This window comes from Aethina tumida, chromosome 4, assembly GCF_024364675.1.
Source record: "Aethina tumida isolate Nest 87 chromosome 4, icAetTumi1.1, whole genome shotgun sequence".
NCBI lineage: Eukaryota > Metazoa > Arthropoda > Insecta > Coleoptera > Nitidulidae > Aethina > Aethina tumida.
In genome coordinates this window covers 14,783,608-14,841,767 of record NC_065438.1, presented here as the reverse complement: position 1 = coordinate 14,841,767, position 58,160 = coordinate 14,783,608, and the positions used below count along the sequence as shown (strand labels likewise).

The 58,160-nt window shown below is 27.9% G+C and overlaps 4 protein-coding genes across 7 annotated transcripts; all 4 read right to left on the bottom strand.

Moving 5' to 3' along the window:
- Nucleotides 1–4,564: 4,564 nt before the first annotated feature.
- LOC126265340 (protein ECT2-like) lies at nucleotides 4,565–6,904 on the bottom strand. The gene is made up of 3 exons (XM_049966421.1): nucleotides 6,824–6,904; nucleotides 6,480–6,767; nucleotides 4,565–4,588 (listed from the first exon to the last, which is right to left on the bottom strand). The coding sequence occupies exons 1-3, from the start codon at nucleotides 6,902–6,904 to the stop codon at nucleotides 4,565–4,567; spliced, it is 393 nt and encodes a 130-aa protein (XP_049822378.1).
- Nucleotides 6,905–7,453: 549 nt separating this feature from the next.
- LOC109601699 (protein ECT2) lies at nucleotides 7,454–20,382 on the bottom strand. Of its 4 annotated transcripts, none has more exons than XM_049966827.1 (12): nucleotides 19,568–20,379; nucleotides 19,054–19,394; nucleotides 17,333–17,545; nucleotides 17,043–17,186; nucleotides 15,811–16,623; nucleotides 14,081–14,218; nucleotides 10,852–11,211; nucleotides 10,401–10,794; nucleotides 10,181–10,341; nucleotides 9,651–10,124; nucleotides 8,782–9,039; nucleotides 7,454–7,664 (listed from the first exon to the last, which is right to left on the bottom strand). In XM_049966827.1, the coding sequence occupies exons 1-12, from the start codon at nucleotides 19,647–19,649 to the stop codon at nucleotides 7,545–7,547; spliced, it is 3,498 nt and encodes a 1,165-aa protein (XP_049822784.1). In that variant the 5' UTR covers nucleotides 19,650–20,379; the 3' UTR covers nucleotides 7,454–7,544. The 4 variants fall into 4 exon arrangements, with proteins under 4 accessions (XP_049822784.1, XP_049822785.1, XP_049822787.1 ...); XM_049966828.1 differs by having other exon boundaries at nucleotides 10,852–11,208; XM_049966829.1 differs by lacking the exon at nucleotides 7,454–7,664 and adding an exon at nucleotides 7,900–8,355 and having other exon boundaries at nucleotides 19,568–20,382.
- Nucleotides 20,383–22,826: 2,444 nt separating this feature from the next.
- On the bottom strand, nucleotides 22,827–33,369 carry LOC109601688 (thiamine transporter 2). The gene is made up of 3 exons (XM_020017956.2): nucleotides 32,801–33,369; nucleotides 25,290–25,494; nucleotides 22,827–24,218 (listed from the first exon to the last, which is right to left on the bottom strand). Exons 1-3 carry the CDS (start codon nucleotides 33,107–33,109, stop codon nucleotides 23,452–23,454), a joined length of 1,281 nt encoding a protein of 426 aa, XP_019873515.1. The 5' UTR covers nucleotides 33,110–33,369; the 3' UTR covers nucleotides 22,827–23,451.
- A 1,768-nt stretch (nucleotides 33,370–35,137) lies between these two features.
- LOC109601690 (tetraspanin-7) lies at nucleotides 35,138–52,812 on the bottom strand. The gene is made up of 5 exons (XM_020017959.2): nucleotides 52,465–52,812; nucleotides 43,922–44,110; nucleotides 40,935–41,108; nucleotides 37,336–37,461; nucleotides 35,138–36,012 (listed from the first exon to the last, which is right to left on the bottom strand). Exons 1-5 carry the CDS (start codon nucleotides 52,540–52,542, stop codon nucleotides 35,857–35,859), a joined length of 723 nt encoding a protein of 240 aa, XP_019873518.1. The 5' UTR covers nucleotides 52,543–52,812; the 3' UTR covers nucleotides 35,138–35,856.
- Between the last annotated feature and the right edge of the window lie 5,348 nt (nucleotides 52,813–58,160).

Below are 58,160 nucleotides of genomic sequence, written 5' to 3'. Positions count from 1 at the left end.
TTATTAATTTTTATTATCAGATTCATAATCAAATATTGATAGTTGTAAAAATGTTATTCATAGCTTTCAGTACGTAATATGAAATATATGATAGTGGTTCTTTCATTTATGAATTATATCATTTATTTACTGTGATTCTATGATATGGTACTTATATTGATTAGTTTTTATTATCGGATTCCAAATAAAATACTGCTAAAGTTGTCAAAAAAAATCTCAGTCTTCAGTCAGTCTTAATATGAAATGACTGACTTCTCCTGGTTCACCTTTCAATTACTTATTACAGCATTTATTTTGCATGGAACCATGATATAGAACATATTTTATGTTAGTTTTTACTATCACATTCAAATCATACTAATAAATTTGTTAAAAGTTTAATTATAGTCTTTGGTACTGAAAATGAATTTGGTGAGAGTGGTTCTTCTTTTAATTACTTACTACAGAATGTATTTAGCTTGGTACCATACATATATTTGATTAATTTTTACTATCGAATTTAAAATGAATGATTGATGAATTTGTTAAAATATTAATTAATTGATTACAGCATGTATTTACTTTGGTACTTTGACGTGATACATATATTTAAGTTTTACTAACCGTATTTGAAACGAAATATTAATAAAGTTATAGATAAAAAGCTAATTATATTCTTCAGTACTTCACATGAAAGTTGTGTCAGTGGTTCTGTTTTCAGTTACTTAATACAACATTTATTTAGAGTGGTACCTTGTCTTGATACAAATATTTGATTAATTTTTACTATCGGACTCAAAATCATATAATGATAAATTTATTAAGAAGTTAATCGTAGTCTTGAGTATTTAAAATGGTGGTTATGACAGTGGTTCTTCTTTCAATTATTTATTACAGCATTTATTTACAGTGGTACCTTTTCTTTATACATATATTTGATCAACTTTTACTAACAGACTCAAAATAAAATATTGATAAATTTATTAAAAAGTTTATTGTAGTATTCGGTACTTAATGTGAAGATTGTGACAGTGGTTCTTCTTCCAATTCTTTATTAAACAATTTATTTACTAGAGCACCTTGTTATGATACATATATTGAAGTTTTACTGTCGTATTTAAAGTCAAATATTAATAACATTGATAAAAAGTTAATCATTATCTTCAGTACTTAACTTGAAAATTGTGACAGTGGTACTGTTTTCATTTACTTAATACAGCATTTATTTAGAGTGGTACCTTGTTTGATTAATTTTTATTATCGGACTCAAAATTAGATATTGATAAATTTATTAATAAGTTAATCGTAATCTTCGGTACTTAATATGAAGATTGTGACACTGGTTCATCTTCCAATTATTTATTAAAGCATTTATTTACCATTGACATGATACATATATTTCAGTTTTACTGTCGTAATTAAAGTTAAATATTAACAAAGTTGATAAAAAGTTACTCACATTTTTCAGTACTTTACTTGAGAGTTGTCACAATGGTTCTGTTTTCATTTACTTAATACAGCATTTATTTAGAGTGGTACCTTGTAATTACACATATATTTGATTTATTTTTACTATTGGACTGAAAATCAAATATTGATAAATAGTTAATCATATTCTTCAGTACTTTACTTGAAAATTGTGACAGTGGTACTACTTTCATTTAGTTAATACAGCACTTGTTTAGAATTATTGTCATTACATATATATTTGATTAATTTTTAATATTGAACTAAAAATCAGATATTGATAAATTTATTAAAAAATTAATCGTAGTTTTCGGTACTTAATATGAAAATTGTGACACTGGTTCTTCTTCCAATTATTTATTAAAGCATTTATTTACCATGGTACCTTGATATGATACATATATTTCAGTTTTACTGTCGTAATTAAAGTTAAATATTAACAAAGTTGATAAAAAGTGAATCATATTCTTCAGTACTTTATTTGAGAGTTGTGACAATGGTTCTGTTTCCATTTATTTAATACAGTATTTATTTAGAGTGGTACCTTATCATTATACATATATTGATTCATTTTTACTATTGGACTGAAAATCAAATATTGATAAAAAATTAATCATATTCTTCAGTACTTAACTTCAAAATTGTAACAGTGGTTCTGTTTTCATTTACTCAATACAGCATTTATTCAGAGTGGTACCTTTTCATGACACATATATCTGATTAGTTAATCGTTGTCTTCGGTACTTAATATGAAGATCGTGACAGTGGTTCTTCTTCCAATTATTTATTAAATCATTTATTTATCATGGTATCTTGACATGATACATATATTTAAGTTTTACTGTCATATGTAAAGTCCAATATTCTTCAGTACTTAACTTGAAAGTTGTGACAGTGGTTCTGTTTTCAATTACTTAATTTATATTTAGAGTGGTATCTTGTCATGATACAATACTTGATTAATTTTTATTCAAAGTCTTCAGTACTTAATATGAAAGATGTTATCCTTGTTCTTTTTTCAATTACTTTAATTAAATTAATTAATTTATGTACAGTGATACCATGATATGGTACATATTTTTGATTAATTTTTACTATTAGATTGAAAATTAAACATTGATAAAAAAGTAAAAAAGATCAAATTTAAATATTAATTTAAATAGTTAATCATGATCTTCAGTACTAATAACATAAAAGTTATTACGTTGGTACCTTTTTCTATTATTTGCTACAGATTCAAAATCAAATATTTATAAAATTGTTATAAAATTAGTTAAACCTTCAATATATGAAAATTTCAATAGTTGTTCTTCTTTCAAGTACTTAATAATGCATTTATTTACTATGGTACCATGGTTTACTACGCATAATTGATTAATTTTAAATATGAAATTCAAAATCAAATAAGCTTATCTTCATTCAAATATTACGAAACTTGAATAACGAATATTGACACCTCCATTCATTCATTAACTGCACCTTGACGTACCTCTTTTTCTAATTTTATAAATGAACTAAGACATCGTTCTCAAACATCATAAAATTTTAGTCACACTATAAATTATCTAACAAAACATAGATAATGCATTGTCAATCTTGTATATTTGGCCACAAAAGATAAGACCATCTGCAAACACAATAAATATTGAAAACCAATAAGTCTGGTAAGTGATAACATCTTGAAGTGTATTTAAATGTCTAAGTATTATACGGGGTGTGCTTTGTAGAATTCTTCACTACGTAGAAATCTCAAAAATATTTGTTAATATTAATTATTATACAAGAGAACTTTATTATTTTTAAAAATATTTGGCAACGATTATTTTTAAATAGTACTTTTACCACATCAAAAACATCCTGTGTAATACTACTCTTGGATACACTTTTTGTTTTCGTCCCATAAATATTAGTAAATATTTGGCAGAAGCATATTTTACCTGTTGTGAATTGCATTATCTACAAACATGTTATTAACTTTAAGAAATTCTGTAAACACACTTAATATGGACTACCTAAATACATAATTACTAAATAACAAGTTGTTTTATTTTTTTTACATAACACCAGACCCAAAGCTCATTTGTACGTGTTAAAAAACTGCGCTTTATTCGACACTACTACCAATAATTTATTGGAAGTTGACTTTTTTCGGTCATAATATATTGCCGGTGTATCGAATTACACAGAACTAATCCGATACGAAATGGGTGGACCCGCAATAAATTTCCCCCATCCCCTAACCTTAATAACTCACAAATTATCTAATATTTAACGTTTTTTTATTTTAATAAATTTTAGATTTGTTCTAAACGTTGTCTGTCTGCGTTATCTCCCACTAAACATAAATTTTATTGGGTACGTGATGGGTAGAAATGGCAACAACAGCATTATAGTGTTTGCCTATTTACAATCCCAAGGAAGGTTCAAATTTCAGCTTCCCAGTTTTAGTATCGTCATTGTTAATTACAGACAAACAAATATATTTATCAACACATCAATTAAATCACTAAGACTAATTATCATCATAAAATCAAATAAACGTATTTGTCTTTCCCATTGGTTCGAAGTACCGGTTCGTGTTTCGTTAATTAGATGACAAGATAATGGTGGGATGACCACTGAGTGAATCCAACAGAGATGGTAGGAGTGGTCTACCTCGAACACACCTTTGCCTTTTTAATTAGATATCTCCTACTGTGAATTTCTACCTGGAGTGGACATCTTGAATTTCTCAACTTGGTTGAGGAATGTTTGTGTAGTCGTACTCCATTTGTTGTCCCAGATCATTTGGGAATTCGATTAAATTATTATAATTTGTTATTATCAGATGTCGAGTTTCATATAAAACACACCTTTCATTTTTTAATTGTGAAATTCTACCTGGAGTGGACATCTTCAACTTGGTTGAGGAATGTTTGTGTTTGTTGTCCCAAATCCCATCAAATCATTTTAAGTTCATATTATCAGTTGATTTGTGTCAGAGACTACACTTATGACTTTTTAATTAGATATGTCCCACTGTGAAGTTGTGCGTGGAGTGGTCATCTTGAAATCCCAACTTGATAGAACAATATTTGGGTGTTCAAACTCCATTTTATGTCCCAATTTAATTGGGAAATCACTTATTGACATCATCAGTTATCTAAGGACACAAAAATCATTATGAATACATACTAATTCAATATAACTAAGGTAAGTATGTATTGGGTTAATTAATTGTTTAATTTTAATTTTGGAATGCGGTTAACATCAAACCATAAGCGATTTACAGGTAAACCGGAATACCACGAACGATTGTTTTAAAGAAGTTCAATGGTGGTAACATAATATTAGGTTCCATTTCACTATCAACTCGCGCCATAACAATTTACGATAAAGCCTGACCTACATTCGTGCCTAGAACAATACCCGGTTCATACCTAATAAATAAGCAGTATTTACAATCTTCAACGTTCGTTGCCACAAATACATTGACGGTAAGATAGAACAAGGGGAATCCGTTGAAGTAAGAGGAAAAGTTGTGGTGTGTGTGAGAAATTATCTTTGTTAACAGTTAATCTGTTAACCAAATGGTTTACTTCATCATCAACATGATGAAGGTGAAACATTAAATATAATCAATAGGTCAGTACAACAAAATTGAATCAGTCATGTGCTGCAGTTACCAAACAATAAAGTACACTCTACAAAGTATAAAACCCTTATTTGTTAATTGGTAACTGGGGATCTATCACGGAAATGAGTAAGATTTGGTGGAACCCCTAAATATAAATGTTTCAATGAGTCAACAATTTTTCGTCGAAAACACTTTAAATATAACGAAAATTAAGCATTTTTTATTATAATTCTTTAAAATATCTTAATTTTATATTATTTAATTACAAAAAACCGTTTATTTACTCGTCCAAATTTAGTAAATGAATTAAATTTTTTTTCAATAAATAATAAAAATTTTTTCCTATTTATATATATTCTAAATTAAGTAAACCAGGTTTAATATTTGATATTATACTAAAAATGTAGATGTAGTATTACATACACAGAAATAATTATAAAATTGAGTAATATAAATAATTTTTAAAATATCCATTGTTGATAAAAATATGTCAAAATAGTGAAAGTATAAAATAATTTTAAAAATCAGGTAATTCATATAATTTATTAATTCTATTTATTCATTTATTTTTTTTTCTCAAATTTCTTAATATTTGTATAATATCACGTACAGAATCTCATAAACAATTTAAATAAATAAAAAAGTACAAAATATATGTAACTGTATGAAACAACATTTAAAGAATACCATTTATAGAAACACATTACAAATGATGAATGAGTTATAAGACACAATAATAAATTATGTTCAAAGAAATAATAAATGAAAAACAAGAGTGATGTCTTTTTTGAATAAACCTAAGTGGTATTTTTGAATTCATAGATCCAAATTCTGTTTTCGTCGCTTATTACAACGAAATATATGTATATTGTTATTTTATTGTTTTAATTTTAATCTATATAAAGAACTTAATAGTAAAATTGTCTATAAAATAAAGTTTTAAAAAAGTAACTGGGTGTTGTGAACCATGACCGTTAACTATTTATTTAACAGTATAAGAGTAAATACAATTAACAATTTGCCATTATTATTAAATAGAATATTACATATTGATAACATTTAAGTAATTGACGTATATCGTGAAATTTCAACTCATAGGCACGAAAAATTTCTAATCACTCGATCTTTTTTATTATATTTGTTCATAACATTTAAAATGTTTTGATATGCACTATTTTACGTTTCGTAAAATATTTGGTTTTGTTATGAAAATAGTTAATTTTTATTTCTTGTACGTAAACATTTTAAATATTTTTAAAATATATCACATTAGTTCAAAAACTAATTTAAATCATTTTTAAAATAATTCAAAATAATATTAATTAAGATCATTTCAATATTTTTTATTTATATATTGTAATTATTATAACAATTTCAACAAAACACAAAAATTATTCTCTGAATAACTAAAACTTACAAAATTAGTTAATAATTTGTCATATTTCAATCCTTCAATCTTGATCGCGTTCAGTGACAACAATTTGATACGTTTGTACTTGGAAAGAGCTTTGGTCGGAAGGTTGTTCACTGTGCTTGGACTTTTCAAGCTGTTGGACTCCTTCGACTTCTTCTTGCACACCTCCAGCCGATCGGAGAACAGGAACAGGACCAGATTGCTGCCCTTGCTCGCCAGACCGTCGGACGTGCTGACCACAATGACCTCCGTCTTCGCCACAAAGTTTCTGTGCGAGGACACTATTTCGGGCTGTAACCAACGCTGTCAATAAGCCGGTTACAAGTCACAGGACATGGTTTACTTACAGGGCAATTGTCGATTTCGTTGAAAATCCTAAATATCTTCACTTGACATTCCGACTTTCGTTTGTCGTTGTGTTGAGTCATTACTTCTCTCAAGACTGTTAGAGACTGTCCAAGAGAGGCGTGATAGGGATTTATCTTCGGGGTGTGTTTTAAAATGTCTGTGCAAAAATTAACGCAGCCAATAAACTTGTTACAAGTCACAAGACAAGAGTGAATTACAGGGGAAATGTCGATTTCCATGAAGATCGCAAATATCTTCAGTTGATGTTATTTTTAATAGTTTTCACTTTTGGAATTGATCTAATTAAATAAATCAATCAATAATCTTTGGTATTATACTAAAGATGATATTGGATATCATTTATTTAATTTAGCACAATTATTTTGTAGGAAGGTTAAATGAAAAACACAAAATCTGAATAATGAATGATTTATTCAAAAAACTGGCACCTATAAGGTGCATTACATAACACAATATAAAACTACTAGTAGTCTAATATATTTTTAAAATAATGAATAAATATAATACAATAAATATTCCAGAATGAAACAACTACAAATTTATAAAATTCACAATTATCATCATTTTTTCTAAAAAAATATATAAGGGAATCGAAATAAAAGATGATAAAAATGTTCATTCTTATATTATACTAATATCTGTACAAATATATTTGATTCAATAAAATATATTAATAAAAGGTAAAACTTATAAATAACTTTATAATCGCTTGAGAGCATTCACGCCTAGCGAGGCCGATTTCATTTTTCTTGTAGGTTGTACTGACATTGGAGCTACTGGGGGAGGAGATTCTTCGGAATTTTCTGCATTACCTAACTCCTGTAAATCAAAAATAACCATTATCAAAAACGTTCAGTAAAATTATTATTTTCTAATTTTCTACTACAACTTTATAAAAATATATATTATAAGTCGCTTTTATTTGTTTTTCATTGGTTCCTAACACTGAAAACAGAAGAAAGATCTTAAAAAACAGAGAATATACTTACCTATCAATAATTTAGGACAAAATTTGAAGATGATAATGAAAATATGAATTTTATATAGTGATAATGTGAGCACACAAACGAAAAACAGTAAAACAGTTGGAAATTTAGGATACGATTTAGATATGAGAATGAAAATATGAATCTGATAAACATGACAATGTTAACACACAAACGAAAAACGGTATGACAAAACAGATGAAAAAAATGGAAAATGAACAGGCACTGATGGTTGTTAAATAAAACAATTCATTGCAGCTTAAAATTAATTTATTCGAAACCATAAAGTAAGCATGCAACATTGTCTTCAATAATCTCATTTAACTTATCACAATCGAAAATCATAATAAAAATATATATTCTTTATAAAATTATAAATAGAAACGTAAATTTTATATAAAGTAAAGCCAAATTATTCACATTGAATGTAAATTAGAAAACAAAAATAGTAACAAAAGCAGAAGCAAGAGCTATAAGAGGTTCAAAGCGTTCATCAGATAGAACATTTTAGATTCACGACGCATCTGAAAATTAGCAAAAATATACAATTTAGCGGTTTTATTAAACAACGTGTTTTAGTTGCCTCGAATTTAACTTGTTTGAAGTGACTGTCTTTTCTATACTTTCAAGCTGTGATCACAAATTTATTAAAGTCAGTGCTTGTTCTAAAATAAATAAGTAAGTAGTTATCTTTTTTATAAGTTTTAAATTAATTTTAATCTACAAATATTTATTAAGCCAGTGTAATAGACAAAAAAGTATTTATTAATAAATAAATAAATAAATATGTAGTTTTATATTTGTAAAAAAAGCTTAAGAATTTAACTAGAGGGCAAAATTCCATAATAGTTACTTAACATAACCAAATCATCTTCAAACACAGTCAACGGCCAATAATTAGGCGAGGTTCACGCTCACATGCAAACAAACAAACGGCATAGTATACTCACGTTGATGTTCGTATAGCTGGCCAGCTTCATTTGGGCAAGTTGCGACGCAGGCGTCAGATTGGTGGAACTGCCAAACGGCGACATCATCGAACTGACGGCCCGCTTCAGCTTCGATGGCGTTTTGTTGAACGAGAAGGCACGTCCGACCTTCAGGCGCGTTCTCGTCGCGAACTTGAACGCCTTCGAGAGCGTGCCGTTGTTCAGGTCGGTGGTGTCGATGTCAAGCTGCTGCGGGTCGATATAGGCCAAAAACTGGTCCTGTGGGCAAAGAATTAAGGTACGCGGTTTAATATGTTGAACAATAACTTGGTTCTTTAAGTAGAAATAGTGAAAACTTACTCTACATCTTTATTATAGTTGTCAGTTGAAGCTGACAACCAATTTCCAAAGCTACATAGCGAATTGACGTTTAGGATTAATGCTAAGGCCCGATTGGGATGAATAAATTTGTCAGTTCAGATAGTTAGTTATCCACCCAATGGCACTCAATTTGTTTCAATAAGGAGACTGAGACAATTTTGACATTTTTTAAGCTAATTTTAATCCACAAATAATTATTAAACCAGTGTGATAGGCAGAAATATAATTTTAAACTACAAATAAATAATATAAATAGAAAAAATGTCTTAGGATAGTTAGTGTGGACAAATCTAAGTTACAATTAATGGCAAGAACCTATCCAGAAAGTTAGTAGACAAGGTATCGAAAATAAAAAGATTGCTGAAAACTAAGAGTATATTAAAAGAGTTTAAAAGCTAATACAAATCATAATAAAAGAAGAAAGTAAGAAGCAATCACCGCATAGCGAAACGATCCATCCACTTTAGAAAAGAGCCAAACAAAGTAAATCTAGATCTACCAATACTCACTGCATCGGCCGTGCAAGCGTTGTTCGCCATTTGCCTGGTGAGCGTCCGCACGAAATCAGGCTTGTCCAGGTAGTTGAGGTCGTCGGTCTTGCCCGCCTCCCGGTCCGAGTCGTCGTTCACCACGACCCGGAACGAGTACAGCTGCTCCTTCACTTCGTCGTTGTGCCTGCACACAAGACCGAACACGTTCTCGCAATGGTCCGACTCCCTCATGTCGAGGACCCGTTTGATCGCGTTCAGCGACAACAATTTGATATGTTTGTACTTGGAGAGAGCTTTGGTCGGAAGGTTGTTCACTGTGCTTGGACTTTTCAAGCTGTTGAACGCCTTCGACTTCTTCTTGCACACCTCCAGCCGATCGGAGAACAGGAACAGGACCAGATTGCTGCCCTTGCTCGCCAGACCGTCGGACGTGCTGACCACAATGACCTCCGTCTTCGCCACGAAGTTTCTGTGTGAGGACACTATTTCGGGCTGTAACCAACGCAGTCAATAAGCCGGTTACGAGTCACAGGATAAGGTTTACTTACAGGGCAATTGTCGATTTCGTTGAAGATCGTAAAAATCTTCACTTGACATTCCGCTTTCCGTTTGTCCTCGTTTATGTGAGTCATTACTTCTCTCAGGGCTGCTAGAGCCTGTTCGAGAGAGGCATGATCGGGGTTTGTCTTCGGGGTGTGCTTTAAAATGTCTGCAACACAATTTTTAATAAACACAAAATCAGTCAACAAAATAAATCCACTCCCTCACCATTGAGTAACAAACTGATGCTGCCCAGTCGCTGAACGGGCCTGATCAATAATTCCTGCAAGCTCTGTCGGCCACATTCCGGTTTGGTCAGCTTCGCTCTGAGGAAAGCGTGGAAGCGCGGGTACCGATTGTCGCAGCTGTCAATCGTCTCCTTCATCACCTCGAAATTGTTGATGAACGGCGGATAAGCCTTCAGCAAATTCGTTGAGAACTTGACGATCGTGTCGCCGATCTTGGCCTCCTCCGTCCAAGAGTTTAGGTAAAACTCGAACTCCTTGAACATTAGCGAATGGGCCTCGTAGATCAGAGGCAGTTTACCGAAGATTAGGTTCAGTTCCGTGTTGTTCAGGAGTGCGGTGTCGTCCGGCATCTCCTCCAGCTCTTTCTTAAACAACTAAACCAAACTGGTAAATAACAACTAGATACAATTAAGCAAAATAAGTAAGCTTACGTTGAGGATGGTTTCGAGGATGCCGACGTAGTTCCTCTCCGTGTGCACCAGCTCGAGGAACACCTGGTGACGGGCGGTGAGCTGTTTTTTAGGCGTTTCGGGGACGGGCGGTTCGGCGCCAGCCGCGCCTGATGCGTCCGGGCTGTGGGTAAAGTCCAGGAAGGAACCGGAACACGACAGCAGACCGGCATCGCTGATAGACGAACGTCGTTTATGGAGCGATGGTGACTGATGGTCGTGTGCCAACGACGATAGAATCTCGTTCTGCAGCCGTTTCCGCTTCCGTCGGCTATGACTTCCAGGAGTCGTAGCCAGGTTGGAGTCACGTCGCGCATTTGGCGATAAAACATTGTCGATCTGCTAGGAAAAATGATTAATTTAAAACTGAACATGACTTTTAACATTTTGTTAACTTATTAACATAAAATACAGTCATTTAAGGTCAGGGTTCGTTGATAGATAGTAACTTTGAGGTGCCTGGATAAGTATCAAATGATTTTTATCAATATACCAAGATTGAGCAAAAATTTCAGAAGCAAAAAAATTATCAATGATGATCTTTAATTTTAAAAAATTGATGAAATAGAGAAATTTTGATAATTACTCGATGTAAAAATATTTAATTTTTTTTGGAATTCTACTCAAAATTTAAAAAATTTCATTTTTAGTTTACAAAAATTGATAACAATTTAAAAAAATATCAAATTTTGGTAATTTTTCGATTTTTTAATGATTATATTGAGTTTACCGGAATTCTACTCATTTTTATTTTTTTTATAAAAATTATATAAATTTAAAAAACTATTAATTTTTGATAATTATTCGATGTTTAGTAAAAATATTGAATTTTTGGGATTCTACTCAAAATTATCATGTCCCCATTTTTAATATAGAAAGAAAAATTTATAAAAAATTGAAGAATTATCAAATTTTGATAATTATTCGATTTTTAGAAATAAAAATGGATTTTTACCATTTTAGTCAAAAAATGTCTTCATATTTAATATAGAAAAAAAATTGGTAAAAATATAGAAAATTATTGATTTCATAATCATTGATAATTATTCGATGTTTGGTAAAAATATCAAATATTTTGTAATTCCATTCTCAAAATTTATCATTTCCCCATTTTTAATATAGAAAAAAATATATATAAAAATTACAGAATTATTATTTTGATAATTATTCGTTCTTTAGAAATAAAAATCGATTTTTGCAATTTTAGTCAAAAAATGTCTTCATATTTAATATAGAAAAGAAAATTAGTAAAAATATGAAAAATTATTGATTTGATAATCATTCATAATTATTTGATGTTTGGTAAAAATATCGTATAATTTGGAGTTCCACTCAAAATTTATCAAATTTTGGTACTTATTCGACGTTTAATGACAATATTGAATTTATTGGAATTCTACTCAAAATAAAAATTTGAAAAATTATTAAATTTAATAATTATTCGTAAAAAATTTAGTAAAATATATTAGATTTTTTTGGAATTTATAAACCTCAATGTTAATTTGTTGTTAATTGCCAAAATTTTTAAAAATTACCAAATTTTAATATTTATTCGATATGTATTTAAAAAAATAATTAATTTTTGGAATCCTTCTCAAAATTGAATTTATTCCCATAGAAAAAATAATAAGAGATATTTGAATTTTAATAATTATTAAATATTTAATATAAATCTAGAAATCTTCAAAAAATAGGTAACTTTGAAAGCAAAATATTAAATTGATGATACTTTGCATAAAATTTTGCCCAGTAAAATATTTAAATTTTATATAGATAAATTTCTGATAAATTAATAGATAATATACATAATGACTTTTTCTAACCTATTTAAAATTGAGTAACTTAAAATAATTTTAGACAAGAAGTCACTTATTACATTTAAATTATTTTTGTCTTACACCTTCATTAATTATTACATACATTAAAATAAAGAAAATTACTTTAAATATATAAATTTTGAAAATAGTATGTTCAATTTAATTTGAACTCTGCTAAAAAGTAAATAACCAGATAAATAGATCTTTTCATATTCGTAATAAAAATTTATCGAATTTTAGAGAAATATTTGAAAAACCTACTATTATTTAAATTATTTTTATCCTACACCTTTTTTAAATATGTAAGATACTCTTTAAAATAAGGCAAATCGTTTTAAACATATAAATATTGATAATTGTCTAGGTTATTATAAAATTTGTATATATGATATTTAATTTATAGAACCCTGCTCAAAATTAGGAAACATTTAAATCAAAATACTTAAAATATCTTGATATCTATAGATACTAAAATTTTATCAAATCATACTAAACTTATACTTAAGTATGAAGTTGGCTTCAGGTTCAGGTTTGTTATTATAAACAAATTATTTAAAGCAATTGTTTTTAAGAATAAACCAATATAAATCAGTGGATATTGAGAAACAGTTTTTAGAAGTTGATTGCATAATGTGTAACCAATTATCATACTACACTTGAAAACCACCAAAAATGTAAATATTCATCAAAATATGTTTAAAAAATCGTATTACCTAACAAAGTAAAGTACTAAATAACTGAAACAAAGAACAATTCACAGTTCACAAAAACACAATTATACGTAAAATTACACCTTGTCACTTCTTACCCAGAAATTAGTCTGTATTTTCATGTCGATATAGTTTTTTTTCCAAATCGCGTTTTTTACTATTAAAACCATAATGCGGGAATTTTGAAAAGAAGACGTCAAAATTATGAATTGTTTTATTTGGAACATGAAATACAATAAGAATAGAAACAGAATTTATATAAAAGATAATAATATTACAAATAAATAAAGCTTAGAAACGAATTTAAACAATTATATACAGTTTGTTTCAGAAAATATGTACCGAATAGTTCGCAAAACTTAATCGACGTTATCAGTCTTGTTTGACAAGGTGTATAAATACTTATAGTTGTGCAACTTTCTATCACAGTCAGTAGGAACACAAATGATCATAATACTGTTCCATGTTTGGTAGTTTCAAGACATCACAGTCAAGTTAATTAATGATGCAGCACGTCGGACAATCAGCTTCCTGAAACTGATCAATATCCATGGTTACCGTGACGAAATCGCAATCGTAATCGTTATTATTGATCCGCACCGGACTGGCCGGCGGCCTCTGAACCTGCGCCGCCCGCATATTAAGCATCCTACGTAACTTCCAAAAAGGCGGCAAGCTACTTACTTCGTCCACTATGTAGTCCGTCTCTTCGAGACAGTATTCCTTCTGCACCGACGTCCAGAACCACTCGGCCCTGACGATATGGGCGCGACCGCCGAATCCGCCCGGCCTCTCGCCCCGTCCCTGCTGTTCGTCCACAACCTGAATAGAAGAACAATAGGTTAGGCCGGCTTTTGGTGTCGGAGCTCAACACGTGAACCTCGGTCGGTTTGTGTGGGGGTAAGCGGGGTACGAGCAGGATGTTTGTGAGATAAAAACACCTAGACTGGTTTTCAAAAAGGACACAACACCACGTGGACAAGGTTTAAGGTCAAATTGCCAATTTTTTATGTTACGTTTGGGTCGTTTTTGAAAACCGATACAACGTTAGTAAAATGCTCCGTCGAAAAGTTCACCCATTTTATCAGGAATTGCCAGTTTTTTAAAGTATTGTTTGTATTCGACTGTTATGAGGATTTCCGGACCAGATGCAGAGACTTATTTTAACATCAGGACGTCAATTTTTTTTAATCCTAACTGTCGCAAACCGCATTTTGATAACTCAAACCCTTTTTTACGTTAATTTTAGCAGATTTGAAAAGTTATAGATTTGATAATCATTGATAATTATTCGATGTTTGGTAAAAATATCGAATATTTTGGAATTCCACTCAAAATTTAACAAATTTTGGTACTTATTAGACGTTTAATGAAAATATTAAATTTATTGGAATTCTAGTCAAAATGTGCTTATTTCTAACATAGAAAGAAAAAATGATAAAAGATTATTCAATATTTAATATCTATATAATCTTCAAAAAATAGATAACTTTGAAAACAAAGTGTTAAATTGATATTTTGCATATTTTATCCAGTAAAATATTTAAATTTTATGATATGAATAAATTGTTGCTAAATTAATAGATAATATACATATTGACTTTTTAAAATCTATTCAAAATTGAGAAATTTTTAAAATAATTTTAGACAAGAAATTACTTAACACATTTAAATTATTTTTGTCTTACATCTTCCTTAATTATGACATTAAAATAAAGAAGTTACATATATTACTTTATACAGACATTTACCTATGTAAAATAAGCCACATACTTTAAAAAATATATCCCCCAATAATTTATTAATAATGTACGAAAAATCCATGTTTTAAAAAATATATGAACAATTTTTCTGGCAAATTTGGAAACATTTAAATTATCATGAAATATACTGACAATTATAAGTTAGAGTGACTATGTTTAATCTCCCAAATATAATATTTAACTTATTCATTCTTATTGCATATTAACGATTGATAATTAAAAATTAGTAATTATGTCATATTTTTTACGTAAGTATGAGTAAACATGAATTTTGATTATTAGAATCATACATAAAATACGGTTTACGATAACAGCATTTTAAAAAATTGAGTTTCCAACACATAAGTCATAAATTGTTCTCTCTTTGGTCTGTAAATATTCGTACCATTGAGATACCATGTAATATTATTAGTACTAATCTATGTAAAAAATATGTCAAATCTTCATGCTAAAAAATGTACTGGCTCCCGAAATTTGTATTATAAAGTATTAAAGTCAAAACTGTTCTCAAAATTTTAGAATTATTAGTACCAACTCAAATAATTCATGCTAAAATAAAAATAAGTTGTAGTTATAGTTAAGAATGCATGAACTGAGGTGAAAGGGAACTTCTCGACAGAGCGCCATTATACAGTGAAATGAAGTTAGTACCGATGATGCAGAGATCCCTCGGGCGGCCTTTACTTTAACTTCGTTAGATTCGCTATGGGAGGGGTGACGACCGTGGAGGGTGTGATGGTGATTCGTGTTCAGGGAAAAGTCAGGGAAACAGCTGGCATTAATCTTGTCGGCGCCGTCGGGCTCTTCCGCCTCGCCGAACGACAACCTTGTGGCGTTCAGATCGCACTTTTTGTTCTTAGAACTGCGTAAAAATTTCGACGAGCTGAACGTTCGGTTGAACAGACTCTTTTTCAGTCGTTTGACGCCGCGCGGCGTGTCGTCGTTGTAACAGCTCAAGTTTTGGACCGTTTCGACGTTGAACACGCCCGAGCTCGAGAGAACGCTGTCGTTCATGCTTTGGCTGAAGCTGGTGGCGTCGATTGTACGACGTCGGTTCGAGAACAGGTTTATTGGTGTTTTAAAGAATTCGGTGACCTTTTTGCGTTTCTCGCTGTAGCTTTTGTCGCGCTTTCGTTTTGCGTTCACGCTCGACTGTTCGGGCGACGGAAATTTACGTTTTCTGTAGCCCGCGTGCGTGGAGTTCAGGTCAAACGACTGTTCGAAACACATGCTGTCCATGCCGTTGGACAGCTCGTCTTGCGACGTTTCTTTCAGCGTTTCGAGACATGACATTGTTTGTGTTTTGCTGGAAAACATGCCGGTAATGCAACAGCTATTCAACTGACTGGGGGTGCGGGTATTTTGGACGGGGACTGGGGAGGCGACGGGTTCGGGAGGTTTGGGTTTAGGGGAAAGCGGTCCACTGGTTGGCTCCAGTGTGAAGACTTCTGACTGTTCCATTACCTAAAACCCACGACCATGCATATGAGATACCAATTGTATTGGACGCACCGAGTATTCAAACTATGACAGAAGGATGATACGGTGCGGCAAGTTAGGAAATGTGCATTATCGGATGATTTTACTTGTGCCTGCGTTTCTACTCACAGATTGATATCGATAAAATAATATTGTATTAATTAACTATAATTCAGTAATTGGTACAATATTGCTCAACATAACTTTGACAATTAATCAAAAGAAAAATGATACACAAAGAGTAACAACACAGGCTCAAATATTACAATACACTTGATTTTCAGTTAATAAACAAAACTTTCATATAAATTTCGTACCACAAACATAAATAAAGAGTTAATTTCACAAAAATTTTTAGAAAAACCTTCAGAAACAATAAAATTTGGCTTGAAAATCTGTCTTACCACATGGGTACAACTTGGATCATCTGTTGTAGTTGCAGTGCCCCCATTTTCAATCAGTACTTCAGTCATGTGCCTCTCTTCATCGCCGGCGAACCCAAAGAAACACACCTTCACGCCGTGGAAGACATTCAGTTTATGTTCATTCTAAAAAATACAAATTGTGTTACAAATTTGGATTGCTACAAGGAGGCTGCTAAAGAGACGATTACCTCTATCCATGGTCCTAATGTAAGCACAGTTTCAATAGAAAATTAACAAAAGATACTGAGTTAAGTTTTAGCAATACTTACTATAATTTTGTCTTGGGTGGCTCTAAAATCTAAATCATTACGCCGCTCCCAACTATCGTATACCCACTGACGATTCATGGTGGGAACCCTGAATGTTTTGGCGTAAATGTACTTCTCTCCACCGACGACGTTTGCAATTAAATGTGTCACTTTTTCAGATACATCTTTTCGTATTGAACCTCCCATATGATGAATTAAAGGAACTAATTTTTGCTAGAAAAAAAAAATGTATTATCTTTTATACAATTGTACATTATATTATTACAGATAATTACAAACAATAAGATAAATTAAATTTGATATTATTACATGCAATGTTAATTCCCAACAATTAATAGATAAGAAAAATTAAAAATTGACCATAAGAGATGGAAGCAATAGATCAAAATATCAATTCCTTCCACATTTAGCTAAATATTGTATTATAATCCGAAATAATTTTGTATATTTGGAGAAAAATTTAAATTTTAAAACAAAATTAATGTAATAATAAGTCTCAATGATGAACATTATGTAAAAATAAAATTCTAAATTGTATTTAAAACTTGAGTAATAGATGTCATCAAAATCCTATTTCCCTCCTAAAATTTAAAATGAAATTATGAGCATCTCACAAGTCAACCTTAATTCTCAATGATCAACACGTTATGTAAAAACAACTATTGTGTATAAATAAAATTCTAAATTGTATTTAATACTTGATGAGTAATAGATGACATCAACATACTATTTTCCTTCTAAATTACTACATTTCATTTAGCTAAATTTCTGCAGACAATGTTGTATGTAAATCAAAAATAAGGTATATTTGGATAAAAATTTGAACTTTAAAACAAAATTAATGTGAAATTATGAGAATATGAAATTTAAATTTTAGGAAACATTGTGGAATTGTAAAAACATCACAGTCAATATTAATTCTCAATGATCAACACACTATTGTGTAAAAGTAACGTTCTAAATTGAACTCAGAACTTGAAGGTAATAGACAGCTTCAAAATGTTATTTCCCTCCTAAATTTCTTCAATTTCATTTAATTAAATTTCTTCTGATATACATTATTGTATATAAATTAAAAATATTGAGGAATAGGTGACAACAAAATATTATTTCCCTACTATATTAGTACTCTTCATTTAGCTCAATTTTTGCTGACAGACTATATTGTTTATAAATCAAAAATAAATATATATATATTTGGACAAAAATTTGAATTTTAAGACAAAATTATTGTTAAATTATGAGAATATCATAAGTCAACCTTAATACTCAATAAATGTGTAAAAATAACATTCTTTATTGAACTTAAAACTTGATGGGAATAGATGACATCAAAATGTTATTTCCCTCATAAATTACTGTAATACATTTAGCAAAATTTCTGTGTTATAGATAATATTGTATGTGAATTAAGAATAATCTTATAATTAGGGCAAAAGTTTCAAATCTAATACAAAATTAATATGGAATTGTAAAAATATCACAAGTTAACTTTAATTATTAATGATCGATTAACAGTTATATAAAAACAAAATTCAAGATTGAATTAACACTATATAGTCATAGGCAACATCAAAATCTTAGTGTTGGATAAAAATTTGAATTTCAAATAAATTTGTGTTATCAGCCCTCAGACTACAAAATGAACTATTAATAAAACTGCTACTTGGATCTTGCTTATTTCGATGAAATTTTAGGTCTAGTTTTAAAACTGTACTAACCAATTCATCTTTAACTTTAAATCCAGTCAAACATAAAACAACACCGTTCATGGCCAGGTTATAAAGTGGCCGTGTGTTGCATGGAAGAGGTTTCTCTTGTTGGGCAAGTTGTTGGAGGGCAGGTGGTCCAAGGATGCATTGCTTGGCCCTGGACAGATATGTGAAAATGTCGCCTTCGAATTCCTTGACGACGAACACCGTGCTAAAGCTTCCATCAATGTATTCCCTTCCATCGTTGGATGTCACAACAGGTACATCAAATGTGTCAGCAGCCCTACGTAATGGAACGTCATTTTGTAAATCGCCTACCAAGCATATCCGTCGGTCCAATATGGTCGAAGCTAAAATATCGTGCATTAGATTTCACGTTGGGAAATGGGAAATCGGTGTGTGTGTGTGAATTAAGGTTTTGCGTTCGTTTAACCTTGGACAAGTCAACATAACCTAACAATTGTGATGTGTATTTTTAGATAACAATCATTTTTTAACGGTTTCGGGGGCTTTCGGGGCTTACCAGTACGGGATGGGGCTTCGTCCGCTGTCGATTCGCTGCATATTGAACTTTGCGACTTAATTTGAGCGTTAACTACGTCCATTTTGGCCAAGCGACTTTTCGAGTTACAACATCAATCAAAAAACGACAGTAAACAGAGTTTCCACAATAAACAAGTACTATAAAACAACACAACCGTTCACAGACATAGTTTCACACACTTGCAACCACTTTGCCCGCATTTTACGCCTTTTTTACTTTGTTTGGAACAAAAAATGCATCCTAGAAACTTTGAAGTTAAAATTAGCGTTTTCATTGGTCAACGCGGATCGGTTCGGATCGTCAGGTACAAAATTACTATTTGCATTGGCCCGAATGAAACTGACTTCACGTCAGTCGTGGGACGGTTTCGCGGGCACGAAGTCCGCACGCCGAAATAAAAACGGCAACAATAATAAAAACGTATTGGAAAATTATTTTTAAATGCTCATTCAAAATCTACGTTGACCGTTCGTTCTGTTGGCGACGTGAGTCACGGATACGGCGGGCGAAAAAACCGCCACACGAAAATAGATGGATTTCAGGAAATTCGGTTGTGCGGCGCTTTTTCGAAAAATTCGGTATTTTTAAACGTCGCAAAATGTTCGTTACATAAAAGTTTTTAGCACAATTAACACCACACACACGCGTCCATCGTTCGGCGACGGATATTTGCGTCGTCCCGGACCGCCACTGTTGATTTAATTCGTGGGTGGACGTGGACGAAAAAGTACGGGGGGACGAACTGGTTGGCGTCGGGGGATAGATTCACGACGGCGGAAGGAATTATGCACGTTTGGGTTTCTGGTGTGTAACGGCCGTAACGGGGACGAGTGCATTTACAGATTTACTGGCAGGTAAATTGGATTTGAATATTAAATTTGGCGCGACGCTTTTGCCGCGCCTGTACCTGGTGGTTTGTGGATAAATTAATACGAAATGGCTTAAAGTTTTGTTAACTTGATTAATTTAAAATGTTACAAGTCGAGACCTGTAGTTTTTCTTGGAAAAGTTTATGAGCTGGAATTTCCACTCCATTATAGAATTAATAATGATTTAATTAAATAATTAAATTATGGATATATAACTATCTAGTAGTTTTCGAATAATGACCAAAAGCAAAAAAGCTCTACAAAATTGGTAAACAATCTCCTTTTTGGCTATTCTTTTATAAAAATACTTATAATAAATAATAATATAATCAAATTAAATTATCTAATTTAGTCCATATTTATCAAATTATGTACAATAAACCAAAAAAGTTGAATACTTTGAAGAAAAAAATGATACTTATTTGTTTATTTATAAAAAAATCTGATATTTTTTACAATCACCCATTTTAAAATAATTATTTAAAGAGGTTTAAACACAAAATTGAAGGGTAAAAATAATTTAAATATATTTTTTTAATATAATATGTTAAAATTACAAAAACCTAAATATTTTTTTACACAATTATTTAGTTTAATCCAATATTTATCTAATTATATACAATAAACCAAAAAACTTAAATATTTTGAAGAAAAAAAATTGTACTTCTTTGTCTATTTATAAAAAAAAATTGATATTCTTTTAAAAAGAATCAGAATAAATTGTTGATATTTAAAAATTGTATTTAATGGACTCCTTCCCTGTGTATATTACAATAAAAACCTATAAATCTATTTTAAAATAATTATTTAAAGTTTTAAACATAAAATTGAAGGGTAAAAATAATTTAAATGTATTTTATTATTATAATAATATGTTAAAATTACAAAAACTTGAATATTTTGTCTACACAATTATTTAGTTCAATCCAATATTTATCTAATTGTGTACAATAAACCAAAAAAGTTGAATATTTTGATGAAAAAAAAATGATGCTTCTTTGTCTATTTATAAAAAAATCTGATATTTTTCATAAAGAATCAAAAAATTGTTGATATTTAAAATTATTTTTTTAGAATGGACACCTCACAGGTGTATACGATACATATAAATTTATTTTAAAATAATTATTTAAAGTTTTAAACACAAAATTGAAGAATAAAAATAATTTAAATATAATATTTTATTATAATATGTTAAAATTACAAAAACTTGAATATTTTTTCTACAAACTTCAGTTCTAGTTCAGTCCAATATTTATCAAATTATATACAATAAACCAAAAAAGTTGAATATTTTGAATCTGATATTTTTTTACAAAGAATCAGAAGATTGTTGATATTTAATAATAATTTTTTAGAATGGACTCCTCCCATATGTATACCACAATAAACACCCATAAATTCACTTTAATATAATTATTTAAAGTTTTAAAAACAAAATTGAAGGGTAAAAATAATTTAAATATATTTTTTATTGTAATAATATGTTAAAATTACTAAAACTTTAGAACTAAATATTTTTTCAACAAAATTACTTAGTTCTATGTAATATTTATCAAATTATGTACAATAAACCAAAAAAGTTGAATATTTTAAAGAAAAAGATTTTGTACTTTTTTGTCGATTAATAATTTCTGATATTTTTTTGATGAAACAGAAATGGTACTTTTTTGTCGATAAAAAAATCTCTGATATATTTTTTACAAAGAATTAGAACATTGTTGATATTTAAAAATAAATTTTTAGAATGGACTCTTCCAAGTGTATACGACAATAAAGACCCATAATTCATTTTAAAATAATTATATAAAGTTTTAAATACAAAATTCAACGGTAAAATTAATTTAAACATTTTTTTATCATAATAATATGTTAAAATTACAAAAACTTGAATATTTTTTCTACAAAATTATTTAGTTCTATCCAATATTTATCAAATTATGTACAATCTGATAATTTTTTCACAAAGGAACAGAAAATTATGGATATTTGAAAATAACTGTCTAGAAAAGCTTAATTATTTGAAAAAAAAATGGAACCTTACTAACGATTTATAAAAAATTTTTAATAAACGAATATTTTGTGTTCAAAATTATTTGATTTATTTATGGTCAAAAATAATAAAAAAAACACAGCATTTTGGAAAAAAAACCTGATGAGGTTTACGACGGTAAATTCGTCCCAATTTTTTCCAAAATATATAAAAAATATTGGAAATCACAAAATAAATTAAACACCCTAAAATAAAAATTAAGTTTTTATTACATTACATCTTAGTAATTGGTTTATATTATAAAATGTACTCAAAATTATTTATAAAATATCATTTATATTTAATAAATATAATCCGTCCAAGTAATTAATGAAACTACAACTTTCAAAAGATTTTTATTAACAAGTAATTTTTTAACAATTTTGTGACACTGTTGTGGAAATTTTCATTAAGTACATTGCTTTCTAATATGAATAGTTTTCTGCTTGTAATGTTAAATGATCATAAAAGTGATTAATTCTCTAAAATCATAATTATCTAATCTCTATTCAGTCATTTTTATCTCTGAAATAAAACTATCACACATTACGGACGTGTGTAAAAAATTGGTCAAACAAAAACATGGGTTGTATTAAAAGTAATACAAGTTTTATTTTTTTATTAGTACTATATAAAATTATCACAGCTATTTTAAAATACAAACAACAAATCAAAGTAATCACTATTTTAACTCATAGGTGTATATATGAAAATATCAATGTATTGCTAAATAATCACAGTAGTCCATCTCTCAAATGTTTTCGAAAAGTTTTGATTTCTTTGTGAAAATTCCAGGTGTATGAAATAAAAATTAAAATTTTTCATTTACACGTTTACTTTTGGCCGCTTGATATGTATCAATGTCTTGCCAACTAACCAGTGAGTTGTCATAAAAGTAAAAAGTGTTAGGAACCAAAGAAGTTTAATATTTTAAGAAGTTGAGTCTATAAAACTTTTGGCACTTATGCATTAGTAGCAATACTGGCTTTTCTCATGTCCTTCTTACTTGTAAACCAACTGGTCAAACCTATGACTATATAAAGAGCTCCCACTACTATAAAGAAACACCCATAAGTAAAATACTGATCTCTGGGTCCAAGTGCAAACCCTACGTTCTTCGTGACCACAACCGCAGTCAACACGGATTGAAAAACTAAAGCTACAAACGTGGTTATGCCGAATACCAAGCCGTAACCGTCTTCCGAAATGTGCTTGGCGATTTCTGAGCTGGCAATGGTGATCATAAAATGGAAAAATCCCCCGAAAACTATATAGCAAACATAGCAAATGAAAATGCTTTCGGTTTGTGAGATATACAGCAATATAAACCCTTCCAAAAGCCCCACAATAGAGATAGCCAAGTCACCCTTCATGGGCCAGTCGACGTTCAAAACGCCGCCGAACAGGGCACCCAAAAATCCCAGAACTGTGAGGATGGCTTCCACGGCACCGTTGTAGCTGGTCTCTTCGTCGTCTGGCTGAATGACAGCCCAGAGTGGCTGCATGTAACTCTGCACTTGGAGGTACCCGCAGTAGGACAACGTCCACCACAGCGACCATTTTATGACGTAGATTTTCGAGAAGGAGCTCACGAAGTGCGTTTTCATCTTTTCGAAGGCGTCCTTCGTTTTCTCGCTGGCGGAATGATGGCGGATTGCTTCCTGGTGAAAGTAAATGCTTTTGTCCGCCGACGGCAGGAAAATCGACCAAACTGTGGCAGATATCACGGCTGGAATACAAATTTATATTAATTAATTAAGGGAATAACTTGAAGGAGTGACTGATTGTGATTCACACTTGATTGTCAACTTTTACATCAACGACATTCGTTTGACTTTTTTCTTTTATTGCCATTCATAGTGCTAAACTATGTATCAGTAAATTCTTGATTAATTCATGATTGTTATTTAATCAATGTCCCCATAAATGTCTGGGAAAAAATTCGAAATTGCCACCGAGTACAAAGCAATCGAATTTCGCTGTATTTTCAATTAATCATTTATATGATTTGGAAATTCGTAAGACTAGTATTCCACCTCTCATGAATATTAGAATTGGCGGTTTAACTATCGACTTTTGTTATTAATAAAATATTCATTGCTTTAAAATTTAATGCTCAATTCTTGGATCAAATGAATAATTAGTGGATGTTTGTTGTTTTGCAATGTAAATTGACTCAACATTAAAAACAATAAAAGTGGTAACATGTACACCTTCCATGTCATATTATAAATATTTGCTTAGTAAATCAATATCAAAATTATTATTGCATGAGCACAATGCAGCACGGCAAATCAAATTAATCTTTTTCATGGATTGACGAATAGCAGCAACGTCGATTCCAATCCCGTCACACAATGACTAATTGTTTTTAAACTTTTACTATCACGTCATGGTCGATTCTTCCATAAAAAATGTTAGACAATAGGATTTTAAATATTCATAATAAAATTTAATCCCAAAACCACAGACAGTCATTTTGATTATGTGGGATAAAACGAATCATTGCATAGGTTGAAAGATAACAGTGTTGTTTTCATAACTTTAATTACCTTTATTACCTGTTATTAACAGCAGTAACTTTGGCTGCAATAAAAACGAATTAATAATAATCACACATGGACTATTAGCCCGCGTTAATTTAGACAATAGCATGTCAAGGATGTAAAAATCAATAGCAATCACTGGTGTTAAAAAATTCGTGACTGTGCTTTCTTATAAAAATATTGGGGAAATCATTAAATAAACAGCACTTAATCGATTTCCGACTGATGGTGGTCACGACAAATTGAATTCTCACCGGCGAAACTAATGTAGTTCAGGTCCCTGTAGTTCATGGTGTCCGAAGAGACCAAAATTTGAGCAAGCACCCCGGACAGCGCACGTCCACCTAAGATCGCAGCCCTCGTATGGGATGTCACGAGTTGATAATGTTCCTTGTCCACTTTGGCGTAGATGTAGGTGTAGTAGGCCACTTCAGTAGCCATGAATGTCCCATACAAAACCTAAAAATTTGAAGCATTAGATACAATTGTTGACCAGATCATTAACGAGATTGAAATTCGTCTAGACGTTGAGCCTTAAACATCTGTCGTGGAAAAATAACGTAATTGAAAACAGTCCGACCTAAAATTGCATTATTAAGACCAAATATTTTTTTTGTAATAGTTTCGCAGAAAACGATAATTAAACTTATCGATTGGTTGGTTATTAAATTATTAATTCGTGTGCTTAATCGAAGAAGTCAGATAAAAATTTCCGGTTAATTTTCTTCTGAACATGAAATATTGATGTAATTTCGGACAAATGGTTTGTTTTATTTGTATTTTATATAAATTTAAGCACGCAAATGCTACATGCCTTGTAGGTTGTTCATAAATAATTATTGGACATTTGCGATAGGGAATTCTCTGGAAAATTGTTTTCAGAATTTAAAATAACGTATGGGTATCGTGGTTCGGTGTTAATTGTTTGGAGTACAGAAAATAATCACCATATAAAATTTCATATTTGTGACAGAAATTTAATATGTTTATAATAACAATTAATAATCGTTTCAAATTCGGCTAACGGGGTATAAAATCTACTTAATATGTATGTTTAAGGTAAATATAGTATTTATAGTAACTAGATATGAACGTTATCAAGTATTTAAAAACAGTTATAGTCATAATTATAGCAACTCATTAAAATATATTAATAATATAAGGAGTACTAATTGTTGTGTCTACTATTCAACTGGCCAATTTAATTTTATTCTTCTAATGGTCATAGACAAACTGTATCATGGGCTGTAAGAAAAATGATAATTCAGTCTTCCCAAGACCAAGAGGATCACAAGAGTTTAGAAGGGAGGAGAAAGGAGAAAATGGGACTTGCTGAAGTTTAGTTTAAGGACTGAGAAGTAGGTTAGAGGATGGGGGTTTGTTTGGCTAGAAATTTGTAAAGAAAACCCTGCTTTCTACTGAAAATATAAAGAACTGCTTTCGATTTACTCAGGACTATGTCGTCGGGACCAAAAAGAAGTGGAGATGGATAGATTTTGGTACCCACAAACAGGGTGGTGGTTTAATTAAGGTATGGGAATGCTTCTCTGCTTCTGGCGTAGGCCTCCTTCATCGTATAGAAGGACTCATGGATGGATTTATGTACAGGGATAAATTAATCAACAATTTGCTTTCACATATTGAAGAAACGATGCTGTTAAATAATGTGTCATATATTCGGTGAATAGTCAAGTCTATGCCTTGGAGATGCGCAGAAATTATAAAGCAAAAAGGATATTATACAAAGTCTTAAATTAAATTAAACGTCTCATTTAGTCAATAAAAATTATTTTAACAGTCCCATTTAAGTAAAATTTTAAAAAGTTGTTACAATAACTGTATATTTTTTAGTATTTCAGTCGAAATAACTCTCGACATGGGTTTACCAAGAAAATATTAGTTTGCACAATAGAGTATACAACAACATTAGTAAATTAAAATTATTTTAACAGTCCACTTTAAGTAAAATTTTAAAAAGTTGCTATAATAACTGTATATTTTTCAGTATTTCTGTCGAAATAACTCTCGATATGGATTTGCCAAGAAAATATTAGTTTGCAGAATAGAGTATACAACAACATTAGTACATTAAAATTATTTTAACAGTCCATTTTAAGTAAAATTTTAAAAAGTTGCTATAATAACTGTATATTTCTTAGTATTTCAGTCGAAATAACTCTCGACATGGATTTGCTAAGAAAATATTTGTTTGCTGAATAGAATATACAACTACATTAGTAAATTAAAATTATTTTAACAGTCCACTTTAAGTAAACTTTTAAAAAGTTGCATAATAACTGTACACTTTTTAGTATTTCAGTCGAAATAACTCTCGACATGGATTTACCAAGAAAATATTAGTTTGCAGAATAGAGTATACAACAACATTAGTAAATTAAAATTATTTTAACAGTCCATTTTAAGTAAAATTTTAAAAAGTTGCTATAATAACTGTATATTTTTCAGTATTTCAGTCGAAATAACTCTGGACATGGATTTGCCAAGAAAATATTAGTTTGCAGAATAGAGTATACAACAACATTAGTAAATTAAAGTTATTTTAATAGTCCACTTTAAGTAAAATTTTAAAAAGTTGCTATAATAACTGTATATTTTTTAGTATGTCAGTCGAAATAACTCTCGGCATGGATTTGCCATTAAAATAAACTTTGTAACTATTCCAATAAACCGTGGTAACACCTCCACTTTGATTGGGCATGATTTACGCACAAAATTTGGCAAGCTCCCGTTTACGAAAATATATTTTTTTTTCAATGTTAACAGCTTCCAAGGTAGCGAAACTTTTCTCTGAAAAATAAAATATGCATTAACGTAAACAAGCCTGCATTTATTCGCAACGCTTATTAAAATTGCAACGGCCAGTAAATAATTAAGTGCGAAAAATTGACAGATTGTGTTTGTGCTGAGCAATTTAAACATAAAATTGTCATGACAACACGTCATAACGAGGGGTGTACGATACTAGTAAATTTTCTGACACACTTTCGGTGACCCCGTTTAGAAAACTGCGTTAATAAATAATTTTCTTTTACTACGATTCACGTCGTGGTAAATTCGATTATTGAGAAAATTAATATTCATAAATGTTTTCCGGTTTAAATGATGGTTGTTTTATTGGGAATGTGTAATTATTATCAATTGTTATCATTTATGTAATTATTACGCGATGCACAGGGTGACCCAAATTACTTAAATTTGGCTGTTATTAAATAGAGAGAAATTGTTTTTTTTTTAAACGTTGTTTGATATCTTTGATTTTTAACGAGGCAAGTAGCTAATATTATCTAAAAGAATTTCTGTAGATAAGATTTATCAAAATGAAAAAAAAATGGTTAACGAATTTATTAAATTTTAATAATATATATAATATATATATATATATGCAGGAGACCTTCACCAACTCATTCATTAGAAGTTTTTTGGAGAAAGGAACAGGTATTAATATTAAATTTTTATAGCAATTGTAGTTTGACTGCTCTAATTTATTTTGAACAAAATTAAATTTTCGTTTTCGCAGGAAGTAGTATCAATCAATTTTATTTTTAGTTTTAGATAAATTTTACATGCTATTAGAAATAAAATGGCTATACCATGTCCTATACCTAAACTCAATAGTTTTTGAGCTATTAATTTTTTTCCAAAAATTTTGAAACATTGATGGTCTAACTAAAATGTCTGTAAAGCCAACAATTTTTAATTATAAGAAATCATTATGAATACTCCCAAATATTATACAAGGTGATCGTTAATTTCATGTAATTTCTTAAAACTTCATAAAATATGTATATTTTTATATTACATTAAAAGTTATACTTTTAGAATGTATTTTTTTTCATCTTTCTTTAACAAAATTATATAGAAAAATATTAATTCCCATTTTTAATTTATTAAATTTTAATAAAAAACATTCTTGAACTAATATTGTAAAATGTTACATTAAAAGTTGTAAAACTTTTATCTATTTAACATATTTAATAAATTTTAAAAGAAGATTTTACCAATTTTATTGATTTATTGTATTAAATTTTAGTCTTTAATTATGAAAAGACAATAAACTATTGTTTGTAGTGTGATTTTATTTTATGTAAAAGCTACACTAAAATATATAAATAAAACTTACATTTAAAATATATAAGATTGTTTTACTTATAGAATCTATTTTTTTCATTCTTCTTTAGGGAAATTATTATAATTATTTAATAAGTCTAAACGAGGATTTTACCAATTTTATTGATTACTTAAATTTTAGAGCCATTAATTATGAACGTTTGTAATGTGAGTTTGTTTTAAGAAAAAACGACACTACAATATATAAATAAATATTACTTTCAAAATGTATAAGATTGATTTTGTTATAGAATATATCATTTTCCTTATTAATTATATAATTAAATATTAACTTACATCCTTAATTTATTCAATTTATAAAAAATTATATAGAAAAATATTAATTCACATTTTTTATTCATTCAATTTTAATAAAATATTAATTTATTTAATATCTATATAGGGAATATTTTTATGTAAATCATTGAAATGATTATTCACACACATTGTTATCAGATACAACATTTATCAGATAATATTAATTAAATTCCAACAACCAAATTCATCGAACACATTATGTTTTTTTATAATTAATCACAAGAGTGATAACGAAGATATTGGATATTTGATTTGATTATAGTTTGTAGTACAATTTAAAATATTTACTATTCGTTCTGACCGACCGAAAAACGTGTCCTTCAACTTGCTGTTCGATTTCGGCGGTGTTAAAATATTTACGATGATTTCATCTCTGTTACACGGACAGTGGAACTCTAATGCAAATCACGAGACACACAAAAAATGTATTATTTTTAAAAGCAGATAAATATTTATGGCGGTGTAAAAACATTTGTGTGGGACATTTAATTTATTGTTTTTTTAATAATATATATTGTATTTAATAATTACAAATCAATAAGAACAACGATCTGGTTTTCTTCGAGTTCACGAGTTTATCAAATAACCATAATTATTAACAACGATGTTAATCTACCAGTTTACTGTCTATATATTTTGTAATTGGGGAAATAGTTTTGTAAGTTGTGTGTTCTTTTATATTATTACGTTGTGTGTAATAAATATTTTGCCAGCATCAATATTTATGTACGTATTACATTTTATGTTAGTACTATAAATAATTTTATTTACTGAAAAAATTTTCCAATTATTTAATACGGAAACTGGCCCACTAAGTAAACAAATTAATAAAGTAATAAAACGATTTACTGAAACACTTTGGAAAACATAACAATTTTAATCATGTACATAATTTTTAATTTTCCAAATATAACATTAATTAGTGTACTGTAATTCAATTTGTAATAATAATTATATATAATAATAAAAAATTAGTTAGTTATCATTTGAGGAAAATATTATTTTGTTTTCTTTCAACAAATTAGTTGATTTCATTAAAACTAAGAGCCAGAATTTATTAAAATAATTTAAATGCATTCTTATCTCTAATCAATCTTTAAATATTTGAATTACACAAGTTAAATAAGGAGATTTATTCAAATCTTCAAAACTAATTTATATTATTTATTTATTATATTATTTATTGTTGAATTTTGTAAAGTTTTTAAAGTAAAATATTCTAAAGCCAATTAAATTCATTAATTAAAATAAAATAGATTTAAATTAAACGTTATTAAATAACTTTTAAATTTCATGATTTTTAATTTTTTGAATGTTTTGTAATTTAATTTTGGATTTTCAAAAAAGTTAAATATGTAATGGAATATTCGAATTATTAAATATATCAATAAATTATTTATATAAAATTCTAATTTTGATTATTTGAATTATTCGAATTGTATTAAGATATTTAATCAAAACCTTTATTAAAACCAATTAAATTCGTTAATTGAAATAAAATTTATTATATTATTTAATACTTTTAGCATAAACTGATTTTATTATATTTATCTATTATGACATAATATCATACAATTAAATGTTGAAAATTATTTGAAGTAAAATTTCTTAAAGAAAGTTAAATTTAAATTAAATTAATTAATGATTTTTTAATTTTTAAAAGTATTTTAATTTAATATTTGAATATTCACAAAGTGCAATATTAATCAATTAACTCCATTAATTAAAATAAAATAAATTTAAATTAACTGTTTATAAAAAAATTATAAATTTGAAGATTTTTTAATTTTTAAAAATATTGTTACTTAACATTTCAATATCAAAAAAGCTAAATATGTATAGGAATATCTGAATAATGAAATATTCCTATATTTAATTTTATAAAATTGAAATTATGAGTATCTGAACTACTCAAATTGAATAACAAGATTTAATCGAAACCTTTATTAAAACCAATTAAATTCGTTAGTTGAAATAATATAATATATATTTAAATTTCAATACTTTTAGTATAAACTAATTTTATACTATTTTTTTATTATGGCATAATATTATACAATTAAATGTTCTAAAATTTTTTAAATAAAATATTGTACTACAATATTTAAATTTTTCAATAAAATATTTTTATAAAATTCAAATTATGAATGAATATTTTAATTATTCAAATTTAAAAATGAGTTTTAACAAAACGTTTAATAAAACGAATTTAATATGTTAATTAAAATAAAATTTAATTAATTCCAATAATTTTAGTATAAACTTATTTTTATTATTTATTTATTAAGGTACATTTTATAAATATATATTTCGAAGTAAAATATTCTAAAGCCAATTAAATTCATTCATTAAATTTAAAAAAAAAAAAATAAGATGTTCAAAAAACTAAATTTTAAGATTTTTTTAATTTTTATTTTAACTTATATATTTGAACATAAATTATTTTTATAAAAATCGAAATATGATTTGATTTTTTGAATAACGAAATTTAATTATAGACGTTTAAAAAACATGTTTTAAGTTCAAGATTTTATATTTTATTTGTATTTTATACAATTAAAAATTGTATAATTTTGGATGAAAATTAATCAAAAATTCAAATAAATGGTCCTAAAATTCGAATTATAAATATTTGATTTATTCGAATTGAATGATAAATTTAATTAAAACCACGATAAAATTAATTAATTAATTAAAATAAAATAAATTTAAATTAAATGTTTATAAAAAAACTTGCATTCTTAAAAGTATTTTGCATTGGAATATTGTAATAATGAAATATTTAAATGAATCATTTTTATAAAATTTGAATTGTGACTATTTGAATTATTCAAATGAAATGACGTGCTTTAACCATAACCATGATTAAAGCCAATTAAATTCCTTCATTGGAATAAAATAAATTTAAATATTAAATGTCAACACTTTTATAGTATAAAATAGTTTTATAACATTTATTTAGTGTGATGTAATATTACACAATTAAACGTTCGACAAACTAATTGTAAGTAATACAAAGTGAATGTTTGATCTATGAGTTGGACTTCGCAAATGATAAATGCAATTGATTGAATAAACCAATTGTTTACCCAGTTCACGCTTTTATCTGCCAATTGATTCACTCTAATTAGGAGATAAAAATAAATGACGATTCGTTAAAACGTCGTCAAATTAGGTGCCTCGTTTTCAACACCATAATATACAGTTGCAACACGTAAAATCAACAAATGACTCAAGTTTCTAAGCACGTTTGCCCAGTTACGATTTTGAAGACGTAACTTTGGCGCCAAACCCCAATTTCAAATCAAATCCGACTTACTTCCAAAATCTGCAACTCCAACAGAGTCTTGCTCCAGAGCAGCATGCCCCAGACTGCGATGGCAGAAAGTCCACACACCACGATCAGCGGCTTGTATCTGCACAGATCGGTGATCAAGAACACGACGATCAGCTGCGCCAAATAGGCATAGGTGCCCACCGGGTAGACCTCCTGGGTGACCTGTGCATCGGTGACGTTCCTCCACCGCGTGTCCACCAGGAACTCGTAGATGTAGGGCTCCGACGGTCTGATCTCCTTCAGGAAGCCGAACAGGCACAGCAGCAGCGAGATCTTCAACCATTCCTGCATGGTGGATTATTATGTAATTTCTCGTGTACGGGGGAGCGTTTTTTCATTCACAACTCGCCGGTGTGTCGGTGCGCTTCGGCCGTCGGGCACATTTTATGTGGTGCTGCGTGGACGCGCACTGGCGGACTCCTGCCGGAAAGTTTGTTGCGATTCATTTTGTGGGTTAGGACGGGTGCATGTCTCCGTTTTGACTTGCGTAGTTTGGAGGTGAACGGAGACACACGGGAGGAGTGATTCACGCAGATAAACATCTTTGAAGTAACCTTTGGGGTTTTGAATAAAAAAAAGAGCGGATACAAATTCCACGACGTTCTTTGATAATTTCGAATGTATCGCTTTTATGTGCAGTTTAGTCCGGATTTATTATTTATTCTGGCGCACAGAGGTGTCGTTGCATCTGGTTGAGTTTTATGGTGTAATATTGGTTGCATAACAATCAAGCGTCAATATGTGACAGTTATTACTATTTTCAGCTGTTTAACCTATAAAAAAATTGGTTACGAAACATTGTTTAATTTTGTCTCAAGTACAAATTTGCAAGAAGACATAAGTGTTTGATAAAAATGTTAGGTACCGGAGAAAATAATTGACCTTTTTATTTATGGTTCAATTGAAAAAAAAATTATATCTTAACGTTTTTTAATAAAGTGTAAAAAATATTGGAAGGTTTTTATATTTGTGTTATATTTTTTTCCTATATTGTATTTTATAGAAAAAGCCATAATTCAAGCAAATTTGCTTTATGCGTTTAGTAAAGATGCTGCTGAAGATGTAAGATTCTGATAAGATGAATGTTATAGATATCTTGAAACAAGTTTGGAAAGAAAATTGGAAGGCCCTTCATGCAAGAAGTTTCATCAAACAGTGGACAAATGTGTTCCACATTAATTAAGTGAGAATAACAAAATTAAGCACTTAACATTTGTTAATTATCTCTTTGAAAGTAATGCAAATGTGCTTTTTATTGATATTTTTAAAAAACAAGAGAAATGAGTTGATTGAAACAATTCTGGATGGTAGACAAGTTTCTTTAGTCAATAGGAAAGGTTTTCTTGTTCTTCAAAAAAATGTAACACCACATACTCGAAGATTAAAAAGTTAAAAGGAAAATTCTAACTCATCTAACATATATTAATATTAATCTTTTAGGAATTAATTGTATTTGATGGTATATATAGACTGATTAATTTATTAATTTTTATGAAATTCGTCAAAAAATAAAGATAAAAATTATGTGTTTACAATGTGTCTATAGTTATTTGGGTATTTGTTAAAATTTATTCCAATAATTATGCCTAAACGTAGGTAGTGGTGGCGAAAAGTATGAAGTAATTTTAAAAAATTAATTACTAATATATGTTATACTGCTTTAAGATATCGTAAATATTATTGTTTCAATAAATTTTTCAATTTAAGTAAAGAGTACATAGTACATTTGTATTAACTTTGAAACATCGTCGTATATAACTTTTAAAAATTGTGTAAACGTTTTTATAAGATGTTTAGTTTTTTTGTTATTTGAAACATATCAATTCTGGTAAATTGGTACAATAAAACAATAAAAATTAGAACTTAATATGAGGTATTTCCACCCTACTATCTTCTATTTATATTCAAAATCTAGATTCGCATTTCATTTTGGTCCAAATTTCTAGTAGAAGACGCTCCCCATCCTCTAAGTTATTCAGACAGGTCCCATAAACGTCTCCCAAGAAGGTCCCAAGTATACTCTATTGGGTTAAGGTCCGGACTGCGAGCTGGCCAAGCCATAACATTAATCTTAACGTCAGCAAGATATCATTATCATTCACATTTATAATTATTCATTAAGAAAAAACATACAAATAAATTTAATGATAATAATTAAAATTTATTCAATTCTTTTTACGACCATTGTATATATAAATATGATAAAATAAAATGAATTTGGATTAATAGTCGTGTAAATTTTTATTAAATATTTTTTTTCTTATTTCTTCATGAGTTTATTTATTCTTCAATGGAGTGTAAGGGCAAATAAAAAATAAATTAAACACAATTTCCACATAAATTTTATTTATATCTTCAAAAATACATCAATATCAAGTACATAATATATCATGTAATACACATAATAAATATAAACTTTTTATAATACTTTCGCAAGTCTTAATTCTCAATCGCAACAATCATAAAATTGAGTTGATTTAAATCCCCCATAGGAATAATAGTTTCAATCTTTATATAATAATAAAAATACATCAATAGTAGATAAATATAAAGAACAATTCGTAAAAACACAAAACACACGGTAAATTACATGTTTACCGCATATTTCGACGTTCAAATTGAACGTTTCACATGATAAATTGTTCTTTTAAAAGACACCTTCAGTATGTCCAAAATATATAACTAGATTTAGGTGAAAAATATAGTACAGTGCATTTAATAAATAATCACAGATATTCTTAATATAGTTTTTATAGAAATATTGGACTATGATTATATTTGCCGAACATACCGAAAATCAAAATACAATTTTAAGTAGTATAAGTAAAAGAGAGTCATTTGAGTCATTTCAAATAATCCAATCCGATTTTGTAATTGACTAACGAAAATTGACACGACGCTTCCCTCAAAAGACTCCCGTCAATAAATACGTACACGTATGCATAAGCTTAAATATCAGAGTTTTGTTAATAGCATATAAGTTAAATAGATTAAACATTGAGAGTTGAAATAGTTTTTTAGAGAATGCAGGAGTAAATTCAAGCCATCTGTTCATATTTGGCTTTGTTTATGACGCTCGCCAGGCAGCAAGACAGTACCACTCCTATTAGAGGGAAGAAGGCTATGCCGACCGCTGCTCCTGCGACAATTCCGATGTTGGCGTCCAAGAAGTCGATCACTTTGTTGTAGCAGCCCTGAAAAATACAAGAAGTGTGTCTGTCTGTATCTAATCATGTATTTAATCTGGGATATCATTTGAATTTGAAATGAGGCGCTCCCTTGGAAACAATAGGAACACACCTCCGTAGTCCCTAGGTCGTTATTATGATATTTCGTTATTATTAAGAAAGATGATTTAAAGTGCAAACTATTAAGGGGACCGGAGGGTAATGTCGTATCTACACATGTCGATGTTTGATTATCTTTTGTCAGCTCCCTGTGTATCTTGAAGGCGTGCCAAAGTCATTTTAAGGTTACTATGACTTGTTCACTTCTAAATAATTTAATATTAAACTTTTTTTGCAATTTGGGGTGAAATGGGTAACAAAATACCAGAAGCATATACAGCACTGTATGCTCCGTAACCCCTAAATTATACACTTCCGCCCTATACCATTACAGATCCTTCTCCAAAAGCTCTTCTCTCATCCACAGCATTCAAATATCGTTCTCCACGGAGCCTGTAGACTCTTTGTTGTGAGTCATTTGTTCTTAAACAAAACCTGGATTCACCTGTAAAAAGAACCTGACTCCATTGGTTCATGTTCCAGTTAATGTGTTCATTAGAGAAGATTCTTCTCATACTCCTGTATGCTCTAGTTAATTCAGCTGCACGTCTTGAATGTAAATTGGCTTCATGAAGTCTGTTACGTATGTAACAGTAGATAAATATGTCTCTATGGACATAAAGTGAAGGTTTCTTAACTAGCCAGCTGTTTTTGTCAGACTCTGATGAGCAGTATATGGTCTCCTATGATACCAACTTCTCTGCACCGATTCCACAATCTATGAATAATTGCTTCACTTCTTGATTGACATGTCTACTTTTTACAATAGGTCTTCCAAAAACATCGTTGTTTATGATATAACACAGTGAAGACGACTGATAAACATTGTTAATTGTTTATTGGTCTATTCTGAAGCATTTTATTATAAATTTCAATTATTTTAGTTCATCAAAAGATATTAAAAAACAATAAAGAAGTTTTTTGTAACATTAAAATGTACTGTAGTGTGTAAATAATGCGTACAAGATTATACATGTTTATCTCAAAAATATGGGAACTGTTTGCATTTTAAATATTGATACCTGTTTCATTGTGACTACTTTATAAGGCAGCGACATTACTTTCCAGTCTCCCTAATAATTACGTCCGTTTCGTTGAACCCGCACCATCTTGCATTAAATCGCATTACGACAAGGAAATAACGTAATACGGACGGTAATTTGATGGGTACCACAGCTGGCGAAATAAATCGAACACCATCGTTAATTAGATTGTAGCCATTGCTCTCACCTGAGTGTAAATCTCTTCGTCGCGGGAACTGTCGCATCTCTCCTTGATGCAGCAGGAACTCGGTATGGGCATCGGCGGCGACATGTTCAGCCAGTCGTTCGAATTGTGATTTCCGCAACAGTGCAACTGGAAAGACAATAGGGAGCGATAAGGAAAATCGAAGAAAACAGGCTGCTAAAAATAACGCTGGCGTTTTGTATTCAATAAAATTCTATTAACCGTCTAACGGCTATTTAGACATTCCTTAAAACGGTTAAGCTAATTTAATCGTGTCGGTTCGAGCTTAAAAACAAATAAAATTCGCAATTTCACCGCCGCTGAACACATTTCACATTCCTACTGGGAATTTTCTTCTAGCTAGGTGATCCGGCTGTTTTAAAGTATTTCACCGAGTGGCACGACGGAATTTGTTATTGTTACTTTTTGTACGTCGTGTCGTTAAACCCAAAATGGTGATTCATTCACGGAGTGACAATAGAAAAATGGAACCATTATGTAAATTATATATTCTTGTTTGTTTGCTGACAGTTTTCTTCCTTTTCACATTATTCTCGTTGTGTGTTGGCTGTTGTCAACAGCATCCGACACAATTTAAGCAAAAAAATAAAGAACACTTTATGTAAAATGTACTGCTTAAATTGGATACCAATATCTATAATATAATATAAGGGATCCACCTTAATCTCACGTTCGTCAAGTAAAAAGTCAGACGGACGTCATTTACACAGACTTTTCACGTTCATTCTATACCATTGTCCATACTATACTGTTGAACAAACTTGATACTTTTGATCTTTGTGATAATTTTATTAATTTAATTGAGAGTTATGTGGGCAACAGAACTTGTTACGTACTGGCGTACCGCAGGGGTCTAACTTGGGACCCCTATTATTCCTTTTATTCATTAATGACTGACAATTAATAACTTGTTACGATAATATTTTTAGTTTTTAATTAAAATGTATTATTTTATAAGTACATATATTTATTTGTTGTATTATTACTTTTATTATTGTTATTATTATTACTGTCATTATTGTTATTATTATTATTACTGTCATTATTGTTATTATTGTCATTACTGTCATTTGACACTATTGTCACTACTGTCATTACTGTTATTACTGTTATTGTTATTGTTTTTATTGTTATTATTATTATTATTAACGTTATTATTGTTATTATTATCATTACTGTCATTACTGACACTACTGTCACTACTGTCATTACTGTCATTACTGTTATTACTGTTATTGTTATTGTTTTTATTGTTATTATTGTTATTACTGTCAGTCATTATTGTCATTACTGTCATTACTGTTATTATTGTTATTATTATTACTGTCATTACTGTCATTGCTGTCATTGCTGTCATTACTGTCAATACTGTCATTGCTGTCATTGCTGTCATTACTGACACTACTGTCACTACTGTCATTACTGTCACTACTGTTATTACTGTTATTGTTATTGTTTTTATTGTTATTATAGTTATTACTGTCATTATTTTTATTACTATTATTACTACCATTATTGTTATTATTATTACTGTCATTATTGTTATTATTGTCATTATTGTCATTACGGTCATTGCTGTCATTGCTGGCATTGCTGTCATTACTGTTATTACTGACACTACTGTCATTACAGTTATTACTGTTATTGTTATTGTTATTATTGTTACTATTGTTATTATTGTTATTGTTGTCATTACTGTCATTACTCTCATTACTGTTATTGTTATTATTGTTATTACTGTCAGTTATTATTGTCATTACTGTCATTACTGTTATTATTGTTATTATTGTCATTGCTGTCATTGCTGTCATTGCTGTCATTGCTGTCATTACTGTCATTACTGACACTACTGTCACTACTGTGATTACTGTCATTACTGTTATTACTGTTATTATTGTTATTGTTGTTATTATTGCTATTACTGTCATTATTATTATTGTTATTACTGTCATTACCGTCATTACTGTCATTTCTGTCATTGCTGTCATTGCTGTCATTGCTGTCATTACTGTCATTACTGACACTACTGTCACTACTGTGATTACTGTCATTACTGTTATTACTGTTATTATTGTTATTGTTGTTATTATTGCTATTACTGTCATTATTATTATTGTTATTACTGTCATTACCGTCATTACTGTCATTTCTGTCATTGCTGTCATTGCTGTCATTGCTGTCATTGCTGTCATTACTGTCATTACTGTCATTTCTGTCATTACTGTCATTACTGTTATTACTGTCATTTCTATTATTGTTATTATTGTTATTACTGTCATTATTATTATTATTATTACTATGCCTTATCCACCATATGAACCCGATATTGCACCCTCGGATTTCTAGTTATCCCTACAATATTTTCTTAGTGGCAAAAAATTTGAAAACTGCCACCTCGAGATATTATACTCAAAAATTAATTGATTTTTATCGATCCTGGATTAAAAATTTGCACCCTAGATGACGAAAGGTTGTTGATAACGAGACTTCTTGAAAATGTATATGAATTTATTGTAAGAAATCAACATTAGTATTCTGTGTATTTCTATTTGCCCACTTTTAACGATTTATTCCATGAAAGAAGTTTTCAAACGCTATTTGCAAACATGGCACAATAATATGGAAATTGAATAATCCTGCATCTGACGGGGCATTTCAATGTTGTGCTGCGAAACGGTAAGTTCTGGTATATATATAATCAGATGCAGTTAAACCATTATATCGACAGATATTACCATTCCGTCTTCAATAGATGATATTGTACGGTAGGTCGTTAAACTCGTTTTCTGCGTGATGGGAGTACATCAGTGTCTTCGTCATTTTACTTCTTACTGTTCGTACGTTCAAACTGCCACGAAAGTTATATACTATACACACATAAATCTGATTGTGAGTTCTCGGGCACTAAAACGGGCCGTTAAAATTTTATTCGTAATTCCGACGATTTATTAAGTCAGCTACATATTGTGGGCACTTGTGAAGATATTTTATACATAAATACGAATTTTAGAAAGCATTTAAAATAGCATAAAACAGTAACATTTTTTCCGTTGCTCCAATTTTACATAAACCTTTTATTTACATTAAAACTATATTTTATGTGAGTGTTTTAGAAAACGTTTTATGTGGTGCAATCAAACGACTAAATAGCAATAAATCCTGCACTAAATCATCAACATCTTATAACTTTGCCAGATGAAGACGATGTGGACGGGACGGTCGTGAGAACGCCGCACACCTTTCCATTCATCCGCAAATTGGAAACACGTCTTTTTATTAACTGCATTTTAAATGTGCCGACGTTTTGCATTCCTAAATAAGCGCAATTAAATAATTAACTTTCTCGTCGGTTCTTAACATGGAAGTTGTTAAAACGCCTAATTGTTTTTAGCTATTGTTCTGCCACACAAAGAGAACCAGTGTAAACGGTATAAATGGGAGAATGGCTTGTTTTATTTTTTTTTTTCATTCAATTCTGAATTGGCCTTTGTGTTTTATTAACTGAGAATGAACTTAAACGTCGATTAAGGTAGATAATTTTTTGTAGTTTGTGTAAATGCGTTGCGTGAGGGAAATCTTACCGTTTTCTGCATTAGATCGAAGTCTTCGGCCAAATGTCCGCTGTCGTTTCGGTACTTGATCATTGCTTGGGTTAGTCCTTTGTCGAAACCTTCTGTCAGTTTGGTTCTGTATGCAAAAATGGAAACTCCTGCGCCCAGTTCCAGGACGAAGACTATGGCCAAAAATGCTCCATACTAGAATTAAAAACCAATGATTTTATCAATTTTTACTCAGTGTACAAATTGAATATTTATGTACAAGATGTCCCATATACTATTATTTTAAAACCAGATATAGAAAAACTGACTGAAATATGCAGAGATCAATTTTTTTGTAACTTTGATTTGAATTCCTTTATTCGTTTTTTTTACCAACCATAGTACTTATCTTAAAAGAAATTTGTCTCCAAACGGAAACCAAAATTGAATTTACTATTAAAATATATAATACAAAAATATTGTTATATCTTAGCCGAAAATAATTTAATATATATTTATATATATATATATATATATATATATATATATATATATATATATATATATATATATAAATTATGATTTTTTAGATAGCAAATATATTGAAATTTTTGAAGTTTCTTTATAGACGACAATATTACATATCTCAAAATTTTTCAGAAATATCGTTATATCTTAGTTAAACATAATTTAATGTACACAAATCATATATTTTTAGGAAGCATCAATGTTGTACACATTATTTCTAAATTTTTACATTTTATATTTATTATTATATATATTATTACACAAATTGTATATTTTTAGAAAATATTAATGTTATACATATTATCTTGAAATTTAGTTAAAGATAATTTTATATATTTTACTAATTATTTTATTTAGAAAGCATTAAAGTTATACGTATCTCGAAATTTTTAGGACTTATTTTATAGACAAGAATATTAAATATCCAAAAATTTATAAGAAATATTCTTATATCTCAGCTGAGGATGATTTAATATATCATATAAATTGTATATTTTTAGAAAACACGAATGTTATACATGTTATCTCGAAATTTTTAGAAGTTACTTTATAGAAGTGAATATTAAATATCTCGAATTTGTCAGAAATATCTTTATATCTTAGTTAAAAATAATTTAATATATATTAAAATTATTTTTTTATAAAGCATAAAAGTATCTCGAAAATTTTAGGAATTATTTTATAGACAACAATATTAAATATCCAAAAATTTATAAGAAATATTCTTATATCTCAGCTGAGAATGATTTAATATATCATATAAATTGCATATTTTTAGAAAGCATGAATGTTATACATGTTATCTCGAAATTTTTAGAAGTTACTTTATAGAAGCGAATATTAAATATCTCGAATTTGTGAACTATTTTATTTTAGAAAGCATAAAAATTATACGTATTTCAAAATATTTAAGAGTTATTTTATAAACAACAATATTAAATATCCCAAAATTTATAAGAAATATTGTTACATCTTAGCTGAGGTTTATCATACAAATTATATATTTTTAGAAAGCATGAATGTTATACATGTTATCTCGAAATTTTTATGAGTTTCTTAATAGAGAGAATACTAAATATCTCGAATTAATCAGAAATATCTTTATGTCTTAATTAAAGATAATTTAATATATTTTACTAATTAATTTATTTTAAAAAGCATAAAAATTATGCGTATCTCGAAATTTTTAAGAGTTTACTAATTATTTTATTTTAGAAAGCATAAAAATTATACGTATTTCAAAATTTTTAAGAGTTATTTTATAAACAATAATATTAAATATCGCAAAATTTATAAGAAATATTGTTACATCTTAGCTGAGGATTATCATACAAATTATATATTTTTAGAAAGCATGAATGTTATACATGTTATCTCGAAATTTTTATGAGTTTCTTAATAGAGAGAATACTAAATATCTCGAATTTATCAGAAATATCTTTATGTCTTAATTAAAGATAATTTAATATATTTTACTAATTAATTTATTTTAAAAAGCATAAAAATTATACGTATCTCGAAATTTTTAAGAGTTATTTTATAGAAAACAATATTAAATATCCCAAAATTTATACGAAATGTCTTAGCTGAAGATGATTTAATATATCATACATAATATATATTTTTAGAAAACGAATGTCATACATTATCTCGAAATTTTTAGCTGAAGATAATTTTATATATCACACAAAATATATGTATATTGCAAAGCTTGAAAGTTGTACATAGTAATTTTTAGGGGTTATTTTATAAATGACAATAGAAAATATATCGAAATTTGTCAGAATATGTATTTTTTGGCTTATATTAAAAAAATATAGAAAGTTTCCACCAATTGTCAACTAAAAATTATTACTTTTTTTTTAAATTCTACCGAAAGGCAGTTTTTTGTGGTTATAGATAGTCAAAAACTTTTTTTTACAAAAATTACTCGTAACTAATTAGTCAAAAATAACTAATTTGTCATAACATGTGCAAACAATGTTTTAACTATCCGTATATAAACATCATTAGAAAATGTCGAAATCATTAAGGTAAATATCCGTTTTCCCGTTATGTTTTGGTAAGTTGTAAGTTTGTGCCACCGTAGAATAATTAAGGCGAGGAATTTTGTAATAGATGTTTCCGTTAAATTCTCGAAAACAAAACAATCTTTAAAGAAAATCTCAATTTTTTCATGATTAATGTAATTTACGACGCGTGTTTCACATTACACATTGCGGTACCGATATGAAAAAATTCACTCATAATTCACAACAACGAGAACAATACTGGTACCTTTCAACAACGTTCATAATTAATTTGTTTACAGCACATAAACAGTTTATAGTGTTTTGCATATTCTCAATAAATCAATAAATGAATAAACAAAAACTCAGTGAACAGTTAATCTTCCATTATCAATTTCATGGGAATCACCGGTTTTAGTTCAATTAAGATCGCCGGATACGATCACCGTGATTAAATCGACTTTTGTCGATTCATTATTTAATAAAACTTACGACGTAAAGCAGAACTGGTTGTCCTTTAACAGTACAGCAACAGGCGAACGATCCTATGACGATGATCAAGGATCCGGTTCCTATCAGCACGTAAGGGGCTGTGCCGCTGAACTCCGTGCTCATTTCCATGTACTTGTAAAGTTCGATTTCCATCCATATTCCTATCGCCAGAATGGCTATGCCGGATATCTGGAAACATACAAAAAAGGGGAGTTTTACGTCGGTTTCTCAGTGCCATTACATCGATCGTGGATTAATTAGGTTATTTATGAAACTGTTTACGTCATTAACTTTGCATTCTAGATTATTTATAGACGACTCAATTTGTACGTGTCAATCAACGGGGAACAGTAAATAAGATTTTTAATCTTAATTATGGTGCCCCATTAAATCTACGAACTTTATTAGGGGAATTGTCAGATATATTTTTCATAATTTTATGGGTTATTGACAAGAACTGTTGATCGAGTTTATTATTTAATTTACGTTTACGATCCATTGTTTCCATCGTACAATGGACAATCTAAAACAATACTTAGTTATGACTTTTAGTACACGTTATTAAAAAAACGTTGACATTTTTAGTGGCCAGTCAAACATAAGGAACATATCTATTACAACCAGGAACATCCGACCATATATCGCGTTACAAATGGTGTAATTTACAAATATTAATTAGCAACTGGGTCAGTACAGCTCATTAGTTGTCGGACGAAAAAATTAACGGAGAACAACACGATGGAAAATGTGTTGTTAATCAAGTCTACTTCGGTTTTAATTAACCCGTTTTGTTCGTATGAATTTATGCAATTCGTTAGAACTTAAAACCTGACACTTGCAATTGCAGAAATTATGAAATTCAAACCCATAACTAATTAGCTTAATTTGCAGCCATTGTAAGTTATTTAATTAAAAATATTGCGTTCGTGTCGTGTGTTATATCTTCCTGGATTTCTTGTAATTGCATTAACAGTAAATTTTATTATTTCATATCATTTCTGAGTGCATGTCCGCTTGAGTGCTGCATTGATAAAGAAGTTTTATTAATTTAGTCCAAATGAGAGAGGGAATTTATGGATGTTATTTTTATTTTTATAATTTATTATGTATTGTTCACTTGCTCTCTAAACTTAATGATACAATTTGTCTCAGTGGTGATAAATAAATATACATATTTTCTTATAATTAACCCACTTAAAATACAGAATCAGAAGTATTTTATGATTTTTAAACAGTTTATTTAACAGTTTAATTAACAGTTGGACGCTTTTATGCAATTATTTATTTTTTTTAAGCTCATAAAATCGTGTATTTAGGACATATATTGCAGAAAACTGTTAAATATTTTTATTTTACGACATCGTCAATTAGTTCAATTTAATGATTAACGATATACTGAATAATTTAGTTATAAAATTTATTTTATAACTAAATTATCTCTTCAGATAAGGTAAACTAACTAAACCATAAGAATGAAATGTGGAAAATATCTGAATTACCATGTAATGTATTAAAATATTAGTTTTTATAGTGTTTGTTAAAAAATCTTTAAAACTGTATAACTAAGTAATGTAATTAGAGAATACGGTGTAATAAACAAAATTGAGTTAATCCTTCTTGTTAAAATTTATAATTAAGCTAATTGTGATGTTTTAAGTTAAGTCACTGTCTGATACTCAGACATTTTATATATTTTACGCTATGGTTTATTTGATCATAACATTATTTTGAAAAATGTTCCATAGGCTTATTAATATGTAATTTTTTTTACAAAATTGTCAAATTATCTTTGAATATTATGAATATCTTCAGAACTGAGAGAAAAATTGGCTTAACAATTCAGATATCAATTTTTTAAAAACATTCATTATCATTAACATCTGACCTTTTTAATCAATTAAATTATATATTTTTTAAGTATAGATAATAGTTTAAAATATTAAATATCCCGAAATCGAACAGAAATATCGTTAGCTGAAAAAAAACCTAATATATCTCAAATTATATATTTCTGAATAACCTGGTTTTTATTCAATATATCGAAATCAGAATTAGAAATATTATTATATCTTAGCTAAATAAAGACAATTTAATATATCCTAAATTATATATTTCTGAAAAGCTTGATTTTATCCAAGATTTTAAAAATAAATTCAATAATAGTATAAAAAATTAAATATATCGATATGTACTAAAATTATCGTTATATCTTAACTGAAGATAATTTAATAAAATACCTTATACTTCACAATATACAATACTAAATTTAAATTCAATAATAATTTCAAATATTAAATATCTCGAAAGATATCCGATATATCATTATATAGACAGATATATAGATAATAGAAAAATATAGTATATATTATATAGTTCTGAAAAACTTGATTTTAAAGCTAAATTGATTAATAATTTAGAATATTAAATATCTCGAAACATATCAGACAACTTAAGATAATTTAATAAGCTACATATTATATAGTTCTGAAAAATCTGATTTTTATCTAATATTTTAAAGTTAAATTTAATATTAAATCAATTAAAATATAAATATCTCGAAATTTATCAGAAATATCTTTATATCCTTATATGTTAAATATAAGATATAAAGACAAATTATATGTTTCATAAAATATCGATTTTATATAACATTTTAAAAATAAATTCAATAATAGTTTAAAAAATTAAATATCTCGATATCTACTGCAAACTACATCATACTAAGTCAAATTCAATAATAGTTTCAAATAATATATTTTAAATTTTAGCTAAAGGTAATTTAATATATCACAAATTATATATTTCTGATTCTATTCTTAATTTTGTTTATCATATGTTTAAATAAAATAAAATATCTCGATATCTACTAAAATATCTTTATATCTTAGATGAAGATAATTTTATATACAACAAATTAAATTTTTATTTAAGTAAATAATTGTTTCAAATATTAAATACGTCGAAATCTATGAGAAATATCATCATATTGTTTATAAATAAATTCAATAATAGTTTAAAAAAATAAAATATCTCGATATCTACTTCTATCTACTTTATATCTTAAATGAAGATAATTTTATATACAAGAAATTAAAACTTGATTTTAATCAAGTTAAAATTCAATAATCCTTTCAAATATCTCGAAATCTATCGAAAATATGGTTATATCTTAGATAAAGATAATTTAATACATCACATATTATATATTTCTGAAAAACTTAGTTTTGTCCATTATTATGTAACCAAATTCAATAATAATTTAAAATATTAAATATCTTGAAATCTACCCAGAATATCCTTATATCTTATCTGAAGATAATTTTATATAATATCACAAATTATATAATTCTCGATTTGTACTAAAATATCTTACTTAGATAAAAATAATTATATATACAACAAATTAAAGTTTGATTTTTATAAGGTTAAAATTCAATAATTGTTTCAAATATTAAATAACTCGAAATCTATAGAAAATATGGATATATCTTAGATCAAAATAATTTAATATATCAAAAATTACATATTTATGAAAAACTTGATTTTATCCATTTAACATTTTATAGCTAAATTCAAAAATAATTTAAAATATTTAATAATATATATATTATTATTTTAACTGAAGATAATTTTAGATACACCAAATTGTATATTTCTGAAAAACTTGATTATATGCAACATTTTAAAGGTAAATTCAATAATAATGTAGAATATTAAATTTCTCAAAATCAATTAGAATTATTATTATTTTTTACCTAAGGATAATTTAATTCACCACAAATTACATATATATTGAAAAACATGATTTTATGATTAATTATCTCGAAATTTATTTAAATTTTAAAAATTGTCATATATTAACTAAAGATAATTAATTTATGTATCATGAATTATATATATTTGAAAAGCTTGATTTGTATTCAACAATAAAATTCCATTTGTAATAAAAAAGTTACATATATTATCTCGAAATTTTCAGAAATATAAATTTTTTTGAGGTAAGTAGCTTCTATAAAAATCTTTCGTAAACTTTCGTAAATATTGTTTGAACAAAAATTAACATTTAAATCACTTTTTCTGATCTATATATATTTCTGAAAAGCTTGATTTTATCCAAGATTTTAAAAATAAATTCAATAATAGTATAAAAAATTAAAAATATCGATATGTACTAAATATATATTAACTAAAGATAATTAATTTATGTATCATGAATTATATATATTTGAAAAGCTTGATTTGTATTCAACAATAAAATTCCATTTGTAATAAAAAAAGTTACATATATTATCTCGAAATTTTCAGAAATATAAATTTTTTTGAGGTAAGTAGCTTCTATAAAAATCTTTCGTAAACTTTCGTAAATATTGTTTAAACAAAAATTAACATTTAAATCACTTTTTCTGATCTATATATATTTCTGAAAAGCTTGATTTTATCCAAGATTTTAAAAATAAATTCAATAATAGTATAAAAAATTAAAAATATCGATATGTACTAAATATATATTAACTAAAGATAATTAATTTATGTATCATGAATTATATATATTTGAAAAGCTTGATTTGTATTCAACAATAAAATTCCATTTGTAATAAAAAAGTTACATATATTATCTCGAAATTTTCAGAAATATAAATTTTTTTGAGGTAAGTAGCTTCTATAAAAATCTTTCGTAAACTTTCGTAAATATTGTTTAAACAAAAATTAACATTTAAATCACTTTTTCTGATCTAGAAATACTCGTAAAAGCCAAAAACAAAAAATCATTTTGGAGTTAAAAGGTAAATAAATTACAGGACACTAATTAAAAATACTTGGTATAATTTTATAAAATACAACACACACAAAATAATTTAAAAAATTTGATCAGCAACTGACCAATCACCGGTCAATTGGAACAAATTAATCACAACCAATTCAATTTAATTACTGCGTGGCAGCTTATTGTTCAACCAATTCAACCGGTTAATATTATAAACAACCATCTACTAGGAAAACATAAACCAGTGAAAAAAGAAAAAACTCGCATGCACAGTTGGAGAGAGTCGTAATTTGAGCCATAAGGTCACAATGCAGTTTCTCTCCAAGCCAATTGCATTAAACCGATGGGTTATTTAATTCACTGCCACATTCTCATCTTACTGCTGCTTATTATATTCTAATTTCTATTGAGGCACGAAAGTGGATTTTTTTAATCGGCCAGAATGGTAGTTTACTTACGATTGTTGCCGCCGAAGGTTTAATTAATTTTCTATTCGCCTACATTTTTCCAACCGTTGCGTGCCATATGTTGGGAAAATGTAATAAATGCCAGTTTTTTTTTGTTGTTATATTTTTACTCATTTCGGTCATACGTGATAAAACTGTCGTTATAATGTTATAATGTTATAATGTATATTTAATATTGATATCTTTCGTTAGCATTAATTGAGTATGAACTAATGAATTATTTAAAATTTATCTAATAAAAAGTACTATGTAATGAAATCGGCAGGAAGTGTGCTGATTATTTAACCGAGTTGTTTGTTGTCATTCAATTACAAATGATTTGTCCATTTTGCTCGCGTAAAAGTTTCCTACAAAAAAAAATCTTCCACACTTTTAATATAGTTATGACATTATGAAATATTCAGGAAATAATATCTAATTTTATTTTAAAATTAGTTTAAAGAAAAAACTGGCAAACATAAAATTTTAAAAAATATTGTAAATTATAAGACAGTTGGGAGATATTCTGTTATTAAATATTCATATTATAGACATACATTTATTGATGAATATATTTCTAATTAAATATTTAATACTGGTTTCTTTCTTTGATTGATTGTCACAAACATGCAACTAATTTTAAAATGGTTAACATTTGTCAACTCAAACATAGAAATATTTAAAATTTTGTTAATTTACTTAATTTACTATTTATTATGTTATGTACTTGATTTGAAATGGTAATTTTTAAAAATTTACTCAACAAGAAGTGCAAAAAAAATTAATTTAATGGAAAATATGGTCAAATTTTGATTTAATTTATTTTTTAGTATAAATATAGTTATTGATTGTTTAAAATAAAAAATGTTTATTTTTTAATTGGAATATTTAATTATTTTTTGTATATTTTTGTTGTAAAATTCAAATATCAGTTTAATTTTGTGACAAATGGGAGCTTTTAACAATTTATGTACAAAGTACAAATAAATTTTAGACAAATCATAAAATATAATTATTTAATGAAAAATTTGGAAAAACTTTTAATTAAAATATTATATATATATATATATATATATATATAATATATATATAATATATATTATATTTAAAATTTTATTAACTTTCATTTTCCATTTGATATATTTAGCTTTTAACAATTTAAGTAGATAAATCAAAAAATTAATAATTTAGTGAAAAAAATCAACAAACTTTTAATTAATATAATATATAATTTTTTAATATAAATATAGTTGTAATTATGTAAAAATTTAATTCATTATTTGTTTATATAACTCACTTTGTAATAAATAATTAAAAATTATGAATTATTAATTGTTTAAAATTAAAAGGTTTTAAAATCTTATTAACTTATAATTTTCATTTGTAATATTTATTATGTCTTACATATTTTTAGTGAAAAATATGGACAAATTTTTAATCAATATTTTTATTAATAAAAATCTAGGTGAAAGTATGTAAAAGTTTAATTTATTTTTTGCTTACATGGATCACTTTATAATAAATAATTTAAAATTATGAGTTATTAATTCTTTAGAAATTAAAAAGGGTTTTAAAATCTTATTAATTTTTAATTAACTTATTTAATTATTTTTTAAATATTTTTGTTTGTAGCTTAATTCAAAGTTTTATTCAATTTATTCCTGTCACAAACGACAGGTTTTAACAATTTACACAGTAAAAAACAAAAATAAGTTGTAGATAAATCATAAAATTAAATAAAATATAATAATTTATTGAAAAATATGTATAAATTTCTCATTGATATATTTTTTTATATAAATTTAGTTGTAATTTTCTAAAAGTCTAATTTATTCTTTACTTATGTACATGAATAACAATTTACATAGTAAAAAGTATAAATTCTAGATAAATTATAAAATATAAAAATTTGGATATATTTTTAATTACTTTATTTTTATATTAATAAATATAGCTGTAATTATGTAAAAGTTTAATTTATTCTTTGTTTACCTAAATTATTTCTTTGTAATAAATATTTAAAAATATGAGTTATTGAGGGATTACAAATTTTATTAATTTAAAAGTACAAATAAATTTTATATGAACCATAAAATTAAATAAAATATAATATACTGATAATAATTAAAAAGAAATAATTTATTCAAAATTATTATTATTTTTAAATATAAATAAAAATATAATTATTTAAGTTTAATTTATTTTTTATTTCCACAAATTTGTTTATAATTTTCCTAAAACAGTTTTATTAATAAATATTTAAAAATTTCGTGTTTTCAAATTTTATTTCAAATATTTAATTATTTTTTACATATTTTTGTTTATTTATTGAATTTATTCATGTGTCCAATGGTAACTTTTAACAATTTATACGCTAAAAAGTGTAAATAAATTTTAAATAAATCATAAAATTAATTAAAAAGTAATAATTTATTCAAATTTATCAATTTATTTTTAAATATAAATCAAAAATGAATTATATAATTTATTATAAATTAGTTTATAACTGAAAATTTAAAATTTTATTAATTTTCATTTGGAATATATAATCGTTTTTTTATATATTTTTATTAATTCCTTAATTCATTTTATTTTCATTTAAAATAATTTTTACTTAGTAAAAAGTAGAAATAAACTTTAAACGTTAATTAAATGTATAAAATTACTCTCATAAATCACTTTGTGGGAAACATTTAAAAAATATGAATAATTGTGTTTTTTCTATTCTTGTCAGTTTTTAACAATTTACTAAAAAGTATAATTAAATTTCTTGAAAAATATGCCCAATAATTTAATTAATTTATATTTCAGTATAAAATTTATTAATCATTTAGATTAGAAGTTCGTGACAATTCCTTTCCATTTTGTCTCTAATAGATATAATATAACCTTAATTAAAAAAAATCTTGCTACAAAACAGTGCGTTCCAACGACATCTTTAACACAAAAAAGTTGAGCCACAAGGTGTGAAAACGGTAGTACTGTTAATGCAATAAATATTAACACAGATTCTTAATTAAACGCGAAATAATTAAGAACAAACTGGAACGCTACGGTCCAGAGCGTAAAATTTCTGATATCCATGTTTCGCAGCAAATTAACGTAACGAAGATACGAGAAACCAACTAAAACATATAAAAAATGTGGATAACGATTGTGGCCATCTTACGCAGGAATTGTTAGCAGCGTTAATGGTTCTATAAATAATCTAATTGCATCGGAAGCACAAGTTTAATTAGCCGAACCGTTGCATATGGAAGCGGTTTTATGGACCTACGTACGACCACACACACAATTTTGTGAGCACAGACGAAAAGCAACGGAATACTCACCCAAAACACAAAATTGAAGACCATCAACAGGCTCTTCATGCAAGCCATTGCGGCAACAGTTTGCAGATGTTTGCCCATTTCGTTTTAAGACGTATAAAAATTCGGCTACTTGTTTGGACACTGTTTTATCTGGGTGTATAATTGGACGAAGGATATGTATTGTTTCGGGCACGTTGCGTTATCAGGATGAGAATTGCGTTGGGAACGGGCCAACACGTACACGGGACATGGGATATCTGAGCGTGCGAAGGGAGAGGAATCGGAACGGAGGTCGGTGTGAAGCCCGCTCGTACAAAATCGATTCGAAAGAGCGGGCGCGTTCAAAGCTGCGCCGACAACCACTGAAAAGGGCACGTTAGGTTGAAAAAATAGAGGATTGCACGTTGTACATGTTGTTTTATTTGCACGACTAATTTGTTTTGCAGCCGGATATTTACTAATGTTGATTTATGGACGGGCAAGGAACTACTTAATTGCCTGGTCATCGGTTTGTCGAATGACGTTTACAGGAAATAAAGAGCAGTTTTTTGATTCACTATTAATTCTTGGCTTAAGTGCAAAATTATCATTGCACAATTTATTGGCAATAGAAAAAAATTGAGTTCTTGGAACTGATGAAAAGATGAACATTTAACATTTTGTTCCCTTCTTTGAGCCTCTAATACAACATGTGATGTTGAGAAGAACGAAGCTCATATGTGAATAAGTTTTCCATGAAACGTTTAATTTTCCTATCCTCATTCAATTTATTTGGATTTCATTTATCGAAGTCTTTGATGAAATTCATTACATGAGGCCTCTTTCTCAGGGTTGACTCACAGTCGCAGTTTGACGACCTGCCTTATTTCCAAACATGCTGCCCGAGAATTTTGCACGAGATAATGCTTAATTTCTTCTTTGTTAAAGCATTCAGGATTCCCACTTCTAAATGGACAAACTAAACTCGTACAACTTCATCACTTAGAGTATTTATTGTATAATGACAAAAAATTGAAAATAATATACTAAAAATTTACTTATTAATAAGTTTTAGAAAATTATTCTTAAATTACTTCAGTCAATTAAAATAAAAAGTGTTCATTAATTTTGTCAATTAATATGTAGGAATAATAGAAGATTTCTTCATCGTGGAACTTTAAACTTTTAAATTAAAGTACTTTTATTTTCCTATTTGAAAAATTTGTCAATTCTAAAATTCTTCTATTTACAATATTTGAACGAATAAAAATGGTAATTGGAAAAAAACACTTAAAATTTATTTATTAATAAGTTTTAGAAAAATGTTCTTGAAGGGCTTCAGTCAAGTGAAATAATCAGTATGTATGATTCAATGTTAAATCTTGACTTGAATATAGATTTAGCTCTACTTGTCAATTAGTACAATAATGGGTCTACTTTTCAATTAATACAATAGTGGCTCTACTTCTCAATTAATATGTAGGAGCAACTTCAGGAGATTTCTTCATGGTGAAGTTCTGAACTTTTAAATTAAAGTACTTTTACTTTTTTGTTTGAAATATTTGGCAATTCTAAAGCTAAAATTCTTCTATTTACAATATTTGAACGAATAAAAATGGTAATTGAAAAAAAAAAAACACTTAAAATTTACTTATTAATAAGTTTTAGAAAAATGTTCTTGAAGGGCTTCAGCCAAGTGAAATAATCAGTATGTATGATTCAATGTTAAATCTTGACTTGAATATAGATTTGGCTCTACTTGTCAATTAATACAATAGTGGTTCTATTTCTCAATTAATATGTAGGAGCAACTTCAGAAGATTTCTTCATGATGAAGTTCTGAACTTTTAAATTAAAGTACTTTTACTTTTCTGTTTGAAATATTTGACAATTCTAAAGCTAAAATTCTTCTATTTACAATATTTGAACAAATAAAAATGGTAATTGGAAAAAAACACTTAAAATTTACTTATTAATAAGTTTTAGAAAAATGTTCTTGAAGGGCTTCAGCCAAGTGAAATAATCAGTATGTATGATTCAATGTTAAATCTTGACTTGAATATAGATTTGGCTCTACTTGTCAATTAATACAATAGTGGTTCTACTTCTCAATTAATATGTAAGAGCAACTTCAGAAGATTTCTTCATGGTGAAGTTCTGGACTTTTAAATTAAAGTACTTTTACTTTTCTGTTTGAAATATTTGGCAATTCTAAAGCTAAAATTCTTCTATTTACAATATTTGAACAAATAAAAATGGTAATTGGAAAAAACACTTGAAATTTAGTATTTAATAAATTTTAGAAAAATGTTCTTGAATGACTTCAGTCAATTGAAATAATCAGTATGTATGATTCAATGTTAAATCTTGACTTGAATATAGATTTAGCTCTACTTGTCAATTAGTACAATAATGGGTCTACTTTTCAATTAATATGTAGGAGCAACTTCAGAAGATTTATTCATGGTGAAGTTATGAAGTTTTAAATTAAAGTACTTTTACTTTTCTGTTTTAAATATTTGGCAATTCTAAAGCTAAAATTCTTCTATTTACAATATTTGAACAAATAAAAATGGTAATTGGAAAAAAAACACTTAAAATTTACTTATTAACAAGTTTTAGAGAAATGTTCTTGAAGGGCTTCAGTCAATTGAAATAATCAGTCTGTATGATTCAAAGTTAAATCTTGACTTGAATATAGATTTGGCTCTACTTGTCAATTAATACAATAATGGCTCTACTTCTCAATTAATATGTAGGAACAACTTCAGAAGATTTCTTCATGGTAAAGCTCTGAACTTTTAAATTAAAGTACTTTTACTTTTCTGTTTGAAAAATTTGGCAATTCTACAGTTAGAATTCTTCTATTTACAATATTTGAACAAATAAAAATGGTAATTGGAAAAAACACTTAAAATTTACTAATTAATAAATTTGAGAAAAATGTTCTTGTTGACTTCAGTCAATTGAAATAATCAGTCTGTATGATTCAATGTTAAATCTTGACTTGAATATAGATTTGGCTCTACTTGTCAATTAATACAATAGTGGTTCTACTTCTCAATTAATATGTAGGAGCAACTTCAGAAGATTTCTTCATGGTGGAGCTCTGAACTTTTAAATTAAAGTACTTTTACTTTTCTGTTTGAAGAATTTGGCAAATCTAAAGCTAGAATTCTTCTATTTATAATATTTGAACAAATAAAAATGGTAATTATAAAAAAACACTTAAAATTTACTTATTAATAAGTTTTAGAAAAATGTTCTTGAATGTCTTCCACAGATTAAAATTATGTATGTATTTGACCTAATATTAATTCTCGACGGGAATACAAAATTGGCACTCCGTGTTCATTAATATTTTATAACAAGTTTGCACTTTCCAAGAGTTTTCATATAACCTCGGAAATTCTATTTAGTACATCGATTAAATTTTAATTTACATACATAACAGATTTATTCACATTTGCACGAACGAAATATTAAAAAGTAGTAAAAAATCAATAAATCTCGTAAGTCCTGTTTGTAACCATTAACTACATGAGTGATTGCATTATTTTTTTAATAGCCACGATAAAATTTATATCACCTAGCAGAAGCTGTTCTATCCACGATCCGGACTCTTAATATCCTATAAATAAAGCATCAATTCATTCTCGCTATTAATTCATTTCAATTAGCAGGAATCGTTTACAATTCCGAGCAGATTTCAACGCTGAACTGATATCAGTAATTGGAATTTGTTAACTGTACCCGTGCATTAGCTTTATGTTATGCCATTCGAAAAAAAATATTGTGAATTTTAAAATCTGCCGTGTACAGTAAGGAACTCGCTCGATGGTTAAGTTTATGGAACTGGTCGATGGTAACAAAAGTTTCAATTTATGCGGTTTCATGGTCGAAGTGATTGGATGAAGGAATTCTGCAAGATCATGAAAAAATAATAAGCTTATATCTGCAGTTAATATTGGGACAATATTCAAGGTGGTCTTGTTTTAATTAAAAGTTACCATTTCTTCATAATTTAATTGGCCAGTTACAAAATATGCATATGCAATATTTAAATGACATATGTATTTATAATTATAAATTAATAATTGGGCTATTAGATTAGTATATCAATTACATTTAACTGACTATTGTAACAATAAACAAATTCTGATTCTTATCAATCTGGCTTCTTCTAACATTTCTAGTCCAAACATGAATGAAACCAAAAGAAATCCAATAATTTTGTTATGAGGGAACAGTTTTTTAATTATTTCTTCCAAAAATGTGGACAAAATCACTAAATTTTCTCTTCAATAAGTTCTAAACGTTTTTCTTCGTAAATTTCAGAAGTAACTCTAGAGCTAGAATTCTTCTAATTACATAAATATCAACACTTATTGAAGATGGTTTGTTAAAAGATATTTTATGAAAAAGTTGAGAAAACGACAAAACAATTCAAAAATTCAAAAAATAACTTTTCACACTTTTAATAAACACAGTAACAATAAACAAATTCTGATTCTCATCAATCTGGCGTCTTCTAACATTTCTAGACCAAAAACTGATGCAACCAAAAGAAATCCAATAATTTTGTTATGAGGGAACGGTTTTTTAATTATTTCTTCCAAAAATGTGGACAACATCACTAAATTTTCTCTTCAAGAATTTCTAAACTTTTCTCTTCGTAAATTTCAGATCTAACTCTAGATCTAGAATTCTTCTATTTACATAAATGTGAACACTTATTGAAGATGGTTTGTTGAAAGATATTTTATGAAAAAGTTGAGAAAACGACAAAACAATTCAAAAATTCAAAAAATAACTTTTCACACTTTTAATAAACCTAGTAACAATAAACAAATTCTGATTCTCATCAATCTGGCTTCTTCTAACATTTCTAGTCCAAAAACTGATGCAACCAAAAGAAATCCAATAATTTTGTTATGAGGGAACAGTTTTTTAATTATTTCTTTCAAAAATGTGGACAAGATAACTAAATTTTCTCTTCAAGACGTTCTAAACTTTTCTCTTCGTAAATTTCAGAACTAACTCTAGAGCTAGAATTCTTCTAATTAGATAAATATCAACACTTGTTGAGGATGGTTTATAAAAAGATATTGTATGAAAAAGTTGGGAAAACGACAAAACAACTCAAAAATTCAAAAAATAACTTTTCACACTTTTAATAAACCTAGTAACAATAAACAAATTCTGATTCTCATCAATCTGGCTTCTTCTAACATTTCTAGTCCAAACATGAATGAAACCAAAAGAAATCCAATAATTTTGTTATGAGGGAACAGTTTTTTAATTATTTCTTCCAAAAATGTGGACAAAATCACTAAATTTTCTCTTCAAGAAGTTCTAAACGTTTTTCTTCGTAAATTTCAGAAGTAACTCTAGAGCTAGAATTCTTCTAATTAGATAAATATCAACACTTATTGAAGATGGTTTATAAAAAGATATTGTATGAAAAAGTTGGGAAAACGACAAAACAATTCAAAAATTCAAAAAATAACTTTTCACACTTTTAATAAACACAGTAACAATAAACAAATTCTGATTCTCATCAATCTGGCTTCTTCTAACATTTCTAGACCAAAAACTGATGCAACCAAAAGAAATCCAATAGTTTTGTTATGAGGGAACAGTTTTTTAATTATTTCTTCCAAAAATGTGGACTACATCACTAAATTTTCTCTTCAAGAAGTTCTAAACTTTTCTCTTCGTACATTTCAGATCTAACT

What these genes read in the sequence shown, in the direction of transcription:
- LOC126265340 (XM_049966421.1), bottom strand. Translation starts at nt 6,904, where the DNA reads ATGACTCAACACAACGACAAACGAAAGTCGGAATGTCAAGTGAAGATA. An exon ending in ACGAAATCGACAATTGCCCT is followed by an intron (nt 6,768 to 6,823) that starts GTAAGTAAACCA and finishes CGTTGGTTACAG; the next exon opens with CCCGAAATAGTGTCCTCGCA. An exon ending in ACAAATTATTAACTAATTTT is followed by an intron (nt 4,589 to 6,479) that starts GTAAGTTTTAGT and finishes TTGTGTCCTTAG; the next exon opens with ATAACTGATGATGTCAATAA.
- LOC109601699 (XM_049966827.1), bottom strand. Translation starts at nt 19,649, where the DNA reads ATGGACGTAGTTAACGCTCAAATTAAGTCGCAAAGTTCAATATGCAGC. An exon ending in ATCCAAGTTGTACCCATGTG is followed by an intron (nt 16,624 to 17,042) that starts GTAAGACAGATT and finishes CGTGGGTTTTAG; the next exon opens with GTAATGGAACAGTCAGAAGT. An exon ending in CCAGCTATACGAACATCAAC is followed by an intron (nt 7,665 to 8,781) that starts GTGAGTATACTA and finishes TTTGATTTACAG; the next exon opens with GAGTTAGGTAATGCAGAAAA.
- LOC109601688 (XM_020017956.2), bottom strand. Translation starts at nt 33,109, where the DNA reads ATGCAGGAATGGTTGAAGATCTCGCTGCTGCTGTGCCTGTTCGGCTTC. An exon ending in TGGAGTTGCAGATTTTGGAA is followed by an intron (nt 25,495 to 32,800) that starts GTAAGTCGGATT and finishes TCAAATTTTTAG; the next exon opens with GTTTTGTATGGGACATTCAT. An exon ending in GAACTACATTAGTTTCGCCG is followed by an intron (nt 24,219 to 25,289) that starts GTGAGAATTCAA and finishes TTTGTATTCCAG; the next exon opens with CCGTGATATCTGCCACAGTT.
- LOC109601690 (XM_020017959.2), bottom strand. Translation starts at nt 52,542, where the DNA reads ATGGGCAAACATCTGCAAACTGTTGCCGCAATGGCTTGCATGAAGAGC. An exon ending in AACCAGTTCTGCTTTACGTC is followed by an intron (nt 41,109 to 43,921) that starts GTAAGTTTTATT and finishes TTTTAATTCTAG; the next exon opens with TATGGAGCATTTTTGGCCAT. An exon ending in TCGATCTAATGCAGAAAACG is followed by an intron (nt 37,462 to 40,934) that starts GTAAGATTTCCC and finishes TTGTCTTTCCAG; the next exon opens with TTGCACTGTTGCGGAAATCA.